Raw genomic sequence first — 71,780 nt, 5'->3', positions numbered from 1 at the left:
AGGCTCCGCCCACGAAGGCCCGCCTCTTTCTTCCTGCGCGCGCCAAGCAGCGCGACAATGGCGGCAACTGGTGCCAGTTACACACAGTTCACAATCACAGTCTATGGCACACAGGACCCGGGGATACCGGGCTCCGTAATCCTGTTTGTGGAGCCAAATTGGGTCGCCCTTCCAGGGCTGTGGGGTACTCGGTACTGGGCCGGTGTCAGGGGGATGTGTCACAGCAGCAGTGACCCGGTCCGTGGCCCTGGGTGCCCAAGTAATGGGGGATGTAGTTAATGGAATGGAATAGTGCGTGACGCCACCTGTGGTGTTCGGTAAGGGAGATGTTAAGCCGACGCTGCAGACAGCTCCGCTGGGACAGATGATGTGGTTCAGCAGTGATGGTATAGCCCTCCACAAGCAGGGCTAATGTCCCAGGGCAGTGTAGCGGTGGTTGGCACGGTGATGTAGCAGTGCCGTAAGGGTAGGAAGCAGACAAGACACAGCGGGGTGCAATTTCTGTACCTTTACTTGATAACTGCAGTCCAGGGTCCTGATTACAGATGGTAACGGAGCAGGCTGGCCTGGAAGCAACACAGGGATTTTCTCTCACAGATGGGCTGTGCAGTCTCCTTCCTAGCGCCTAGTGGTGTGAAGCACTCCAGTACTTAGTTACTCTGAAGTTCCTCCTGTCAGATGTCCCCAAGAACCTCACTTGCACGGCAGACAGCTGTAGCCTCTCTCGGGGACTCCTCTCTAGTCCTGGCTCTCTATTCAAGCTGCTGTTGTGCCTCAAGTCTTAGATGGGAATAGGGCATTTACAGCCTCCTACTCCTCTGATATCTGCTGTAGGACCTTTAGTATTCGTACAGCCGTGGAGACCAGGCTCCAGTTCGTGCGCTCTCAGCTGAGGGAGCTCTCCTTCCTCGCTCAACCTCCAGCTTCTTTCCACGTGTCTGCACACGTCACCCTCCGCAGACTATCTGACCACTCCTTCCTCTTGGCCCTCAGAGGGCTCCCCTCCCCTTAATCCTGGTTCAGAGTTCCCTCTGCTGGCCTGGAGTGGAACTGTGTTGCATGTATGGATTGACTGCGAGAGAGACCCATCATTGCCTGCAAGCCTGGCATTACCCTCCCCTGGAGGAAGGCAAAGCCACTGTGGTGACCATACTCCTTGGGGCGCCACAATTGCCTTGCAGCAAATCTCTCCTGAGGCTAAGTCCTTCTGTCTTCCTACTGAGTATGCTCATGGGACAATCTCCCATTGGAGATCGAGAGTCATGTGCTCAGGTCCCGCTCCTGATCTCATTGGTCCATCTCAGAGATCTGGAGGCTTGCGGAAGGTCCCGGCTGCTTTAAAAGGCACGCATGGCTGTTCCGCCATGCGCTAGTATAGACTTACTTGCTGCTGTGTGTATGAGGACGGATGTATGTGGGACGCCCTTACACTCAGGGCTGTGGGGTACTCAGTACCGGGCCTGGTGGATCTCAATGGGAGTTATCACGGTAGCTGTGGCCCGGCCCGTGGCCCTGGGCGCCCATTGTAAATGTTCAGTGTCAATGAATAAGTTGTGACACCACCCGTGGTGTTCGGCAATGTAGATGTTAGGCCGACGCTGCAGACAGATCCTCTGGGACAGATGGTGTGGTGCAGCAGTGATGGTATAGCCCTCCACAGGCAGGGCTGTTGTCCCAGGGCAGATTAGATATGGTGACACTTAGGTGGTGTAGTGTCAGGCGCAGGGGATGCAGCAGTGCCGGGCAAGTTGACGCAGGAATAAGTGGAGGACACCAGAGCATGTAGTTCCAAAGCTTTACTCATAGTCTGTTGTACAAACAGGTGCCTGCTTCCGCGCCGTGTCCTCCGGGTCTGGGACTCAGTCAACCTCCAGGCAAGATGAAGCACTCCTTTCCAACACTCCGCCAACTTGTGCTTTTCTGAACGTCTCCTCTTATAGCGCCTTTAGATGAAGTACTCCTAGTACTGAGTTACACTGGAGTTCCTCTTGTCTGATGTTCCTATGAACTCTACTTGTACGGCAGACAGCTGTAGCCTGCTTCGGGGACTCCTTGCTACTGAGTCCCGGCTCACTATCCAGTTGCTGTTGTGCCCCCAAGTCTTATGTGGGAATAAAGTGGTCACTACTTCTATTCCTCCGGTGTCTGCTGCAGGACCATTAGTATCCATACAACCTCGGGGACCGGGCCCCGGCCTTGCGCTTAGAACTTCTAGGAAGGGTTCTCTTCTCACCCACGTCCTCTGTTCTCTTTTACTCCTCACGTTCCGTACTAATCCTTTCTTTCTATGGAGAGTCAGGCTTTCAGTCTATGTAGCTCTCTTTCTCCCTTTCCCTTGCCAGCAGACCCAGGTCACTGGGATCTGCTGCAGCACTTCCATCCATCTATCCCTCTCTCTAGGGATCTTCTTCTCTCTCCAACCAACTATTGACTGACTAACTTAAACTCTTCCCGCTCCTTGAAATGTAATTTAACTCCACCCACCTCCCAGCACATTTCGTGTTCCAAGCAGGGAGCCACCAAGCGGTGCTTTGCTATACTCCAAGCAGGGAGCCGCTGAAGGTGCTTTGCTACACTACTTTGTGGTGTGGGGTACAGGTGTTGGAGCGTGGTCAGGAGTCTCCACCTTACCTGGATGGTGGGATACCACACCTCAGGAGGAGCTGCAGTACCTCTGTGGCGACTGAGCCTCAGGGACGCCACATATGATTCTGGTGAATGACTCATTATGAAACCCCTTCCCTCTGATATTACGTATGTGGTCAAGGACTAAGTTAGAATTAGCGCCAGCGCTCCTCTGCTGCAACATCCACAGCTGCTAGCGTCCGACATTGCGCTTGCGTCATAGCATTGTCGTTTAGCGGCAGTGTCCACGCCGCGCTGCAGTAGCAGCTCTCCTTAGCGTCGCAGCTGCGACACCGCACCCACGGTAGGTCTAGACGGATGTAGGGCCGCCGTCTTGGGCTACTCCTGTGACCGGATACCGTGTGTGTATTTATACTGAGCACTGTGACCTCAACAGGCTCAGTCTTTGTATTTGTGTTTGTTTTTGCATCTCTGTGACTTAACAGAGATTGCTCTGCGCACCTGGGTGAAGTTTAACCCCGTGCGCATTACCGCCATATTGCTCCTGTCACCACTTAGCAGCGGTTATATCACCTACTGCACGGTGGACCCCAAGCGGTGAACGCACTTTATTATTTTTATTTAGTGCGTTCCGCCGTTCCTAAAATTATACTAGCGCCAAGGTCTGGCTAGTAATGGCAGATCAGCAACTGCTACAGTGCATTCGCCAGCTAGAGGGCCGGCTGGCTACTCTTGAGAGTGTGAAGTCTTCGGTGGCTGCTGTACAGGCGATCGCAGAGGCGGTCCTCGTCCTCCCACAAGCCGACAGTTACCCGCCTCCCCTTGCCCGATAAATTTTCTGGCGATGGCGCCTCCTGTAGGGGTTTCGTCAGCCGGTGCTCTATCCAGCTGGAGTTACTGGCTACGCGATTCCCTACGGAACAGGCCAAGGTGGGGTTTATTGTTTCCCTTCTGTCGGGCAAGGCGTTGGAGTGGCCAACGCCACTATGGGAACGTGGTGACCAAGAGGTTCGGACCGCTGCTCAGTTTTTAACAGCTATTAAGCAGGTCTTCCTGGGACCACGGGTCACGCACGACACCTCTTTACAGATACTTGCTTTGACTCAGGGATCCCTCTCGGTTAGTCAGTATGCCGTTCGTTTTTGGACAATGGCTTCCGAGCTGGAGTGGTCTGACAAAGCCCTCATCCCTGTGTTTTGGAGAGGTTTAGCTGAGCATGTTAAGGATGCTCTTTCTACCGGAGAGGTTCCTGCAAGTCTGGAGGAGCTGATTGCCATTGCCACCCGTATTGATCTCTGTTTTTCGGAGCACGGGCTGGAGCGTGCTAAATCCAGACGGAAGGTTACTCTAGCTCCCAACCTCTTTGAACCTCTGGAATCACCCGAGCCAGAGTGTTCACTCCCAGAGCCCATGGAGGTGTCTCGCGCCAGTCTCGAGGCGCGTCCGGCACTAACTCCGCTTGCGGCTGCCACTGTCAACACTCTGTTTACCAGGATAACGGGGCCCCGCAATGGCCAAACTCTGTGCCGCCGGGCAAGACCTTTGTCCCCACTCGCCTTTGGCCGCAGGTTCTCGCGTGGGCACACGCGTCCAGGGCGGGTAGTCACTGTGGCTACATGCAGACCACAAAACTCCTGGCAGGGTCTTATTGGTGGCCGCACAGGGCTCAGGACATTAAAAAATATATTCAGGCATGCGCCTCATGTGCTCGGGTTAGCCTCCTTAAACAGAGAGTGGAGACGTCCGCCGACACACCGTGGTGTTCCACTTCAACTTATGCTCCGGGAGGTTTTGCTGCTCCCGTTGTCTCCCACGTGTCCCTTCTTTAACCTGGCGATCTTGCCTCCTCTGATACCTTCCACATGTCCCAGTTTTCCGTGTCACCTATCGGGACACCAGACTTGCCTTCGGACGAGTCTGAGGCCTATGCCTCTGATGGGCACAGGGTGGTGGATTGGAAGGCTCAGAGAGGAGGGGGCCCTAGTGGGGGGTAATGTTAGGCATCAGGTTTCTGCATCTGCTCGCAGGGATCCAGACCCTCACATTCTGCAGTCTCCTGCTCTTTATCTACTGCAGAGGAGATTGCAGAGATTGCCTTGCAGCAAATCTCTCCTGAGGCTAAGTCCTTCTGTGTTCCTACTGAGCATGCTCATGGGACGATCTCCCATTGGAGATCGAGAGTCATGAGCTCAGGTCCTGCTCCAGATCTCATTGGTCCATCTCAGAGATCTGGAGACTTGCAGAAGGTCCCAGCTGCTATAAAAGGTGCGCATTGCTGTTCCGTCATGCGCTAGTATAGACTTACTTGCTGCTGTGTGTGTATAAGGACGGATGTATGATTCTGGTGAATGACTCATTGCGCTTGCGTCATAGCATTGTCCTTTAGCAGCAGTGTCCACGCCGCGCTGCAGTAGCAGCTCTCCTTAGCATCCGCAGCTGCACCCACGGTAGGTCTTGACGGACGTAGTGCCACCATCTTGGGCTACTCCTGTGACCGGATACCGTGTGTGTATTTATACTGAGCACTGTGACCTCAACAGGCTCAGTCTTTGTATTTGTGTTTGTTTTTGCATCTCTGTGACTTAACTGAGATTGCTCTGCACACCTGGGTGAAGTTTAACCCCGTGCGCATTACCGCCATATTGCTCCTGCCACCACTTAGCAGCGGTTATATCACCTACTGCACGGTGGACCCCGAGCGGCGAACGCCTGATCAAGACGCCGGGAACGACGTCTTTGCTGAGCAGCCCCCTCTATGGCCAGGACTGAATGAGAGACCGCAGAAGGCAAGGCTCGAGATTCCTCCTGTGCAGAGGCAGGAATCCAACTCCTAACATTACCCCCCCTCCCAGGGCCCCCTCCCCCCCTGTGCCTCACTATGCTCAAAGGCCGCAATGAGCAGGGGAGCACGAATATTCTCCACAGGTTCCCAGGTCCTATCCTCAGGGCCATGACCCTTCCAGTCCACTAGATATCTTTTGCCCTGTACCACCTTACACCCCACGATGGCGTTCACCTCATACTCGTCCGAGGACAAGCTTGATGTCCCGGTAGATGACTCCGAAAACCGGGACATGTGAACAGGCCTAAGGAGGGACACGTGAAAGGTGTCAGTGATACCCAGGTGTGGAGGAAGGGCCAGACGGTAGACCACAGGGTTAAACTGCTCAAGGACCTTGAAGGGACCTATAAAGCGAAGCGCGAACTTAGTGGACTCAACCCGCAGCCTGATGTTACGAGCGCTGAGCCACACCAAGTCGCCGGGAGCAATGGTGGGAGCGGGGCGCTGGTGTGCGTCAGCGGAGGACCTCATTCTCTCTTTCGAGGCCCAGATGGCATCCTGAGTGTGGTTCACGTGCCTCCACCGCCCAGTCTGCCACCATAGAGTCGGTGGACGACACGGGCATGGGCACAGCAACGCGTGGATGCTGACCGTAATTAAGGAGGAATGGGGTCTGACTAGTGGAGTCGGCCACAGCGTTGTTCAAAGTGAACTCTGCCCACGGCAGCAAGGATGCCCAGTTATCCTGCCTGGCCGGGACAAAATGTCGTAGATATGTGACCAGGGTCTGGTTGGCTCTCTCTACCAATCCGTTCGCCTCAGGATGATAGGCCGAGGAGAGATTTAGCTCAGTGCTGAGCAGGCTACAGAGCTCTCTCCAGAACCGAGACGCAAACTGGGGACCCCGGTCGCTGACAATCTTGTCCGGCATGCCGTGCAGGCAGAAAACATGCTTAATAAACAACGCTGCCAGGCCCCGTGCAGAAGGTAACCGGGAGAGAGGTACCAGGTGCACCATCTTGGAGAAATGGTCGATGACAATCCAAATGACCGTGCTGCCACTGGACTTGGGCAGTCACACCACAAAGTCCATACTGACCATCTCCCAGGGCCTGTCTGCTACCAGCAGGGGGTAAAGTAACCCAGCAGGCCGCTGCCGAGGGGACCTATTCTGGGCGCAAGAGATGCACGCCCGAATATAGTCCCTGACATCACCAGCCATATGCGGCCACCTGTACGTCCTCGCCAGAAGCTCAGAGGTCCGCTTTGTCCCGAAATGTCCACCCATCCTGGACGAGTGAGCCCAAGAGAGGACCTCTGGTCGCAGACGGGCAGGGACAAATGTCTTGCCCGGAGGTACTGACTCAAGGGCGACCGGAGCCACGGTCCTCAGGCTCTCGGATGGGATGATCAGCCAAGGCTCCTCCTCCTCCGATGACACCACGGAGTGGGAGAGAGCCTCGACCCGGACGTTTTTCTCACCAGAGAGAAAATGGAGGGTGAAGTGGAACCGGGAGAAGAACAAAGCCATCTGGCCTGGCGAGAATTTAGCCGCTAGGCTGTCTGCAAATACACTAAGTTCTTGTGGTTGGTGAACACCTGGAAAGGGTGGCGAGCCCCCTCCAGGAGGTGTCTTCACTCCGAGAAGGCCATCTTCATCGCTAGCAACTCCCTGTCCCCGATGGAATAATTCCTTTCCGCCGGCGTGAAAGTCTTGGAGAAAAAGAAGCAAGGGTGCTTCCGACCTTGTGTGTCCTTCTGGAAAAGGACCGCTCCAGCACCGACGGAAGACGCATCTAAACCCAGAATGAAGGGTTTATCTATATCGGGGCGATGTAACATGGGAGCGCTAGCGAAATGGGACTTAATGGAGGAGAAAGCCTTGGAGACAGGTTCCGACCACAACTTGGGATTTGCACCCTTCTTGGTGAGGGCCACCAAGGGGGCTACCAAAGTCAAGTGTGGGATGAATTGGCGATAGTAATTTATGAACCCCATAAAGCGCTGCACTGCTTTGAGAGAATGGGGCTCCTGCCAATCCATAATCGCTTGTAGCTTGGCAGAATCCATGGCCAATCCCTGGGTGGAGATGATATAGCCCAGGAAAGACAAGGACTCCTGCTCAAACACACACTTCTCCAACTTGGCATAGAGGGAGGTTGCCCGCAGGAGGTCGAAAACTTTGCAAACATCTCTCCGGTGGGAGTCGATATCTGGAGAGTAGAAGAGAATATCATCCAGATAGACTACTACCGAGGTGGTAAGCATATCCTGGAAGATATCATTCACAAAGTCTTGGAATATGGCCGGGGCATTACAGAGCCTGAAGGGCATCACCAGATATTCATAGTGCCCATCCCTGGTGTTAAATGCCATCTTCCATTCGTCCCCCTCGCGGATGCTAATCAGGTTGTAAGCCCCCCACAGATCGAGTTTGGTAAACACTCTCACTCCCCATAACCTATCAAACAACTCCAATATCAGGGGCAGAGGGTACCTATTCTTAACGGTGATGACGTTAAGACCGCTGTAATCGATGCAGGGGCACAGTTCTCCTTTCTTCTTCTGGACGAAGAAGAATCCCGCCCTTGCTGGTGACACCGACTTCCTAATGAATCCCTTTGCCAGATTCTCCCTGATATAGTGAGACATGGCCTCTGTCTCCGGGAACAAAAGGGGATAGACGACCCCGAGGAGGCTCAGCACCAGGCAAGAGGTCAATAGGACAGTCGTAGGGGAGATGAGGCGGAAGAGTCTACGCCGCCCTCTTGGAGAACACGTCTGCATACTGTTGATAGTGTTTGGGGAGAGAGGAAAGATCTGCGGGGACTTCGGTGGAAGCAACCTGAACGCACTCCTTCTGACATCTACCCTCACAGGCTTTACCCCAACCGAGAATCCTCCCCGAGGACCACTCTATATGGGGAGAGTGGAACCGTAACCACGGAACCCTTAAAAGGACCTGGTTGATACCCTCGGGCATGGCGAGGAGGGATATCGTCTCCTGATGCGAAGGAGACACCGAGAGTATCAACGGGGCGGTCTGGTGGGTAATGTGTGGGTAGAGTCGCACCGTTCACCACTCTGACGGTAACTGGCTTGGCTATCATAACCAGGGGTATTGCGTGCCGTTGAGCGAAGGCAGAAGACATAAAATTGCCCTCCGCTCCGGAGTCCATACAGACCTCCACCGTCAGAGTGGATGAACCAAACCCAAGCGTCCTCTTAAAGGTCTGCTTGGAGGAAAACGCCGCTGATTCTAGTGAGCCCCATCCTATGACCACTAGAGGCAAGCGTTTTCCCGACCGCTGTGGGCACCGGTTGACAAGGTGACCAGACTGCTGGCAAACATGACATACCACAGGTGCTCGAGCAGACCGGGGCCTGGATCCCGCACGAAGAGCCCCCCTCGGCTCGGACGCCCGATCGGGAGATTCCAGAGGTTTAGCGAAACTGGGTGCCAATCTAAACCTCTGCCTACACTGGAACCGCTCCAACCTTTGCTCGGAGAAGCGAAGGTCTATACGGGTGGAGATGGTGATAAGCTCCTCCAGTGTGGCAGGAATCTCCCTGGTGGCCAGGGCGCCCTTCACATGGTCAGCAAAGCCTCTCCAGAAAGCCGGAATAAGGACCTTATCTGGCCACTCCAACTCAGAGGCCAGCGTGCGGAACTGGATGGTGAAGTGGCTGACCATGGACGTGCCCTGTGAAATAGCCAGTAGCTGGAGCGTGGTGTCATGGGTGACTTGTGGTCCCAAGAAGACCTGCTTCAGAATGGCCAAAAACAGAGAAACACTCTGCACCACATGATCACCACGCTCCCACAGCAGTGTGGTCCACTCCAAAGCCCTGCCAGACAAGAGAGAGATGACAAATCCCACTTTAGACCGCTCGGAGGAGAATCGTGCAGCCAGCAGCTCTAGCTGTATAGCGCACTGACTCACGAAACCCCTACATGAGGCACTATCACTCGAGAACTTCTTGGGCAGCGGGACATGGGACAAAGTCCAGGCAGGGATGGCAGTGGTCACACAGGAGACAGCCTCTGTGGCTGCCAAGAGCGCGACCGCGGTAACATCCGCAGCTGAGGCTGAATGCTCAAGAGCCGCCAACCTGCCCTCCAGCTGCCGGATGTATGCACGGAATCGCTGTTCGTCCGCCATTAGAGCAAGACGCTGGCGCTAATATACTGTTAGGGTTGGAGGAACGCATCAAATAAAATATAATAATAAGGTGTGTTCGCAACCCAGAGTCAACCGTGCAGAGATGGTATACTGCTGCTCTGTAATGGTGAACACTGACTGAACACCGGCGGGGTAACCGCTGACCCGGTGTGTACAAAAGCGAACTCTGTTACTGCACAGTGCCGCAGAACACAAGTGCCCGGAGCCTGTTAACCTCACAGGGCTCGGCAAGGTGAACACTAGTTAAGAGGCACAGGACTCTGCCCCAAGGACACAGGGTTAGAGTCCCTCTAGTCCCACTAGCGTTCGACACCGCAACTGCGATGCCTGAACTAAATAATATAGTCGCCCCACGTGCGCACTGCAGCGGATGCCACTAACCACCCAGAGCAGGGAAGTAAGCGCTTGACTTGTGCACGGCGCCGCTGCGAGGAACGCTACTGCACATGCGGTCCAGTGGTGCCTTGTGCTGACTGGCGCTATCTGATGCTAATGCTCGTGTGGAGAACGGGATGCTCTGTGGCACATACATTATGCCACTACTGGCGCTGACTCTATCTCCCTGAACCCTAACTCATACACAACCGAGGGTAGGGGTTTCATGATGAGTCAGTCACCAGTCTCATACATCCGTCATCACACACACAACTAACCATCAGAGTCTATATTAGCGCATGGCCGAACCTTTTAAAGCAGCATCCTTCCGGGACCTTCCTGACAGTCCAATCCGAGCTGCTTGAGGACCTGAGCATGTGACCTCCAACCTGCAATGAGAGGTCGTCCCACGGGCATGCTCAGTAGCCCGAAAGAAGGACTTAGTCCCAGGAGCTGCTTGCTGCTGACCTGTGCAGGCTGCTATCACTGACCCTGAGATGGCAGCAGCAACTAAACTGACAGCACGGGCCTGATCAAGACGCTGGGAATGACATCTTTGCTGAGCAGCCCCCTCTGTGGCTGGGACTGAATGGGAGACCGCAGAAGGCAAGGCTCGAGATTCCTCCTGTGCAGAGGCAGGAATCTGACGCCTAACATGGTGTAAGAATGGTAGTTTGAACTAGTTGCTTCTTGTATGATTGGTGGTTTGGACTAGTGACTTGGTGTAAGACTGGCGGTTCAGACTAGTGGTTTGGTGTAAGATTGGCTATTCAGACAAGTGGCTTGGTGTAAAATTAGTGGTTCGGACAAGTGGCTTGGCGCAGGACTGGCGGTTCGGGCAAGTGGCTTGGTGCAAGACTGGTCGTTCGGACTAGTGGCTTGGGGCAAGACTGGCAGTTTGGACTAGTGGCTTGGTGTAAGATTGGTGGATCAAACTAGTGGCTTGGTGTAAGATTGGTGGTTTGGACTAGTAGCTTGGTGTAAGATTTGTGGTTCAGACTAGTGACTTGGTGTAAGATTGGGAATTTGGAATAGTGGCTTGGTGTGAGATTGATGGTTCGGACTAGAGGCTTTGTGTAAGACTGGTGTTTCAGACTAGTGGCTTGGTGTAAGACTGGCAGTTTTGACTAGTGACTTGGTGTAAGTTTTGCGGTTCAAACTAGTGGCTTGGTGTAAGATTGGTGATTCGGAATAGTGACTTGGTGTAAGATTGGCAGTTTGGACTAGAGCAGGCGTGGGCAATTAGTTTTCCTGAGGGGCCACATGAGAGATCGTGACCATTGTGGAGGGCCGAACCAATAGGCTGAAATTAATTCTGCTCAATATTAACATCAATATATTATCATTATTAGATTTTTGATAATTATATTAATATTAATTATATCACTTAATATTGAGCAGAATTAAGTACATACACTGCATGAGCCCCAAACAGCCTCCCTGTATACAGCAGGAGCCCCACACAGCCTCCCTTTATACAGCAGGAGCCCCACACAGCCTCCCTGTATACAGCAGGAGCCCCACACAGTCTCCCTGTATACAGCAGGAGCCCCACACAGCCTCCCTGTATACAGCAGGAGCCCCACACAGCCTCCTTGTATACAGCAGGAGCCCCACACAGCCTCCTTGTATACAGCAGGAGCCCCACACAGCCTCCCCGTATACAACAGGAGCCCCACAGTCTCACCATATATTGCATGAGCTCCACACAGCCTCCCTGTATACAGCAGGAGCCCCACACAGCCTCCTTGTATACAGCAAGAGCCCCACACAGCCTCCCCGTATACAACAGGAGCCCCACACAGCCTCCCCGTATACAACAGGAGCCCCACACAGCCTCCCTGTATACAGCAGGAGCCCCAAACAGCCTCCCTGTATACAACAGGAGCCCCACACAGCCTCCCCGCCTCCCTGTATACAGCGGGAGCCCCACACAGCCTCCCTGTATACAGCGGGAGCCCCACACAGCCTCCCTGTATACAGCGGGAGCCCCACACAGCCTCCCTGTATACAGCGGGAGCCCCACACAGCCTCCCCGTATACGGCAGGAGCCCCACACAGCCTCCCCGTATACAACAGGAGCCCCACACAGCCTCCCCGTATACAGCAGGAGCCCTACACAACCTCCCTGTCTACAGCAGAAGCCCCACACAGCCTCCCCGTATACAGCAGGAGCCCCACACAGCCTCCCCGTATACAGCAGGAGCCCCACACAGCCTCCCCGTATACAACAGGAGCCCACACAGCCTCCCCGCCTCCCCGTATACAGCAGGAGCCCCACACAGCCTCCCTGTCTACAGCAGGAGCCCCACACAGCCTCCTCGTATACAGCAGGAGCCCCACACAGCCTCCCCGTATACAGCGGGAGCCCCACACAGCCTCCCTGTATACAGCAGGAGCCCTACACAACCTCCCTGTCTACAGCAGAAGCCCCACACAGCCTCTCCGTATACAGCAGGAGCCCCACACAGCCTCCCCGTATACAGCGGGAGCCCCACACAGCCTCCCTGTATACAGCAGGAGCCCCACACAGCCTCCCCGTATACAGCAGGAGCTCCACACAGCCTCCCCGTATACAACAGGAGCCCACACAGCCTCCCCGTATACAGCAGGAGCCCCACACAGCCTCCCCGTATACAACAGGAGCCCACACAACCTCCCTGTCTACAGCAGAAGCCCCACACAGCCTCCCTGTCTACAGCAGGAGCCCCACACAGCCTCCCTGTATACAGCGGGAGCCCCACACAGCCTCCCCGTATACAGCGGGAGCCCCACACAGCCACCCCGTATACAGCAGGAGCCCCACACAACCTCCCCGTATACAGCGGGAGCCCCACACAGCCTCCCCGTATACAGCGGGAGCCCCACACAGCCTCCTCGTGTACAGCGGGAGCCCCACACAGCCTCCCCGTATACAACAGGAGCCCACACAGCCTCCCCGTATACAGCAGGAGCCCCACACAGCCTCCCTGTATACAGCAGGAGCCCTACACAACCTCCCTGTCTACAGCAGAAGCCCCACACAGCCTCCCCGTATACAGCAGGAGCCCACACAGCCTCCCCGTATACAACAGGAGCCCACACAGCCTCCCTGTCTACAGCAGGAGCCCCACACAGCCTCCCTGTCTACAGCAGGAGCCCCACACAGCCTCCCCGTATACAGCGGGAGCCCCACACAGCCTCCCCGTATACAACAGGAGCCCCACAGTCTCACCATATATTGCATGAGCTCCACACAGCCTCCCTGTATACAGCAGGAGCCCCACACAGCCTCCTTGTATACAGCAAGAGCCCCACACAGCCTCCCCGTATACAACAGGAGCCCCACACAGCCTCCCCGTATACAGCAGGAGCCCCACACAGCCTCCCTGTCTACAGCAGGAGCCCCACACAGCCTCCTCGTATACAGCAGGAGCCCCACACAGCCTCCCCGTATACAGCGGGAGCCCCACACAGCCTCCCTGTATACAGCAGGAGCCCTACACAACCTCCCTGTCTACAGCAGAAGCCCCACACAGCCTCTCCGTATACAGCAGGAGCCCACACAGCCTCCCCGTATACAACAGGAGCCCACACAGCCTCCCCGTATACAGCAGGAGCCCCACACAGCCTCCCTGTCTACAGCAGGAGCCCCACACAGCCTCCTCGTATATAGCAGGAGCCCCACACAGCCTCCCCGTATACAGCGGGAGCCCCACACAGCCTCCCTGTATACAGCAGGAGCCCCACACAGCCTCCCCGTATACAGCAGGAGCTCCACACAGCCTCCCCGTATACAACAGGAGCCCACACAGCCTCCCCGTATACAGCGGGAGCCCCACACAGCCTCCTTGTATACAGCAGGAGCCCCACACAGCCTCCCCGTATACAACAGGAGCCCACACAACCTCCCTGTCTACAGCAGAAGCCCCACACAGCCTCCCTGTCTACAGCAGGAGCCCCACACAGCCTCCCTGTATACAGCGGGAGCCCCACACAGCCTCCCCGTATACAGCGGGAGCCCCACACAGCCACCCCGTATACAGCAGGAGCCCCACACAGCCTCCCCGTATACAGCGGGAGCCCCACACAGCCTCCCCGTATACAGCGGGAGCCCCACACAGCCTCCCCGTATACAGCGGGAGCCCCACACAGCCTCCCCGTATACAACAGGAGCCCACACAGCCTCCCCGTATACAGCAGGAGCCCCACACAGCCTCCCTGTATACAGCAGGAGCCCTACACAACCTCCCTGTCTACAGCAGAAGCCCCACACAGCCTCCCCGTATACAGCAGGAGCCCACACAGCCTCCCCGTATACAGCGGGAGCCCCACACAGCCTCCCTGTCTACAGCAGGAGCCCCACACAGCCTCCCCGTATACAGCGGGAGCCCCACACAGCCTCCCTGTATGCAGCAGGAGCCCCACACAGCCTCCCCGTATACAACAGGAGCCCACACAGCCTCCCCGTATACAACAGGAGCCCACACAGCCTCCCTGTATACAGCGGGAGCCCCACTCAGCCTCCCTGTATACAGCAGGAGCCCCACACAGCCTCCCCGTATACAGGTTCATACAAAAATGAAATTTTTTTAAAATAGAACATATTCAGAATTACCTGGTCTAATTTATTGCAATCTAATGGTTTTTAACCCATAAAGATGAGGACTGTGGGGAAAAAAAATATCTAAAATCACCAGAACTGCTATTTTGTTCGGTCCGTCAAAGAATGTTCTCAAAAGAAAAAAAAAAACAATAAAAAGAAGTCGAAATGTTAAACGTACCCCGCAAAATAGCATCGCAGAAAAGCAGCTCAGCATACAAAAAATATGAGTCCTCACATGGAAAAGTAGAAAAACTTTATTTAACTGCAAAAGTGAGAATTTTTTTAACCATTAAAAATAATGTAAAAAAAACATCCCGAGTTTGGTGCTGCCGTAATCGTTCTGACCCGAAGAATTGTCATTATTAACGCCGGTAAAACGAATGGCGACATTCACAGAATACAAACCCTGTTATAAAAAGAAATATGGCTCCTGAATCTTGAAGGGGTTACCCTGGGGAGGTGATGGAGCTCTGGTGGGCCACTGTAAGGCTGGGGGGCCCTAATAATGCAGCCCGCTATAAGGAGCCTCCTCTCCATATAGCGCTGCCGGCCAGACTTATTGACAGCTGGTCGCCATGGAAACCCCCCGCAGTGACAGAGCAGCTGACGCAGCGTGCAGGGAGGAGGAGGCCGCGCGGTGACCACGCTCAGCCCCTGTGCGGACATGATAGGACGGCGCTCTGCGTGACGTCATCAGCGCGGCGACGCTCTCATAGCTCGGCCGGTTAGTGAAGCCGTTTCTCCCGCCTGGGCTGCTGCACGACCCGGAGCTGACAGGTAACAATGGCGGGGAGAGGCGGCAGGAGGTGCTGGGGACGGAGGGGGCTCCGGGGAGATGTGTGTGTGACATGCGCTGGTATGCCGTGTATATGGCGCTGCCCCATCACAGAGCGCACTGCATGGATATACACCATATTGTGGGATGAACACCTATACGGGGACTCCACAGGGGTGTTTTTTACGTACATGTATGTTTTTGGGCACTAAATCATTTTTGTAATTGGGCTTCATTAAAGATTTTGCGCTGTTTTCCTTCTGTAATCTCCATTGCCAGCTGCAGAATGAGTTCACTCAGGGTCCATCAGTGAGCTCGTCCTGACAGATCGAATGGAAGCGTCTGTAACTCCTGTATCTATCCTTCTATGAGCCCCTCTCAGCCATCTATCTCATATCTATCCCATATCTATCTATTATCTATATATCTGTCGCTTATCTATATCTATCTATGTCATATCTATTATCTATATATCTATTCTTCTATGAGCTCCTCTCAGCCATCTATCACATATCTATCTATCCCATATCTATCTACCACATATCTATATCTATCTCATATCTATTATCTATATATCTATCCTTCTATGAGCTCCTCTCAACCATCTATCTCTTATCTATATATATCCCATATCTATATCTATCCGATATCTATCTATTATCTATATATCTATCTATTTATCCCATATCTATCTATGTCATATCTATTATCTATCCTTCTATGAGCTCCTCTCAGCCATCTATCCCATATCTATCTATCCCATATCTATCTATTATCTATCCCATATCTATCTATGTCATATCTATTATCTATAGATCTATCCTTCTATGAGCTCCTCTCAGCCATCTATCTATTATCTATATATATATCACATATCTATATCTATCCCATATCTCTCTCATCTGTCTATCCCCTTGAATGTGCAGGAGAATTAAAAAGCTTGAAAAAGCCAGAAGGTGCATCGATATTAGCGAAAAGCTATTTATATTCATTTTTTTATCCCTAAATACATGTATTAGACTCAGAGCAATGAATACCCCCAGAGGTGGCCTCAGCCCCCCGGCTGTGTGGCCGTGTTATGTTGCCCCTGCCCTGCTGGGGTTTTGGTTGCATTCCGCCGATGGCAGCACAGACTTTATTTATTTTACTCCTTTTACAGAGCCCCGTTAATTCCTCAGCACTTTACAGATATTATAATCGCTGTCCCCATCGGGGCTCACAAACTAAACTTTAATGTAAATCATGTGAAGTTGGAGTTCACTTGTACGGTGTCTGTGTGCAGTTTGTTTTGTTTTTTTTCTTGCGTGTTACATGTAGGGTTTAATGGACGATTCATAGCCCAAATCGCGCCGTGGACTTGTTATGCAGCAGTAAGTCGCACATTTCTTGGTTGCTGCATAGCCAATGTAGCCTTAGTCTAAACTCCCCCCCCTCACCCCACAAAATAATGTCTAAATCCAAAAAAATAACAGCCTCGACCCCCTCAAGGCACAGACCTCACTAGGTCTCTGAGGTGTCCTGTGCTATCTGCAGCGAGACATTCGCAGCAGCTCCTGTGCATTTCTCGGCGCGGCCTCCATGAATTTGCTATTGCAGCACGGTACACGGGTGCATGATCAGACTGAGACGTGGGATATTTGGTGACAAGTCATTACCTTGTACTTTGTCCTGTTCCTCGAACCATTCCTGTTTTGCAGTGCGGCATTGCCATTAAAGGGAACCTGTCACCCCCCCCCCCCCCCCCAGGCGTTTTTAAGTAAAAGAGCCACCTTGTGCGGCACTAATGCTGCATTCTGTCAAGGTGTCTCTGTTACTTAGCTTTCCGTTCCACCGCAGAAATAATTGTTTTTAAAATTGTTCAAAAATACCTGAATTTTGACAGGGGGGCAGGTCTTTCCCCCTCTGACAGACGCCTCGCATCCATCAGTCATTTCGTATTTGGCGCCGCCTCCTCAGTGTTCTTTTGAAATGCTGGCGCCTGCGCTGTACTATAGTTTTGCGGGCATGCGCAGTTAGCGCTGCCCGACGTGCCCATGCTTTCAGATCACATCCCGGCCTTCATATCGCGCGGCCACATATCCCGCCCCGCAGTCGCTTATGATTTATTCACACTGCGGGGCTGGTAATCTTGGGCATGAGAACCGCAGAGAACTACTGCGCATGCTCGAGATTCCCAGCCCCGCAGTGTGAATAAATTATAAGGGACTGCGGGGCGGGATCTCTGGCTGCGCGATATGAAGGCCGGGATGTGATCTGAGAGCATGGGCACGTCGGGCAGCGCTAACTGCGCATGCCCGCAAAACTATAGTACAGCGCAGGCGCCAGCATTTCAAAGAACACTGAAGAGACGGCGCCAAATACAAAATGACTGATGGATGCGAGGCGTCTGTCAGAGGGGGAAAGACCTGCCCCCCGATCAAAATTCATGTATTTTTGAACAATTTTAAAAACAATTATTTCTGCGGTGGAAGGGAGGCTAAGTAAGGCTAGTTTCACATTAGCGTTTACAGTTGCAGCGTCGGGCTGCGCATGGCCACCGCTAAGCCCTGCCCCCTGCAGCGCCTCCGCCGGTAGCTCCGCCTACGGACACATAACGCTGCATGCGTCCTGCGTCTCCTATCTTTAGCACTGGGGACGCAGGCCGTGCGCAGTATGCGTTTGGCGGCGCATGCGTCCTTTTGACGCTGCGCCGAGCACACCAAATTGCAACCTTTTGCGTTTGGCGCTGGTCGGCGCAGCATCAAAAGGACGCATGCGCTGCCAAACGCATACTGCGCACGGCCTGCGTCCCCAGTGCTAAAGATAGGGGATACAGGACGCATGCAGCGTCATGTGTCCGTAGGCGGAGCTACCGGCGGAGGCGCTGCAGGGGGCAGGGCTTAGCGGTGGCCGTGCGCAGCCCGACGCTGCGTCCGTAAACGCTAATGTGAAACTAGCCTAACAGAGCCACATTGGCAGAATGCAGCTTTAGTGCTGCACAAGGTGGCTTTTACTTAAAAACGCCAGGGGGGGGGGGTGACAGGTTCCCTTTAAGGAATATCACTATAGGGAAGGGGTGCATGGTCTGTAAAACATCATGGTGGCACCTGCCACATCCACAAGTCGTGACTCATTAGACCAGGCCGAATTCTTCCATGGTCTCCTTCTGCAGCTGTTCCAGGCTCTTTTGTCGATGGACAGGGGTCATCCCTGTATTTTCTGCAAGTTCTGATATCTTTCTTAGCCAGCAGTGACTTTTTGATCACTTGGTGATAGTTATCCTTTTTTTTTTTTTTTATATGAAACTTGATTGGCTATCCTTCACCCTTCTATCAATCAGCCTTGGTTTTGCTTCTTTAGACCACTTTCGGCCTCAGAGAATCTGTTTTTTTGGAAATTTTTTCCAAGTGGTCTACAATTTTTTTCCCCTTTCATGAAAGTTGTTCAGACCCTTGCACTCGCCCACTTTTTTTTCCAGATGCTTTATTTCTTATCTTCCATGAATGCCGTAAGAACCAATCAGATGCCTCTTGTATACACAGACCCATACAGCCAAATTACGCAAAATCCAGCTGTCAAGAGACTGCAAAAGCGATCCGACTGGTGACTACTCCATTGTCAGACTGCAAAATCAAAAGGGAGCTGAGTTTGGGGTGGGCTGAATGAGCTTGCTGACCATTTCTGATAGCGTTTAGTAGACTTTTTACACACAGCTCCTGGAGTATTATTCAAGTAAAGTCACGTAACTTTGTTACAAAGTTAGTCAAACTTTTCTGCGTAGATTCTATCAGTGTATGAGGTGTGAAGTGCTGTCCAAGCATGCACCCACCCTAAAGCATTTCATGCATAATTGCATATCTGCGGTAATTGGTCTGTTTAATTCCCAGCTAAAGTGAAAGTAGGATCAGAAAATGACATTTCACTCAGACTTTTATTATAAGCAAATCACAACATTATATATTGCCTAGATATGAGGCACTTCCAATTATCAACAAATCATACAAAAAGGAATGGAATCTATATACCATAAAATCAATAAAGTTTTATTAGGAATAAAGTAAAAATGCCTTATAGCACAATATAATACATATGGGGGAAAAAAAATGCAAAAAGAAATAGGCCTTAAACACCAGTATATGATGTTCTAAGAGATATATGCACATACAGTATATTCAATTATTTATCCATAAAGGTGACCCAAAAATAGTAAAAATTAATGGAGCAAATAATATAACGCTTCCAAAAGGAATAACTCCTAAAAAAGGTCAATATATGAATAAATAACAATTGATCTTATGTAAAAAACCCCATTGAAATCAGCTGAATCCTAATCCTGAAATGGCTATAATAGCCATATGCCATATAAGTGCAACATATTAGACAGACATGCTATACAGGGTGGTGCATAGTGCAATGAATAAACATGCTGGCTAGCCAAGGCAAAGTATATAGACTGCCAGGAAGAAAAAGGAAAGGGTTACTGCTGATAAACGGTATACCTGGAAGGCCGTGGCACCCCTGACGCGCGTTTCGCGGCTAAGCTTCTTCTTAAGGGAGTGTGCTGACATTGCACTATGCACCACTCTGTATAGCATGTCTGTCTAATATATTGCACTTTGCACTTATACAGCAAATGGCTATTCTAGCCATTTCAGGATTAGGATTCACCTGATTTCAATGGTTTTTTTTTTTACATAAGATCAATTATTTATTCATATATTGACCTTTTTTAGGAGTTATTCCTTTTGGAAGCGTTATATTATTTGCTCCATTAATTTTTACTTTTTTTTGGGACACCTTTATGGATCAATAATTGAATATACTGTATGTATATATCTCTTAGAACCTCATATACTGGTGTTTAAGGCCTATTTCTTTTTGCATTTTTTTTTTGCCCCATATGTATTTTATTGTGCTATAAGGCATTTTTAATTTATTCCTAATAAAACTTTATTGATTTTATGGTATATAGATTCCATTCCTTTTTGTATGTTTTATTATAAGCATTTTTTTTAATGGAGCTCAATGGCTGGCTTTGCTGTGCATGTTAAGACAGAGTCAGCAGAGTTATCTCATCAAATATGGGGGGTTTCTGACAGTTGGCATCTCTTATACTTGTGGAGGTCTAGATAAGGCTGAGTAGTAATACTATACACACAAGGAAGGAACTGTCTGTTGGAGGGGACAGTACTCATCACCTCTTGGACACTAATATCTTTTGACACGTTTAGAACCGTTTTTTTTCAGCTGCTGTGAAGTGCATTGTTTCTACAAACAATACAGGAGGGAAAGGGGGTCTCCAATAGTCTGCCACAGGAATTTTCTAGCAATAAGCACATAGCTTGAGAATTTAAATACCGGTATTAATAATCTTTGCTCCAGAGTCCATTTCTGGTGCTTGTGTGTCTACTAGAGGCGTTTTCAGCTGTTTCAAGAGCACTATGACCTGTCTGTGTGCACCTTCCCACAGCTCCTTTGACACGTTGGGTGCAGGCTTGCTTTGGTGTCAACTTGCTGATGAAAAGAAAAATAGGATATGCGTTCAAAAAAAGTTTTTGTCCAAAATGATATCCTTGAAAACTACAACTCGCCCAACAAGAAAACAAGCCCTAGCACAGGACAAACCAAAGTTCTATGGGCCGGACAAAGGTCTCCCCGAGAATTTACCTCCATAGATTATTGTAAATAACAGTGGGGTGTTACCAGTGCAGTGTGAGACATGTAATGACTGACAGTCTGCTCTTCCGATCTACATGTCTCACACTGGTGACGCCATCTGTCATTTGCAATAGTCTCTGGAGGCAGATTCTTAGGGAAATCTATGTCCAGCCAATAGATCATAACAGCTCATTAACATATTAAGAAAAATGTGGATTTTTATTAAATAAAACATCAAATCAATGTATCATTTTGCAGCTTTCTATGACTTACATGTCCATATAGACGGCTTAGGAGGGCTGATTCTACTGACAGATTCCCTTTAAATAAGGGGCGTGTACTTCTTCACCCTGTATGATGTTGACCAATCATAACCATGCAGCAACATTCAGGGGAAAGAACACGCCCCATGAGTGATGCTGCCTGCTTATGATTGGTCAAGATCATACAGGGGGAAGAAGTACACGCCCCCAGTGACAAAATCTTATAGCGACAAAATCGGCTGCGCTGACTTTGGTCTTGATAAAACACAATGGACCTACACCAGCAGATGACATGGCTCCCCAAACCATCACTGATTGTGGAAACTTCACACTAGACCTTGTAAATCAAGGTCCCAGAGTCTGGAGGAAGAGTGGAGATGCCACAATCCAAGCTGCTTGAGGTCTAGTGTGAAATGTTCACAATCAGTGATGGTTTGGGGAGCCATGTCATCTGCTGGTGTAGGTCCACTGTGTTTTATCAAGACCAAAGTCAGCGCAGCCGTCTACCAGGAAATTTAAGAGCACTTCATGTTTCCCTCTGCAGAAAAGCTTATTGGACATGGAAATGTCATTCTCCAGCAGGACTTGGCCCCTGTCCACACTGCCAAAAGTACCAATACTTGGTTTACACACAACAGTATCACTGTGCTTGATTGGCAGCAAACTCTCCTGACCTTAACCCCATAGAGAATCTATGGAGTATTGTCAGGAGGAAGATGAGAGACCCCAGACCCAACAATGCAACAATGCAGACGAGCTGAAGGCTGCTACCAAAGCAACCTGGGCTTCCATAACCCCTCAGCAGTGCCACAGGCTGATCGCCTCCATGCCACTCCGCATTGATGCAGTAATTGATGCAAAAGGAGCCCTGACCAAGCATTGAGTGCATTTACTGAACATACATTTCAGTAGGACAACATTTCGGATTTTAAAATCATGTTTCAAGCTGGTGTTATAAAGTATTCTAATGTACTGAGATAATGACTTTTGGGTTGTCATTGGCTGTAAGCCGTAATCATCAACATTAACAGAAATAAACACTTACATATCGAAATGACCCTAAGAAATAGGGAAAAAAGGGGGAACAGACGCCTCACACGATCTAAGTGTAATAAAAACTGTTTCTCAACTGCACGCTATAATAGTTGCACTCACCAGAAACAGGTGAAATGAGGCGTAAGCAGGAATCCCGAGGAGGCGGGCTGCAGCTCAACCAGCTGGGCTCGCGGAAGGCTTCAAACAACCGTGGTCAAAGCAATCAATAGACAAGGAAAACCCAGATAGTTGTCGGCGCTCCAGGCACAAGATTCTCGTGGATGTAAAATATAATTTATTTAGGAGTTACAGGATAAAACCACGCGTTTCGACTCCAACATTACGGCGTCATCTTCAGATTATTAAAAAAGTTATGATATATATTTTTTAATGCACGCGAAGAGCGAAGTCGGCCTGCACTGCTGTATGGTTCCATTTTTCGATCAGAGCAGATATAGCCGGTAGTTAGCATAGGGAGACGTCCTTCTTGGAAGTATGGCACAGCTGTCTTATAGCCCGATTACCCAGGGACACCCCTCTTGTATCCCCTGGCCAGACTGTGCATTTCAGTCTGTGCCTGAACCATGTTGTCTGCATGAGCCTTTAGGCCTGTTTCACACATCAGGTTTTTTCTTCAGTCAAAATCCGCTAAAATGGCGGATAGCGGATCCGTTCCTGTACTGACCACAATGTTTGTCACCGGACCGTTATTTTAACGGATCCATCAAAGGAAGAATTTTAAAGGAACCGCTGCTTAGAGAGAGAGAGAATTTTTCAGCCGCCAGAACAGAGTTTAGGGTTAAATTTCCGGCTGAGTGAAGTCTTTCGGGCATGCGCAGTGAGAAATGCGGATCCAGCGCCTGAAAAAACGTTGCATGGTCCATTCGGGCATGTCGGCGGACATAAAAATTTTGGCGGATCCGCAAAAAAACGGATCCAACGGATGGCCATCCGTCAAGATCCGCCGGTAATGCAAGTCTATGGGGAAAAAAACGGATCCGCCAAGAAAAATGGCGGATCCGTTTTTTTTTTTTTTTTTTTTTGCAAAACGGCGGATCTTGACTGATGGAGACAAACGGAAGTGTGAAACAGGCCTTAGGCTGAGCAGGTGCTCATAACGCCGTCCCATTGGCAATGTTCCAGTACATTTTGGTGCACGTTACATTCAGCGGTAGTGTCATGACTTCCATCCGTGTCCCTGAAAAAAAAAAACACAGGAATCACATCTGACCCTGACGGAGCCATTCATTGCAATAACACAAATAGAGCTCTTAGGGATCACAAAAATGGAGTCTGTCCTTGTGGCCCTCTGCAAACATGGACCTCGCAGGGTGCAAAAAAAACAAAACAAGTGCAACGCTGACTTAGAAGCCACTACAATAAAAAAGAGCCATCAAACTCTTTTCCGGTAAACAGCTAGTCACTAAGTCCATGAGCATGTTCGTGATAAGCGCACGGGGCATTCCTCTGCTCATTTTCTGAAGGATTTTGGGCAGCCCTTTTTGTGTTAGACCTATAATATAATGTATTTTGTTTTCTGGTTGCCTGGAGCACCGTGATGTTCCCATGTATTCACATCCTGATGAGGAAATAATGTTGACACAGCGCTTTTAAAGAGGATCTGTCATAAGATTTCACAGTATAAACCACTTCAGCCCCGTCACAAGTTTTGTGACGCAACAGCGATCTCACCAGCGATCATGTAGCGACACACCAGCGATCCTGGCACGTTGATATCGTTGTCGGGATCGCTGGTGAGTCGCTATGTGTGACGGGGCCCTTACTTTATATAGGTCTTATAACTGGCCACCAAATCTTCAGGGACCGGTCAGTCACAGAGGAGAGGGAAGCAACACTTACAACTCATTAGCATACAATTAGACAGTGGATGTCTCTGAAACAGCAAAATTGATAAACGTGTACTTGGCCTTACAACTCCTTTACATACATGCCATTAGTTCAGGGTGTAAAATCATGATGACAAGTTCTCTTTAAAATGAGCATTTTAAGAGTTTGGCTGTAGAGCACTCACAAGTTGACACCTGCGGCTGATACCGAGCAGTGTGAGGTCTAAGCAGGGAGTAGGGACACTGAGGAGCTGTCAGTAACACAGCAGCAGAGATTGAAGACGCACTCAGGAGCTGTCAATTAGGCTGGGTGGACAGAGATCAAAGCACATCAGTCTCACAGGTCCAAGAATTTTTTTTTTTTAGTGATGTTTACAGGTTCTTTTCTGGAATCCTGTGAAAGATCCAATCTAAAGAAGTGCTCTGCATATATTCAGGGCGTGGGAGGCAACGTCTGCTTCTTGTACTTTTGCAGTTTGCCTCCTGACCCAGTTGTGCTGCTGCCATGACAGATGTTGATATTTAAAGCCCATATAGACCAGGGGTTTTCTGGTGATTAATCTTCAGGAATCTGCTTTGCTGGGGTTTGTGCACCCCTGCAGACTGACAGTTCAGACAGGCAGTATGGTGTCGCCGCTGGCCTGTGATCGCGCTCTCGGGCCACGGTTGGCAGAGGCAGCTTTGCTGCGTACAGTCACCGGTAAACCAGCAGCCACTTCTCATAGGAGGAGATGCTGACTGTATCGTCGTTCAACCAATTCTTTTTTTTTTTTTTTTAAATTACTTTAGATATATCCATGTAGTTGCATAAATATACATTCCCTTAAACGAATAACTTGATGAAGTCCACTTTGAATTTTACGACCGCACTTAAACTCTGACCCAAAAAGACTATCAGCCTGGCACATCCTAGAATTGTCAGTCTTTGCCCACTCTTCCTTGCAGTAGCTGCAAATCTGTCAAATTGGAAGGGCATTTCCTGTGTACAGCACCCTCTTCTGGTCACCCACAGATTTTCAATTCGATTCAGGTCTGGGCCATTGCAAAACTTTGATCTTCTTTTGGCAAAGCCATTGATTCGGAGGTATGCGTATGGGTTGTTGTTGTGCTGAAAGGTGAAGTTTCTCTTCATGTTCAGGTTTATAGCAGAGGCCTGAAGTTTTTGTTGCAGAATTGACTGCTATCTAGAATTATTCATAAACCCCTCCACCCTAACAAAAGCCCAAACTTCGGGTGTAAAAAAAAATACAGCCGCAAAACATAATGCTGTTTTCACCCTGCTTCACTGCGGGTATGGTGTTCTTTTGGTGATGCGCAGTGTTGACTTTGCACCAAATGTGCTTTTTTTTTTTTTTTTTCTTTTGAATTATGGCAAAAAAGTTCATCCTTTTTTGTTTTTGTTTTACAGCCGACCTGACTGTATTTCATTATACTTCATTCATCGTCTTCTGGAAATATGCCTGTAAAGAAAAAAAGAAAATCCTCTTCTGAAGAAGTGAACATGAAGAAATGTAGAATATCTAGGTACAGGCTAATCCTCTAGAGCTGTACTCTGACTGCAGCTTCATGGCTGTGGCAGGGAATTCACTTTACATTTCTCTCAGTTATTGCAGGACACAGACACCAAATAGAGTAATAAGCGAAGATCTGTTCTCTAGCAAGAAGTGCCTGGCATGGTTTTACGAGTATGCAGGTCAGTTTGGTAGAAACTGCCTTGTTTTTTTCTTTCCTCTGCGTCCATCACACACCCCGCTGTACTATGACAGCGCTCGCTCAGGAGCTGTGTGCACACGATCGGCAGCGGGTGTCTGCTCTGATGTCAGTGACCAGTGCAAACGCCAATCCGGTCCATTTAACAATTGCGATCGTGGCATCAGTCATTTTACAGATGGAAAGCTATAATCTGAGCCTTTTTTTTTCCTTTTTTCTTCATACGGGAACACGAATGTCTGAATGAGGCTCAATAGTGAACAGATTTTTACTTTTTTTTTCTTTTTTTTTTTTTCTCTTTCGCCTTATTGGGGGACACAGAGACCATGGGTGTACGCTGCTGCCACTAGGAGGCTGACACTATGCACAAAAAAAGGTTAGCTCCTCCTCCGCAGTGTACACCCCACCGACCGGCAGGGAACTCCTCAGTTTAGCTTAGTGTCAGTAGGAGGTGGACACGGGTCTTTCATTAGACCCTTATCTACCTCGATGTGCGTCGTTCCCTTTCAGGTTCTGGAGGGATACAGTGTGAATAGTCACAACTGTACTCCCACAAAGAGGCTTTGAGTACGGCGTGTACTGCCACCCCATATCCTCATAGCTCTCCACAGCGGGACCAAGAGCTCAGCACGGGTGCGTGCCAGCGATCCAGATGGTCCTCGCTCCCCGTCTCCTACCCACTCGCCCAGCAGAGCCTGTCGGTTTGGATGAGACGCGGCCACAACAAGAGACGGATCAGACAGCGTGGGATAATGAGGTACCTTTTTTGAATACAAGACGGAGGTAAGTATGGGGGCCAAGTCGCGTCCTCCTCATCCCTAGATGGGCATCTCGGCGGCTCCAATATTGTTCAAAGCGGCCACTGCGGCTGCCGCAATTACTCCTGGCCCTGGCATCAGTAGGGGTCTTGCCTGGCGTTTTCCCCCGCCTTTAGTCCTTGGCGCAGCAGATATCAGCGGCGTTCTGCAGAACGGTTGCCGCGGCAGCGCTGCGGGACCTCCGCGCCGCCCCTCGCTGACAGGCGGCCGCCGCTATTAATTTAGGCCCCGGCTTCATTTCGGGCCTTCTTCTGCGTCGCGGCCACGCCCCCTTCTCCTAAGCGGGCTTCTCTCCCGCCCGTTCTAGGCCTGCCCACCGCTCTTTTTGATCCTAGCCTGTTCTTGGCCAGCGGGCGGTGCCTTCCTTCAGCTTCGGCGGCTAGCTCCGCCCTTCTTCCTCTGAAAGCGCACGTTCCTCCTGCTCCTCTCAGCCGGACACCGCTCTCCGCAGCCTGTCAGCCGGACACCGCTCTCCGCAGCCTGTCAGCCGGACACCGCTCTCCGCAGCCTGTCAGCCGGACACCGCTCTCCGCAGCCTGTCAGCCGGACACCGCTCTCCGCAGCCTGTCAGCCGGACACCGCTCTCCGCAGCCTGTCAGCCGGACACCGCTCTCCGCTGCCCTACATCTTCCGACAAGTCGTGTGGCACGCTCCCTAGGGACACCGGACCGTGAGTATCTCTGCATCTGCAGACTGACACCCTCCTCTGCCTTTTTGACCCCCAACCTTCCGGCAGCAGGACAGCCTACTCCCCTCTGCCTGGACTGCAGCAACCCCATTCAACAAGACCCCGTCCAGGAGCCATCTATTGCGCCATGTGGAAGCGAACCCCCCATTACTGGTTGGGCCTCGTCTCTTTCTCAATCTGTGGCAGACCTCACCAGGGTGTCTAAGTCCCTAGTAGCCGTCCTTGAAAAGTTGCCCCTGGACACTTCTGCAGGGTCCAGCAGGTCACATGATGCTCCATTTGAGCCAGCCAGCAGAAGCCGCAAAAGGTCCAGACAGGACCTCCGGCCGGCATCCTCTCCTGGCCTCACATCCCCACATAATCCTTCCCAGCAGTCGCCCTCCCGTGCCTCCTCACCCAAGTCAGGTGAAGCGCTTTCGGATGTGTCATCCGAAGAGATCTTAATGCTGGATTCGGACCAGGACGCGGACATGAAGGTTACGGTACAGAACCTCATTGCTGTGATTAAACACACCTTCGAAATCTCAGACTCCCCTGCGAAATCCTCAGAACAGGAGGTTTCGTTCAGACGGGCAGAAACACCTTCCAGGGTCTTCGCTTTCCGATCCGAGTTTGGCAGGATCCTTACCAGGGAAAGAGAAAATCCAACCAGGCGCTCTCAAAGAGGGAAGCGCCTCGGCGTGCTGTACCAGTTTGCCAAGGAGCTCACCGACAACTGGTCCGCTTCCCCCTCGGTAGACGCACCCGTGTCCAGACTTTCTGACAACACGGTCCTCCCAATTTCAGGTGTGGCGTCACTAAAGGATTCTAATGTTAGAATTATAGAATCTTTAGCAAAGTCAACATTCGAAGCGGCTACAGCAGTGCTAAGCCCAGCCTTCGCTTCATCTTGGGTAGCGAAGGCCAGAGCCACTTGAGCAGAGGAACTCCGCAAGGGCATCCTAGTTAAAGCCCAACCAGAGCAATTGGCCGAACTGGCCAACCAGATCTCTCATGCATGGGATTATCTGCTCTCTGCCTCCTTGGATGCCGCGTCTTGCGCAGTTCAGGCGTCAAGCAACGTGGTAGCAATCCGACGTTCAATTTGGCTCAAGGCTTGGCAGGCGGATTTGGCTTCAAAAAAGTCCCTTACCAATCTGCCTTTTCATGGAGCGTGTCTCTTCGGATCCCAGCTGGACCAGATTATTAAGGACGCCGCTGGAGGCACGAGTTCCCTCCTCCCTCAGTCCAAGCCTCGCAGACCTCCGTTAAGATGTCAGTTTCAGCCCTTTCGGACTTTCCGCCGCTTCAATGCGGCAGACAACTTCTCTACCCAACAGAGACCGCAGGCACGCCAGGATAGAGAAAAGGTGTCCTTCAGACCCATTCCCTCCTGGCGATCTCACAACTCCCAGGGCAGATCCTCCAGATCCAGATCTGGACGGTCCACATCAGCATGACTATCAACGAACTCTCGAGGGTCCTTCCCAATTAGGAGGTCGACTCCCTTTCTTCAGAGACGTCTGACTTGCCTCAGTAGAGGACGCTTGGGTCAGGGAGGTTGTATCATCAGGATACAAGATAGAGTTCGTTTCTCATCCCCGGGATCGTTTCTTCGAGTCCTGATCTCCAAAAGATCCCGCCTTAGTTCCGGGGTTCTTTGCGTCCATCGCCTATCTCCTCAATTCCGGAGTGATAGTGCCCATTCCCAAATCAGAACGTTTCACAGGGTTTTATTCAAACCTGTTCGTGGTACCGAAAAAAGGCGGTACAGTTCGCCCCATCTTGGACCTCAAGTTACTCAACAAGAGAGTCCGACTGCGTCATTTCCGAATGGAGTCTCTTCGGTCAGTAATCGCTTCCATGGAAACGCAGGAGTTCATGTGTTCAATAGACATCCAAGATGCCTATCTACACATTCCCATATTCTCCGGCCCTCAGAAATTCCTGCGTTTCGCGATTTGCCAGGAACATTACCAGTTTGTTGCACTACCGTTCGGTCTCGCCTCCGCGAGTGTTTACAAAGATCATGGCGGCGTTGATGGCCTTGTTGAGAATCAGAGGTCTCGTTCTTTTTCCGTACCTCGATGACATTCTGATCACAGCTCCGTCCTTTCATCAAGCTCACCAAAGTTTTACCATCGTCCTCGACACCCTGTCTAATTTCGGGTGGCTCATCAACAAAAAGAAGTCCTGCCTGGTTCCGACACAATGTCTTGTGTTTCTGGGTCTATTGTTCGACACTCGTCGATCAAGGGTTTTTCTCCCACAAGAAAAGATTTGCTCCCTGCAGCGGGATGTACGATCGCTACAGATCTTACGACTTCCATCTCTCCGGACAATAATGAAAGTCCTAGGAAAGATGGAGGCAGCGACAGAGGCGGTTCCCTTTGCCCAATTTCACACCAGACTTCTCCAACACGCCATCCTGTCTCAGTGGAACAGGTCTGGTTTTTTTTTTCTCTGGACCGCCCAGTTCGTCTTTCATACCGGGTCAAGCAGTCCCTCAATTGGTGGCTGACGTCTCCACTCATCTCCCTAGGACGGTCTTTCCTCCCCATTCACTGGCAGCTTGTGACGCCGTTTGCCAGCCTCCTCGGCTGTGGAGCAGTGTTCCGCGAACACACTGTTTAGGGTCGGTGGTCGACGCAGGAGTTAACCCTGCCGATCAACGTTCTCGAGATACGAGCGATTTATCTGTCTCTCGTTCACTGGGAGAGACTTCTCAGGGGCCTGACTATCCAGATTCAGACAGACAATGCCACAGCGGTGGCATATGTCAACCGCCAAGGGGGGGACACGGAGTGTCTCAGCCCTGGCAGAGGTGTCCAAGATTCTTCATTGGGCAGAGGTTTCAGTCCCGGCTATATCCGCGGTGCACATTCCCGGCGTGGACAACTGGACCGCCGATTTTCTCAGCCGCGAGGGTCTTGCGGCGGGAGAGTGGTCCCTACATCCGGAGGTATTTCTTCAGCTTTGCCGTCGTTGGGGAACCCCGGACGTAGATCTGCTAGCTTCTCTCCTCAACAGGAAAGTCCCGCAGTTTGTATCCAGGGCTCGAGATCCCCTCGCAGTGGGCGCCGACGCTCTGGCCATTCCTTGGTCGCAGTTCGAGCTCCCCTACCTGTTCCCTCCCCTGCCTCTTCTTCCCAGGTTGTTGAAGGAAATCAAGGCGGAAGGAATTCCAGTCATCCTCATCGCCCCGAATTGGCCCAGAAGGTCTTGGTTCGCGGACGCCGTTAACCTTCTCGCTGACGCCCCCCGGAAGCTTCCAGACTGGGCAGATCTGCTGTCTCAAGGTTCGATTTGCCACCCCAATTCTCGGCCTCTCAATTTAACGGCTTGGCTGTTGAGACCGAGGTTTTGAAACGATCAGGCTTTTCGGATCGAGTTATTCAGACCATGATCCGGGCCAGAAAGCCATCGTCTTACAAAATTTATTACCGTACTTGGAAGGCCTATTTCACTTGGTGCGAGGCCAACGACATTCCGCCCATGCGTTTTTCGCTCCCTTCTGTCCTGGCGTTTCTTCAGGCAGGGCTTGATGCAGGCCTTGCCCTCAGCTATTTAAAAGGTCAAGTTTCGGCGCTGTCCGTTTTATTTCAGAAGACGTTGGCCTCCCGTCCTCAGGTCAAAACCTTCCTTCAAGGTGTGGCTCATCCGGCTCCTCTGTACCGAGCGCCCGTAGATCCTTGGGATCTTAATTTGGTTCTCAAGGTTCTGCAAGGTCCTACCTTTGAACCTCTCAGGGAAGTTTCCCTATCTCTCCTTTCATGGAAAGTAGCCTTCCTAGTAACCATCACCTCCATCCGGCACGTGTCGGAATTGGCGGCCCTCTCTTGCCGCTCTCCTGTCTTGGTACTCTACCAGTACAAAGTAGTTCTGCGGTCTCCGCCCTCTTTCCTTCCTAAGGTGGTGTCAGCTTTCCACCTGAATGAGGACATTGTTCTCCCGTCATTTTGTCCGGGTCTAGCTCACCCTCGGGAGCGGTCCTTGAACAAGCTGGACTTGGTCAGGGCGATTAAGGTCTACCTAGCTAGGACGACCCCTTTGCGGAAGACAGACTCTCTCTTCGTCATTCCAGATGGGGCGCGGAAAGGTCACCCGGCTTCCAAAGCTACTTTTGCTCGCTGGATCAGATCGGCAATTTTGGAGGCCTTCCGGGTTAAGCATCGAGCGCACTCTACCCGGGCAGTGGGTGCTTCCTGGGCGGTACGCCACAGGGCCTCCGCGCTGCAGCTTTGCAAAGCTGCATCCTGGTCATCGGTTCACACGTTTGTGAAAGTTCTACAAAGTCCACACCTACGCTTCGGCAGACGCCAGCCTAGGTAGAAGGATTCTGCAGGCAGCGGTGGTGTGTCCACTGGCCTGATGGAAGTTTTTTTCCCACCCCAGGGACTGCTTTGGGACGTCCCATGGTCTCTGTGTCCCCCAATAAGGCGAACGAGAAAACAGGATTTTTGGGTTGCTTACCGTAAAATCTGTTTCTCGGAGCCTTCATTGGGGGACACAGCACCCTCCCATGTTCTACAACTCCTGTTCTTACTTTGGTTGATTGGTTACAGTTGAGTTGTTTGTTCTGTTTTCACTCTATTCTGTTACTTCTCCTACTGCTTTTTCACTAACTGAGGAGTTCCCTGCCGGTCGGTGGGGTGTACACTACGGAGGAGGAGCTAACCTTTTTTTGTGCATAGTGTCAGCCTCCTAGTGGCAGCAGCGTACACCCATGGTCTCTGTGTCCCCCAATGGAGACTCCGAGAAACAGATTTTACGGTAAGCAACCCAAAAATCCTGTTTTTGTTTTTTTTCTAGTAACTCTTCTTAAACCCTTCATGACCTTGCAATTTGTTTTTTTTGTTTTTTTCTCCCCTTCTTCCCAGAGCCATAACTTTATTTTTTTATTATTTTTCCATCCCCATAGCTGAATGAGAGCTTGTTTTCTTGTGGAACGATAATGACCTGGTGATACAATTAATATAACCTGTATTTATTTCTTTAATTGTTTTATTTTATAACAGGGCAAAAGGGGGTGATTTTGATATTGTGTTTTTATTTCTTTTTTCATATTTTAAAGACTACTTTTCACTTTTTTATACTGTATTTAATAATCCCCTTAGGAGACTGGAAGTTACGATCACCTGATTGCTCGTGCTACACATAGCGGTGCAAAAGAACTGCTACATATAGCTAACGTCACAATCTCCTAAGAACTCCACGGACTGCGTTTCACAGGAGGATCGTAATGATGGCAATGGGGGTCATCAGCAGATGCCCGTCTATGGCAACCCATTGGCGCCCTACAATCACGCCACTTGTGCTCCAGTGGGAGTGTGGAATGATACACACCCCCTGCCGGTGCAGAGATTAAGGGCCCCGTCACACATAGCGACGCACCAGCGATCCCGACAACAATATGACCTTGTCAGGATCGCTGGTGTGTCGCTACATGATCGCTGGTGAGCTGCCAAACAGGCAGCTTCACCAGCGATCAGCACCAGCGACAGGAGGGTAACAAGCAACGCACGTCGCTTAGTTACCCACTGTGTACCTTAGTTACCAGCGCGCTGGTGCATGGAGCTGGTAACCAAAGTACACATCGGGTTTCTAAGCGCTACTTAGAAACCCGATGTTTACCTTAGTTACCAGCGGCAGCGCGCTGATCGCTGGTCTCCCACCTGTCACACGCAGCGATGCGTGCTGGCCAGCGGGAGACCAGCGATCAAAAAAATATCCTGGCCATTCCAGGACGATCAGCGATAACCGGCAGGGGGGACGGTCGCTGGTCAGTGTCTCACACAGCGATCTCGCTGGTGAGATCACTGTTGCGTCACAAAACTTGTGACTCAGCAGCGATCTCGCTAGCAAGATCGCTATGTGTGACGGGGCTTAAAACCTCTTTCACACATACATTTATTTCCGGTACCGGATATATCCGTGTGTATACTACATGTGGCAACCGTGTGCCGCTTCTGTACCACACGGACAGCCGCCGGGGAAGAAGCGCTACAGTAAGCGCTGTTCCCCAGCGGCAGGTGCTGAAGCCAGCTGTCATCATTCTCCCCTGCTCTGCCAGCGAGCAGAGGAGAATGATGAGCGTTGTATTAAAGTCCGTTCGACAGCAGGTGGGGGCTGTGGAATACCCCAATCATCCGCACCTACTCTCACTGTTATTAGCGGCAGCAGGTGTCGGATGATAGGGATTGGAGTCCGAAAAGCTCCCACCTGCTGTCGTTCAGACTTTAATATAACTCTCTTCACTCTCCTCTGCTCGCCGGCAGATCAGGGAAGAATGAGAGCCGTCTTCAGCACCTGCCGCCAGGGAACAGCGCTTACTGTACTGCTTCTTCCCCGGTGCCACTGCGTGACACACAGAGGACATCAATGTGTGTTCTTCGTGTGCAGGATGTTTTGCCGTCCTTGTTGACATTAAAAAATGGACATGTCAGCATGTTTTTCTCATGGACACATAGTCCGTGGAAACACACTGACATGTGCACAGACCCATTCATTTGAATGGGTCTACGTGAGTACGTGTCTCCGGAACGTGTGAAAACTGTCACCACTTGTCCCGGAGACATAGACGTGTGAAAGAGGCCTAACAGCGTGATTTAACAGGTTAACATCCGTGGCCGAAGCTGTGCTCCACCCACAGCTGTTAAAGGCACAGGGTGGATGATAAAATTAGCCATCATCTGCCGGGAAAGAAGTGGGTTCAGCACCGGAGTGGTTAATGCATCTTCATAGCGGATATCTGTACATCCTGGAGGCTTTGGCCCCCTCTTGACTTCCAATACTTAATTTACTTCAGCTATACTTAACAATTGTGTGTGTGTATGTATGTAATATATATATGTATATATAATATTTTAGTTTTTTTTTTTTTTTTTTTTTTTATTCTCACATGGACAGGTCCAGATGAGATTGTTGGTCCAGAAGCTATGGAAAAATTCTGTGAAGACATTGGTGTTGAACCAGAAAATGTAAGTAGTGTAGTTTGTACCAATCCCAATGGAGCATTATAGTATTGGTAAGTAAAAGTAAAGATAATCTATTGCATAAAAAGTTATACGTTATGAATTCACTCCTTGCAGTTTTTGATATCTCTGCTTGGAGTCATTTAATAAGAATCTTCATTGATGGCTTCCAAGGTAACGTAATCTCTCAAATAGCTGAGTGCTGCAGGTTGTATACACTCACTCTCCCCACAGCCAGGTCTCTGAATAGTCATCCTTTCCGCCAATAGAAATCTGCCTGCTTATCAGGAAAGTAGCATAGCCTCTGCAGTATTATAGCTGTGAAGGCTAAGTAGGCATTATACTGCCAGAGGGGGAAGGAGACTAATTGTGCTCAGAACCCACACCTAGCAGCACCAAGGGAGACAAAGGAAAGCAAAAAAAGATGTGGCAAAGGGTTTCCTTTCTCCTTCACCTCGTTGGTGGACACAGGACCATGGCTGTATGCTGCTGCCACCAGGAGGATGACACTAGTGAATACAAAAAAAGTTAGCTCTTCCTCTGCAGTATACACCTACTACTAGCTCCAGCCCGAACAAGTTCATGCTTAGGAGGCACATGGGTCTGGTCTTCAGACCATAATTTTTAATTTAATCTTTTACCTTTTACATATTTTCTACGAGGACTATAGTGGCGACGGATCCTTTCAAGGATCCGATCTCCCCAAACCAACAACAGGCGGGAACGTCGAGTGTTGCCTCCACGTTACCCCCTCCTGCACCGTTGAAAGCCATGCCTGAACTGATTCTAGGGGTGTGAATAAGGTCCTGGGAAAGAAAGGAAGAGGGGAAAACAGAGGGCGAGCGCTATCTAAGCATAGTGGATGAGTCAATTCAGTTTGATGAGAAAAATACAACTTAAAACTTGATCACCTTGTGTGGTTGTGCAAAGAAGCACAACACTGGGAAAAGTTTGCAAACAAGGGTGATCCTTCCACCGGTGTGCTGCCCGTCTGTAATAGCATGGAGAAAATTTTCCTTTCCCAGAAAGAAATTTTCCTCCACGTGATATTGCGAATAAAGAAGTTTCAGGGCGCTTCCTTCAGAGGATCTTTAACCCAATTTGGAGCAAGAAGGTTATAAAGCCAAATAACTGAGTATCTCTGATGTTAAAGCAGATGATATTTTATTGGCTAAGTAAAATGCAAAAGTTTTTAAAAAACAATAAAAACATTAAAACATTTTTTGATATAAAAAATCAATGCGTTTTGGCCGTGTAGGCCTTCATCAGGTGTATAAAAAATGATTTTGTTGTAAGCTGATTATACCCCATTTTCCTTGCTAATGGGTGTTATAATAACTGAGGAACCAATCACTCATTTCAAACTCTTTAGCAGTTAAAATATATATATTGTAACTTCATCCCCAATAAAAGAGTGTTGTGCATGCATAATAAATAACATCATCCCTCCTTTAGGGTTAAAACAGTATATCTGTAAATTTTAGGCAATCAGACATGTCATTGTATATGTTCCACAAAAATAAAAACCTGTTCATATGCCTGATTGAACACCTCACTTCTCTTGGTGCAAGTGGTCAGGCGGTAAACTAGAAGCACTGCAGGTACTAAAGATCATAAATAAATAGATAACAATGGGGATGAAGTTACAATATATGTATTTTATCTGCTAAAGAGTTTGATAAATAGTGATTGGTTCCTCAGTTATTATAACCACACCCATTAGCAAGGAAAATGGGGTATAAACAGCTTACAACAAAATCATTTTTTATACACCTCATGAAGGCCTACACGGCCAAAACGCGTTGTATTTTTTTATAACAAAAAATGTTTTAATGTTTTTATTGTTTTTTAAAAAATTTTGCATTTTACTTAGCCAATAAAATATCATCTGATTTAACATCAGAGATACTCAGTTATTCGGCTTTATAACCTTCTTGCTCCAAATTGGGTTAAAGATCCTCTGAAGGAAGCGCCCTGATTCTAGGGGTGACGGGTCCCTTCAGGGCACCGATCTCCCCGCGCCAACAACAAATGGGAACATGAAGTGTTGCCTCCACGTTACCCCCTTCTGCAGCCAGGCTTACAGTCGGAAAATAGCACTGTCCCATCCTGGGGAAATGAACCTCTAGGAAGTACAGAGGCATCTATGGCGCCCGTGCAGCCCCCACTGCATCACCACTGATGGAACGGTGATGACGGATGGTGGATGGAGGGTTCCTGCACCGTCCACGCTGCAGCACCTGATCTGCAAGCAGAACAACCGAGCTCTGCACTCTGCACTTTTTTCAACGGGCCTCCGGATCATGGGAGTAGGTGCCCAGATCAGGCTTGATGTGCGCGCCCTCCTTGGCGCTGAGGTCCAGTCATCCACAGCGGCTCCATCACCTCTCGTAAGTGAATCTGGTCAGCGTTGGGCTCCTGCAGCGGGATTTTTCAACACTCCCCTGGGAGACGCTCTGGCCGGCTGCAGAAATTTAGGCCCCGGCTCGGACCTATCCACGGAGCGTTCCCGAGGCTTCGACCACTTGATGACGTCACTCCTGGAGCCCCGCCCCCGAACTGGCGGTTCTCGCTCACTGCGAAACTGCCTGCCTCTACAAATCCCGGGGGCCATCTTTGTCCACCCGGATGTCCCTCTCTCATTTGCCGAAACACTGAGTAGATCCCGGTGGCGCTTAAAGGGGCGCATCGATGAGCAATCAAGGTGGCTCAGTGGAAACAACTGGTGCTTTGCAGCAAGGGGTCCTGGGATAAAATCCCACCATGGATGACATCGGACCGGCAACAGTCCTGGGTAAGTGATCTGACCCTGCGGCAGACACGTCAGCCCCACTGACCTTCCCCGCAGAGGATGTGGGATTAACGAGTCAGGAAGCATTCTGCAGTACCCAGGAGCCCCAAGTGCACATGGCCCCCCTGAGGGGCTTCGTCGCTATCGCATACCATAGCGTCATTGGCCAAAGCGATAGTCCCTTCATCATCCCCCCCCCCCCTCTCTCTACCAGTCGGGGTCTTCACCAGCCTGCCTTGGTGTACTCCTCCATGTCTAATGCAGCACGGTGGTTCAGTGGTTAGCACGCAGCCTTGCAGAGCTGGAATCCTGGGTTCAGATCCTACCAAGGACAACATCTGTGAGGAGTTTGTATGTTCTCCCCATCTTGCAAACTTCTTTGCAAACTTGGTCAGCAGGAGTTGGCTCAGGCGAAAAATACACAGATTACAGAGGGGCGACGGACCCCTTAAGGGCTCCGTTCTACCCAAACCTACAACAGGCGGGAATGCAGTGTGTCGCCACCACGTAACCCGTCCTGCACCGTTCTTTTGTCCCATAGCACATCTCCTGTGCCTTCTCGCACCTCGGCATCTGTGACCTCCGTCTCTCGCTCCCCCTCCCAGGGGTCTGCAGAGAACATGGCTCTGTGTTCGAGTCTGACGGACCTCCTTGACCTGGACTCGTCAGAGTTTTCAGGCGATGGTGGATAGTCTCATTGAGGCCGTCAACCAGACCTTAAGGATTGACGAGGACTCTTACCTCTGCCCCGGACCATGCAGGTTAGGCGGCATAGAGAGTGACTGGATAAACGCTTCACAGGTCTGAAACCTCTTCATCCCTTTCCTCGAATCAGCATAAGGAGTGGGCGGAATCCCCTCCAGTTGACCCACCGGTATCTCTTCTGGCGTCAAAATAGAGAATCCTGCTGTTCGGGGTTGGGAAGCCTCAGGTTCAGCACTCCCATCCTCTTGCAGTGGTGTGGGTAGCCAAAGCCATGCTCTCTTGGATAGATGCCCTTGGCAGAGCTATACAGACCAGTGAGCTTCCCCCAGAGACAGTTGAGCTGGCATATCGGATAACCTTGGCCTGGATTTATCCAGTGCACGCTTCTCTGGATGTAGCCTCTAACGCTATCTCTATCAGGCGATCCCTGTGGCTCGGGAAATGGCGAGCGGACTCTGCGTCCAAAAGTTCTCTGTTTTATCAGAGCGGCTGTCTACTCGAAGAGAAGACAGATCACCTTATCTCTGACGTCACAGGAGGAAAAATTCTTCCCCCAGCACAAAGTCAGGTGACTCCCAGGTTTCCTACAGGACCTGGTGTCTTCTGGATACAAAATACTTCCCTTCTCGTTTCAGAACACAAAAGGTTCCAGAGGGGATACACGAACCTGTCCGTGGTCCCAAGAAAGGGACGGGTCAGTTCAGCCCATCCTGGACCTCAAATGTCTAAACAAGTTTTTGGCAGGGTTCGGCTCTTCAGGACTGAGTCCTTTCGTATGGAGAAGGGGGAGTTGCATCCATCGACATCCAGGATGCTTGTCTTCATGTCCCCATCTTTCCCCCTCACATGAAGTTCCTGTGCTTTGCTGTTCGCGAGGAACACTTCCAGTTCACTGAATTGCCCTTCGGCCTCTCCACAGCTCCCAGAATGCTCACGAAGGTCATGGCGGCTGTCAGTGCAGAATGGACATATCGGGACAAGGTCTTTTTGCCATACTTGGACGACTTTTTACTTAAGGGACCATCCTTCCAAGCCTGCGTGGAGAGTGTGCGTATTTCTTTGGATACTCTCTCACGCTGGGGCTGGTGGATAATTTTTTAAAAAAAAGCTTTCCCCAGCTGCAGCTCACGATATCCTTTTTTTTTTTAAATTTTTTTTTATACAGATGATCCTGGACACCTCCCAAGGGTCAGTGTTTCCCCCTCCAGACCCGGACACTTTGTTGTCCATTTCCTCATTCCATCTAATTCTTCATGGGGAATTGGGGAAAATGGTGGCAGCATTGGAAGCTACACCTCAGTCCTCTACAGCATGCGCTTCTGGCAGCCTTGGACAGGAATCCATTCCCTCTCATCCGGCTGTGCTGCTTGCCCCCGCGGGTCAAGCAGTTGCTCAGGTGTTGGACGTTGGAGTCTTCCCTCATCCAGGGGAGATACTTTCTCCCGGTCCATTGGCTAATGGTCACTTCCGATGCCAGCCTTCTCGGTTCGGAGCTATCTTCCGTCACCACACTGTCCAGGGGCGTTGGTCGCCTCGGGAGTCTCGCCTTATGATCAACGTCCTGGAGATCAGGTGTTTTGGTTATCCCTACGGCGGTTCCGTCATCTGGCGGGTCACCCCATCCGAATTCATTCGGACAACGCCACAGCTGTGGCATACATCAGTCATCAAGGGAACACTCGCAGCAGGGCAGCAATGCACGAAGTGCTTCACATCCTCCCCTTGGAGGAACAACTCGGTCATTTTAGCATACCACATTCCGGACGTGGAAAACTGGGCGGCAGTCTCCCTCAGCTGTCAGAGTCTCACCTCAGGAGAGTGTGTTCTTAATCCGGAGGTCTTCCAGCAGATCTGTCATCGCTGGAGGACCCCGGACGTGGATCTGATGACTTCAAGATTAAATGCCAAAGCTCCCGAGTACTTTGCTCGATCTCGGGATCCAGAAGTTGTTTTTTTTTTTTTGTTTTTTTTTTTCCCTGCTTCTGTTACTTCCGAGGGTCATCAGGAAGATCAAAGCGGAAGGGGTTCTAGTGTTCCTAGTTGCTCTAGATTGGCCACAGCTTGTCGCCGACGTCCCCTGGTGACTACTGGATCGATCAGATCTGATCTCTCAGGTTCCGATTTGCCGCCGCAATTCAGAGGCCATGTGTTTAACGGTTTGGCCGTTGAATCCTGGATCCTTCCATCACGTGGTTTCGACCATGATGAGCGCCTGGAAGTCGGCATCACAGTGCATCTATCGCCACACCTGGAAAAACTTTTTCTCAGGGTGCAGAATCTGGACGTCCTTCCCTTGTCTTTCCCATTCCTACCATTTTGGAGTTCCTCCAAGCCGGCCTGGAGTCAAGCCTGGCGCTTAGCTCCCTCGAAGTCAGCTCTGTTGTGAATGGGTCACCGAGGAGAAAAAGGCAAAACAAGCTAAGACACAGAAGACCAGAGTGGTTGGTAACTATGCAGATTGCAGATCCCTAATCTTACCACACAACTAGCAGTAGGCGTGGAGCGTGCCTACGATGAACCTAGACGCCTCGTCACGGCCGGAGGACTACATAAGCCTAAAGCAAGAAAAGGGAAAACTAACTGCCCCAGAGCAGACCCCAAAGGAATAGACAGCCCCCACACATGTATTGACGGTGAAACAAGATGAAGGCACAAACAGGCAGGAAAATAGGCTGAGCAAATGATGGGGCCCAAACTAACTAGACAGGAAAGGAAAGGGAAGATACTGTCTGCAACCTGCAAAAAACCTTCCAAAAATAATGTCCAACACTTCTGATAGCAAAATTAACCCTGAAGTCACTAGACTTCTCCCACTATATCAGCACTCTGAAATATTCTGAGACAGAGCAAAAAGAGACCGAACTAGTAAGGGACAAAAAGCCAATTGGAGAAATACTGATAAATAAGAGTGGAAATTCAGCTCAGCCCCCAGCCGGGCCTGGCGCACCACACAAAAAACTGAATAGACCAACAAAATCAAATGTGAACATTAGCAGAAAAACTTCGCTTTAGAGGACTGGAACAGAGCTGAAAACCAAGAGCTGACAAGCCAGAAGGAATCACCAGCAACTGAATAGGGCGTCGGCTGTCTTAAATCCAACCTGAGAATCCTGAGATCCAATCGTCATTCTCAGGTGGCAGATCTCCACCGATCAAACCAGCCGCACCACCTCCCGACACCACCAGAGGGAGTCCAGAAGGGGAACCAGAGAATGAACTCACAACACAGCTCTCTGCTTTATCGGTTTTATTCCAGCGCAGGATTGCTTCCAATCTGCCAGTGACAACTTTCATTCAGGGGGTCTCGTGATTCCCCCTATAGGATGCCATTGGATGCTCGGGACCTTAACCTGGTCATGTGTTCTTCAGGAGACTCCCTTTTCTAATCTTCCACCAGGACAAGGTGGTTTTAAGGCCGTCGCAGACTTTCTGCACCAAGTTGGTCTCTTCTTTCCAACTCAAGAAGGCTATTGTTCTGCACTAGTTTTGTCTGGTACCGTTACATCTTATTGAGGGGGCTATTCACACTCTACATAGTGAGAGCTCTCAGAAGGTATGTCTCGCGGACGGCGTCCTTCCGTAAGTCGGACGCCTTGTTCGTGCTTCCTGAGGATCACACAGTGCTTAGCCGCCTCGAAGTCCATTATAGCCAGGTAGATTCCCTCAGCTATTTTATGAATTCTACCGCGTCGGAGGCAAGCCTACCCCAGAGGAGATTAGGGCACACTCCACTCTGTTGGTGGACGTTGCTTGGGCCATTCGGCACCAGGCGTTGGCAGAACAGATCTGCAAGGCTGCAACTGGGTCCAGTTTGCACATATTCTCGAAGCACTACCATATCCACACTGAGATTTCCACAGATGCTGGTCTGAGCAGACAATGTCTGCAAACGGCAGTTTGATCATGGGGTTTGATCTGTTATATTGTTCCCTACCCAGGGACTGCTTTAGGACGTCCCACGGTCCTGTATCCCTCAATGAGGCGAAGGAGAAATAGGGATTTTTGTGTACTCGCCGTAAAGTCCTTTTCTCTGAGCCACTCATTGGGGGACACAGCACCCACCCTGTTGGCCTGATGGCTATGTTTGTTCTTTGGTTTGACATGTTGTTCCAGTGTTTGATGGTTATGATCTCCTGCTGCTTTGTCACTCAACTGTTTCGGGCTGGAGTCAGTGGTAGGAGTATACTGCAGAGGAGGAGCTAACTTTTTTGTATTCACTTAGTGTCAGCCTCCTGGTGGCAGCAGCATACACCCATGGTCCTGTGTCCCCCAATGAGTGGCTCGGAGAAAAGGATTTTATGGTGAGTACACAAAAATCCCTGTTTTTAACGTGTAAAAACTCTACAAATTAATTTAAAACCGTTTATATTTGACAGCAGTATGGATGACAATGTTACTATCCATAAATGTTGTGTTTTTACAAATCTGACTTTTATTGTCTGTAGTAGGGAAACTGCACCTTGGAGTGTGATACCGGAAATGAAAAAAAAAAATCTAATAAATATAAAGGAAGCTCCATAACATTACTACAGTACAGTACTCAGATGACTGAACTGAGTTCTGCCATTTGCAAAGATTAGAAAGTTGTGTGTGTGTGTGTGTGTGTGGGGGGGGGTTGTACACCATTCTAATTTTTTCTTTACTGTTGTGTGTTTTTTTTTTTTTTTTTTGTCAGATAATTATGTTAGTTCTGGCTTGGAAACTAGAAGCAGAAAATATGGGCTTTTTCACAAAGGAGGAATGGTTAAAAGGAATGACCTCATTACAGTAAGTTCAATGAATATTCAAAAAAATTCTTAATGCATCAGGGAGGAATGTGGAAACCAGTTTGGCCCTAAACTTCCAAAACTGAATTTATTTATAGCAGTAATTTGAAAGTTTTTTTTCCTTATATTTAAATTCTAGTTTTAGGTAAAATAAAACTCAATTCTTGTACTTAGAAGTTGGAGATCCAAGTCATCATTTGTCCACAGTGCTGCTGCTAATGTAATGCTACTGCTATACCCTTCGTTATTTTTCTTCATATCTACAGCCTATGATCTGTCCTCTATGAAGACTTGGATGCTTTCCTCCCTCTCCACAGTCTGATCTACTGTGTACAACCCTCTCCCCCTTTCCTCTCTGTGTTAGAGATGGCTCTGACACCTTCTTTTACTGTTATGGATTTGTGACAAAACTTGGGTTGAATTCAAGACGTTTCACGGTCTGTATAGGGACCACAATGCCCAGGTCACCTAACTGAACTAAAACCTTCATATATTCCGATGAAGCTGTTGGTTCAGGTCAGACTTGAAACATGTTCTTCAGAGGTAAAATGGTTGAAAGCTTTTATTGAAGACTACTTAGAAAGCTTCTTTATGTCTCTATAATCGCCGATATGTCGTTTAGTCACAGGTCGTATACATGGAGTATGGAGAGGGCTCAGGTGCTGAGCCCACTCCATACCACGCACATTATGGCTGTATTATATAACCAGCATCAAGTGACCAGAACTTGCTCGGATCGCTGCTTAACTATTTTAGATATTGCTTTCAAACTCTGGCGCGCACTCACCACGCTTCTATTGGGCCTCGGCAGCGTGAACATGGGCTGCTGATGGGTGATCATCACTGTGGAGGACCTGGTGAAGGCCTCTTCGGCTGCCATCTTGGAACTCCAAGGAAGCCCATGGGCTTCATAGTAGAAGATCATTTACACTATAGAGTTCCTACAAAATAGTGTTTTACTCCCATATATAATTAATGAACAAATACAACCGTAGGTATAATATCTCATTTGTTCATATAATGTATGCACCCAGGGCCGGATTATAGGCAGGGCAGGCGGGGCTTCAGCCCCGGGGCCCCCACCACAAGAGCTTCTAAGGGGGCCCCCACCACATTCCTGCTGGCTGCTGCATTGGCACTCCATCTTCTCCCCACCTAAAAGTGAGTGACCGTGGGGGCGGCATTATGTGCTCTGCTACCAGCAGCATCTACAAGTAGCCTGAACGCTGATGCTGCTGGTAGCGTGCAAAGGCTTGTGATGAGATCACAGGAGGTAAGGTGTCAGGGCCCCGATCATGTGACCCCTGTCTCCTCCCCTCCTGTGACCTCATCACAGGTCCTGAGCGCACAGCACAGAGCACTGAGAGCAGCCATGTATGTGGAGTGCGGCTCTGCGGGTGGAGGTCGGTGCTGGAGGCTCCATTCTCTATGTGGAGTGCGGCTCTGCGGGTGGAGGTCGGTGCTGGAGGCTCCATTATTCTCTATGTGGAGTGCGGGTGGAGGTCGGTGCCGGAGGCTCCCTTATTCTCTATGTGGAGTGCGGCTCTGCGGGTGGAGGTCAGTGCTGGAGGCTCCATTATTCTCTATGTGGAGTGCGGCTCTGCGGGTGGAGGTCTGTGCTGGAGGCCCCATTATTCTCTATGTGGAGTGCGGCTCTGCGGGTGGAGGTCGGTGCTGGAGGCCCTATTATTCTCTATGTGGAGTGCGGCTCTGCGGGTGGAGGTCGGTGCTGGAGGCTCCATTATTCTCTATGTGGAGTGTGGCTCTGCGGGTGGAGGTCGGTGCTGGAGGCCCCATTATTCTCTATGTGGAGTGTGGCTCTGCGGGTGGAGGTCGGTGCTGGAGGCCCTATTATTCTCTATGTGGAGTGCGGCTCTGCGGGTGGAGGTCGGTGCTGGAGGCTCCATTATTCTCTATGTGGAGTGCGGCTCTGCAGGTGGAGGTCGGTGCTGGAGGCTCCATTATTCTCTATGTGGAGTGCGGTTGGAGGTAGGTGCTGGAGGCCCCATTATTCTCTATGTGGAGTGAGGCTCTGCGGGTGGAGGTCGGTGCTGGAGGCCCCATTATTCTCTATGTGGAGTGTGGCTCTGCGGGTGGAGGTCAGTGCCGGAGGCCCTATTATTCTCTATGTGGAGTGAGGCTCTGTGGGTGGAGGTCGTTGCTGGAGGCCCTATTATTCTCTGTGGAGTGGGGCTCTGCGGGTGGAGGTCGGTGCTGGAGGCTCCATTATTCTCTGTGTGGAGTGCGGCTCTGCGGGTGGAGGTCAGTGCTGGAGGCTCCATTATTCTCTATGTGGAGTGCGGCTCTGCGGGTGGACGTCAGTGCTGGAGGCTCCATTATTCTCTATGTGGAGTGCGGCTCTGCAGGTGGAGGTCAGTGCTGGAGGCTCCATTATTCTCTATGTGGAGTGCGGCTCTGCGGGTGGAGGTCGGTGCTGGAGGCTCCATTATTCTCTATGTGGAGTGTGGCTCTGCGGGTGGAGGTCGGTGCTGGAGGCCCTATTATTCTCTATGTGGAGTGTGGCTCTGCGGGTGGAGGTCAGTGCTGGAGGCTCCATTATTCTCTATGTGGAGTGCGGCTCTGCGGGTGGAGGTCAGTGCTGGAGGCTCCATTATTCTCTATGTGGAGTGTGGCTCTGCGGGTGGAGGTCAGTGCTGGAGGCCCCATTATTCTCTATGTGGAGTGTGGCTCTGCGGGTGGAGGTCAGTGCTGGAGGCTCCATTATTCTCTATGTGGAGTGCGGCTCTGCGGGTGGAGGTCGGTGCTGGAGGCTCCATTATTCTCTATGTGGAGTGCGGCTCTGCGGGTGGAGGTCGGTGCTGGAGGCTCCATTATTCTCTATGTGGAGTGCGGCTCTGCGGGTGGAGGTCGGTGCTGGAGGCCCCATTATTCTCTATGTGGAGTGCGGCTCTGCGGGTGGAGGTCGGTGCTGGAGGCCCTATTATTCTCTGTGGAGTGGGGCTCTGCGGGTGGAGGTCGGTGCTGGAGGCTCCATTATTCTCTATGTGGAGTGCGGCTCTGCGGGTGGAGGTCAGTGCTGGAGGCTCCATTATTCTCTATGTGGAGTGCGGCTCTGCGGGTGGAGGTCAGTGCTGGAGGCTCCATTATTCTCTATGTGGAGTGCGGCTCTGCGGGTGGAGGTCAGTGCTGGAGGCTCCATTATTCTCTATGTGGAGTGCGGCTCTGCGGGTGGAGGTCGGTGCTGGAGGCTCCATTATTCTCTATGTGGAGTGCGGCTCTGCGGGTGGAGGTCGGTGCTGGAGGCTCCATTATTCTCTATGTGGAGTGTGGCTCTGCGGGTGGAGGTCGGTGCTGGAGGCCCTATTATTCTCTGTGGAGTGCGGCTCTGCGGGTGGAGGTCAGTGCTGGAGGCTCTATTATTCTCTATGTGGAGTGCGGCTCTGCGGGTGGAGGTCAGTGCTGGAGGCTCCATTATTCTCTATGTGGAGTGCGGCTCTGCGGGTGGAGGTCGGTGCTGGAGGCTCCATTATTCTCTATGTGGAGTGCGGCTCTGCGGGTGGAGGTCGGTGCTGGAGGCTCCATTATTCTCTATGTGGAGTGCGGCTCTGCGGGTGGAGGTCAGTGCTGGAGGCTCCATTATTCTCTATGTGGAGTGCGGCTCTGCGGGTGGAGGTCAGTGCTGGAGGCTCCATTATTCTCTATGTGGAGTGCGGCTCTGCGGGTGGAGGTCAGTGCTGGAGGCTCCATTATTCTCTATGTGGAGTGCGGCTCTGCGGGTGGAGGTCGGTGCTGGAGGCTCCATTATTCTCTATGTGGAGTGCGGCTCTGCGGGTGGAGGTCGGTGCTGGAGGCTCCATTATTCTCTATGTGGAGTGTGGCTCTGCGGGTGGAGGTCGGTGCTGGAGGCCCTATTATTCTCTATGTGGAGTGTGGCTCTGCGGGTGGAGGTCAGTGCTGGAGGCTCCATTATTCTCTATGTGGAGTGCGGCTCTGCGGGTGGAGGTCAGTGCTGGAGGCTCCATTATTCTCTATGTGGAGTGTGGCTCTGCGGGTGGAGGTCAGTGCTGGAGGCCCCATTATTCTCTATGTGGAGTGTGGCTCTGCATGTGGAGGTAGGTGCTGGAGATTCCCCATTACTGGGCAGAGGGGGCAGTAACCTTTTCAGAGCTGAGACTATCTTGGTGCTTTTTTGTTGTCACTTTCTAAGAATCATAGCATTTTGTTCCTTGTACATGTGACCCAAGTAAGGAAAACAGGAAGTAACAAAACACATATTGCAATGTCCCTTTCCTGTCCCCACATACAGTATAATTTTCCCACAGTATCACGTCCCCACATACAGTTTAATGTTCCCACAGTATCACCATCCCCCCACATACAGTATAATGTTCCCCACTACCGTCACCCCCACACAGTATAATATTCACACAGTATAATATTCCCACAGTACTGCCATCCCCCACACAGTATAATGTTCCCCCAGTACCGCCATCCCCCCCATACACAGTATAATGTTCCCCCAGTACCCAGTATCAGCCCTTGGTTTATGCAGGACTCTGCTGTCTGTGCTGGTTCTCATCGTCCTGGATGAGGTGAAGTTTGTGTGGGGTCAGGGAGGGTTTACAGGGTGGATATAGCAGAGACGTGTGTGTACAAGGTGTACGGAGCGGAGCCGTGTGTGTGTATGAGGTGTATGGAGCAGAGCCGCGAGTGTGTGAGGTGTACTGAGCGGAGCCGCACATGTACGGAGCTGAGCCCCACGTGTGTGTATGGAGCGGAGCTGCGTGTGTGCAAGGTGTGTGGAGCGGAACCGCATGTGTACGAGGTTTGCGGAGTGGAGCCATGTGTGTACTGAGTTGAGCAGTGTGTGCGTGCAAGGTGTACAGAACGGATCCGTGTGTATGAGGCATAAAAAGCGGAACCGTGTGTGTATGATGTATGCGGTGCCATACGTGTACAAGGTGTATGGTGGGGAGCATTCATACCTCCCAGCGAGACAGTCCCGATTTTGAGAGAGATACTGCCCCGGCTGGGAGCTTACTTTTCGTGCGGACACAGGAGTACACGGCGGAGCCCCGAGGAGCACTTTAAAATTCGCATGTGACGTTCCACCGGAAGTGACGTGCTAGAAGCTGACCGGAAATTAGGTAATTTCGGGAGGAGATTGTGACGGAACCATGGAGGAACCTGCTGTGTACCCGCCAATCAACTCTGCAGCGCCACGGTGATTAACCCCCTTGGCTCCAGCTAGCTATATATTGATCGGGGGAGCTGTATGCGCGAGAGGGGAGCTGTACATTTGGGCCTGTATACCTGGAGGAGGGAACTGTATAAAGACGAAACATTGGGGAACTGTATAACCTCGGGGGGGGGGGCAGCTGCCTGTATACCCTTGTAGGGGGCAAGAGCTGTATACCCGTTGGGGGGGAGTTGTATTCCCATGGGGGGGAAAGCTGCCTGTATACCCTTGTAGGGGGCAAGAGCTGTATACCCTTGCGTGGGGGGGGGAGCTGTACTCCAGAGATAATACAATAGAGAGCATAATGTTATACAGTAGTTAGCAACAATTGCTGCCGGTGAAAACTTTCCCTTTCTGCATTTTTATTATTCCTTGGCTGTCTTAACATTGGGTTCAATAAAAAAAATGTGAGTAACTCTTTCTGTCTATAATTGGACTGCTTTGAGTTATCCTGGACTGTATCTCTATTGTAGTACTGTAAATCTGAATGTGGCAGAACAAGAGGATAAGATTAGATTGTACATCTGAGTGCTACAGTTCGCGCTCTACTGTTATGGCTAAAATGTTAATGATATGGGGGCCCCCACCAACCTTAATCCGGCCCTGTATGCACCACAATTAAAAATTAGTAGGAAGAAGCCTGATGTAAGGCCAAACTCCTACTGATATAAAAATGTGTTACAAAATATGGCCACATAGTGACCTAATAGTAAAACAAATGCTGATATAATGTAATAAAGTTATAATCAAGCCAAAGATTATAAACCTACAACACGGCAGAAACCATACCGACCACTTGTGATGATTTGAACGAGAAGTAGATCAGCCTACACCAAAGCACCATGACCGGTGTTTCGACCCAGCTTCATCTGGGCGTCATTTACATATAGTGTACTATCATAGTATTGCAGTTTATAGTACAAAGGATCGCATATTCAAGTCCCATAAGGGGGACTCGAGAATAAAGATTAAAATTCGGCAATAGTTTAAAATATAAAAGTTTTGACTCTGCGCTCTTTACTCCTTTCTAAAGTCTAATCTGTCAACGTAAAATGATGATAAAAATTGCATTAACCGCATATTAAAGTGCAGTGTGGTGTTTTTGTTTTTTTTTTGTTTTTTTTTTTTGCAGCATACCGCCATAAAAGCAAACAAAGTACACAGTATGTACTCCAACATGGTAGCAACAAGGACTATAGCATAGCACACATACAGGTCAATTGGTGGAAAAATAAAGTTTACTGGTCTCAAACTGAACAGACAGACCTTTTTGTGTGTGTTGTGTTTTTTTTTTTTTTTTTTTTTTTTTTACCACTAAAATAGAACAAAACTAAGTTTGGTATCACAGAATCCCATCGACACCAACAATGGTGGAATAGTGAGGTGTTCGTGTTTTTTTTTTTTTTTTTTTTTTTTTATTGTTTTTGTTTCTTCCCACCTTAATTTCTTTCAGTACGACATATGCTAATGTGAAGTCATTCACACCATCTTATCTGGCGTGATACAAATATTACCTGGTCTTGAAATGTTTTATTTTTGCATTTCAGGGATAAATGAAAAATAAAACAAAAATATCTATTTGTTGTAAGCTGTCCATAGCTTTTACAGGATGGTATCGGTAGGCGGTTGACAAATGAGCCAAACATGCCGGATGCCCAGACTGATAACGACAACTTTCTTTTTATTCTTGTGTTTCAGATGTGACTGCACAGAGAAGTTACAGGGGAAATTTGATTATCTACGCGCTCAACTGAACGATAACACTGCCTTTAAGAATATTTACAGATACGCTTTTGATTTTGCTAGGGTAAGTACATGCATCACCCCTGGTCAACAAGGGCCCAAAGCTACAGTGAGATTACATCATATTCTATATCTTCGTGTCATTAAAGGGGGGACCCTTCGCAAGGAGACCGATGACTTCAGAGGATACGGATTCTGAGACCAAATCTGGTCCAAAAGATTTATTACAAATTACACCATTTATGTCTGTAAATCTCCGCCTACTTCTAAAGCGTAGATTTCATATTTTGGAACACGACCACCACGGATGCACTGCATTTATACAGAGGCCTGTGCCTCTTATGTCGGTGTAGTTGATTATTTGCCAGCCTAAGCTGATCACCGCCTAGACTAGAGAATGGGATCTATATACTTTTGCAGAACCTCTGTTGACCCTTAAAGGGGTTGCCCAGGCTTAGGGCTCAAGTCTGCACTCACTCTGTGACTGCAGACTTGTGATTCCTCACAGCATGCACAGTTCGTGCTGTCAGGACTTTCCCTTGTCATATTTTGTACATGCAGTCACATGCCAACTAGACGTGTACAGCCTTGCGCAATACAAGTCAATTCAACAAAGATGAACACGTCTAGTCTGAATGTGGCCAGAAGCATGCTCCCAGCACTGGAAAATCCTGACTGATTGCTGCCAGGGATTCACAAGTCTGCAGTCACGTAGAGTGACTGGAGCCCCAAACCTGAACAACCCCATAAAGGGAAAGCAATACAGTTAGAAATCGAATTTTGATTTTACTCTGTCGCCTTATTGGGGGACACAGAACCGTGGGTGTTATGCTGCTGTCCACTAGGAGGCGACACTATGCATAATCTGAAAAAGATAAACTTTGTCTCCTCCTCTGCAGTATACACCCCTGGACGGCGTCAGCCTTCTCCAGTTTTTGCTTATTGTCGCAAGGAGGCACACCTTTTTCCTTTTTTTCCTTTCGTCGGAACAGATGAAGAAAAGTGGGTCTCCTGCGAGACTCCCTGCATGGCTCCTTCCTTGGCCCCCTTTTTAGGGGTGCCCAGTTGAAGTGGAGATGCCGGTTCCCCATGTCGCTCCTTCCCCAGTCCCTCGGGTACTGGTCCGAAGTTGAGACCCCCCCCCCCCCCCCCCTCCTTCCCCAACCCCCTTCAGGGTCTGGGTTGAGGTTGAGGCAAGGATGAAGACCCCCTGACGGTGACAGACGCACCCTCCCTAATCCCCCGCAGGGGGCATTAGGTTGAGACGCCGCAGGTAGGGTCGGAGTACAGACAGCATTCTGCACCAGGGACCCCAGACCAGCTGGGGGATCCTGCTGGGGCCGGGGGAGGGTGCAGGCAGACGTGGCACAGCAGAGACAGGGCTTTCTGCGCCCCTGCCTCTGCAGCAGCAGTGGCTCCATGGCGCTCCAGGGACCCCCCACACAGGAACCGCTAGATCTGCTGCCCTCACCGCTAGCCAGTCGCCCATTCCGGGGGGGTCCGGTGCAAATCCGACCCCCTCCCGCACTAATTTAGACCGCGGCTTCGGCCTAGCCGAAGCCGCCGCCCCCCCGGCCCGCCCCCTGGATGACAAAAATGACACTGCAGTGTCATAGAAGGGGCGGATCGAGGCAGGAAGGGCGCGCTTTTACATGGCCCAGCGCGCCCTTTTCCAGCTCTCCGCCCCCTTCCCTCTCCACCTCAGAATCCGGTGGCCATCTTGCTGCACCTGGAGGAAGGCAGCACAGAGTCTCCGGGGGGCACAGGACGTGGGGCTTATCAGCGCTGGACCTCAGGGGAGCACCGGTGGGGTAAGATCACAGCTGGGTCCTTGGTACTCAGCTGTGAATTCCTATACCATATAGCGGTCTCCTACTCCTTTTTTCCTCTGCGTAGATACCCCTGTAGGGCCTCCACTAATCAGCCTAGGTACTATGTCGGGCTCAAAGAAAAGAACCAGGCAAGACTGCTTTTATGCAGTCTGCACAGCCTGCAAGGTCACTCTCCCCAGCGGCAGCACGTATCCGCACTGCCGGGACTGTACCCAAAAAACCGGAGCAGAACCCCAAGAAGTCCCTACCAACGCTTCTGCGACCGCTACTGCGCCGGAATGGGCAATTCAGATGTCGCAGTCTATGACACAGTCCATAGATAACCTGACCTCCACATTACTGCAGGCTCTGCAGGGTCATGTCTCGGCTATGAACGTTACCCAGCAAAGGGACGTCCGGTCTCACGTGCAGGGCGCTTCCGACAGTTCGAGGCGTAAGCGGACCCACAGGTCGCGTTCATCTGCGTCCTCACATAGCAATAGGCCTTCCCCCTCCAGGGAGAGAGACAGTGGCTCCAGGTCACCGAGGCCGTCCCCTGATAGGGAAAGACAATGCGGATCTCCACAATCCCAGACCAGGGAAAACCTCCGCTCTAGTTCGCCCGCTAGGGAGCTCCTTAGCGATGCGCAAGACTCAGAGGGCATATGTGACTCCAACTCAGATAACGAAACAGAGACCGCTCTGCTCCCTTGTCCCCCTAGCAATACTGCGATAGTTGAGGATATCGTCTCTTCCATCCTTCGGGTGCTGGACATTTCAGATCCAACCCCGGATGCACCAGAACACAAGATTTCCTTTGAAAGTGTTCAGAAACCATCGAAGGTCTTCCCTAATCACCCGGAATTTCAAAAAATCCTTTCTAAGCATTTTTCGCAGCCTGAGAAAAAATTCGCCAATCGCAAGTATTTGGAAGCAAAGTACCCCTTCCCACAGAAAGACACCAAGGATTGGACAGATCCGCCTGAAGTGGACCCTCCAGTCTCTAGGCTGGCAGCACAAACGCTTCTCTCGCTGCCGGACAGTTCAACCCTCAAGGACACGGCAGACAGACAAGTCGAACGCATGGCTCTTTCAATCTTTGAAGCGGCAGGTGCCTCTTTGGCTCCCGCATTTGCTTCAGTTTGGGTAGCCAAGGCCATCATGGCTTGGGCTGCTCTATTGCAAAAGGGCCTTCAAGCTTCAAATCCTCAGCTGGCGGACCAGGCGGTGCAAATTGCAGTGGTGGCAGATTACATGGTCCTTGCAGCGTTGGACTCTGCAAGATGAATAGCGGGAATAGCATCAAACGCCATTACAATCCGGCGTATTCTCTGGCTAAGAGAATGGAAAGCGGATGCGGCCTCAAAAAAGTCCCTAACAAATCTCCCGTATTTCAGTGGCCGTCTTTTCGGTGAAAAGCTGGATACAATGATATCCAATGCTACCGGGGGCAAAAGTACTTCCCTCCCTCAATTAAGACCAAAACGCACGTTTAAAAGACGTAATCAATCTCGTTTCCGATCCTTTCGGAATTCTTCAGCCTGGTCCGTCTCACGCCCAGCACAAAACTGTAGTCGTTCCCCCCCCGCAGGGACAACACACGTGCGGCACAGAGGCCGGACAGGAACTGGCAGTCAAAGGCAAGCCAAGCGAAATCTAAAGGAGGAAAACCTCAGACTTTTCCCTCATCTTGACTCATGCCCTCCGGAAGACACCCCACTTGTAGGCGGACGACTGCTACTCTTTCAGCAGGTCTGGCTGCCTATTACAGACGACAAGTGGGTCAAGGAAATAGTGTCTTCAGGATACAAAATCGAGTTTACTACCAGCCCACCGCACAGGTTTTTTCCATCTGTCCCTCCAAAATCCCCGCTCAAAGCTCAGGCCTTCCATCAAGCGGTTTCTTCCCTCCGGCAAGCAGGAGTCATAGTGGCGGTCCCAGCAGAAGAGCGCTTCCGAGGGTTCTACTCCAACCTGGTCGTGGTGCCCAAGAAAGGAGGCAGCGTACTAGACCTCAAGCAACTCAACAAGTATGTTCGAGTTCGTCACTTTCGCATGGAATCCCTCCGGTCAATCGTTGCGTCCATGGAAAAAGAATATCTCGCCTCCATAGACATACAGGACGCATACCTGCATATACCGATTGCTCCCGCCCATCAGAGGTTCCTCAGATTCGCAATCAACCAAGACCATTACCAGTTTGTGGCCCTCCCGTTCGGTCTCGCCACGGCTCCCAGAACATTTACAAAGGTCATGGCAGCTACCATGGACGTTCTGCACTCCAGAGGCATAGTAGTCGTTCCATACCTGGACGACCTTCTCATCAAGGCCCCCACCCTCAAGGACTGCGAGGTCAACGTCTCGATCACGATCGACACTCTGAGGCGCCTGGGGTGGTTAGTCAATTTACAGAAGTCCTCGACTACCCCGAGTGAGTCTCTGACCTTCCTGGGGATGTTATTCGACACCTCCAAGGGTCTGGTGATTCTCCCCAGAGACAAGGCACTGGCTCTCCGTCTGGGAGTTCACACACTCCTCCGCAAGTCCCCCAGATCTCTCCGGTATGCCATGAGAGTACTTGGCAGGATGGCAGCAGCAATGGAGGCGGTACCGTTTGCCCAGTTTCACCTCAGACCCCTTCAACTGGCCATCCTCAAGTCCTGGAACAGGAATCCGTTCTCCCTCGACAGGGAGTTCCGGTTATCAGCAAAAACCAGGAGGTCCCTGCACTGGTGGCTCGAGCCAACCTCGCTTGCAAGGGGAAAATCCTTTCTCTCCGGTCAATGGAAGGTTTTGACCACCGACGCAAGCCTTATAGGTTGGGGCGCGGTGCACCTGCATCACAGAGCGCAAGGCAGGTGGTCACCAATGGAAGCGACCATGCCCATCAACATCCTGGAAATCCGGGCCATCTTCCTGCGTTGAAAGCCTTCCATCACTTGCTAGCAGACTCTCATATCAGAGTACAGTCGGACAATGCCACGGCAGTGGCATACGTGAACCATCAAGGCGGCACCCGCAGCATCCAGGCGATGACCGAAGTAACACGCATCCTACAATGGGCGGAGAATGCGAGGTCGGTACTCTCTGCGGTCCACATTCCGGGTGTGGACAACTGGGAAGCTGACTATCTCAGCCGACAAGGAATGGACTCGGGGTAGTGGTCTCTCCATCCCGAAGTTTTCTGTCAGATCTGTCATCGTTGGGGCACCCCGGACGTGGATCTAATGGCATCCCATCTCAATGCCAAGGTTCCCAATTTCATGGCCAGGACGCGCGATCCGCGGTCGCTCGGAGCAGATGCCCTGGTTCAGGACTGGACCCAGTTCCAGCTTCTGTACATTTTTCCACCTCTTCCCCTGATCTCCAGAGTCCTGAGGAAGATCAAGCAAGAGGGAGTTCCCACCATCCTGATCACTCCAGACTGTCCCAGGCGTACATGGTACGCCGACGTCGTGCAACTCACAGCAGACGCTCCCTGGCGTCTCCCCACACGTCCCGACCTTCTGTCACAAGGCCCGTTCTTCCACCAGAACTCAGGAGCTCTCAATTTGACGGCGTGGCCATTGAGACCTGGGTTTTGACCCAAGCAGGTTTTTCACCGGAAGTCGTTAAAACCATGATCAGGGCTTGAAAGCCAACTTCAGCCAGGATTTACTATCGTACCTGGAAGGTTTTCTTCACATGGTGCGAATCTCGTGGGCAGATCCCACTCCCCTATTCTCTTCCAAGGGTCCTCGGTTTCCTTCAGTCAGGCCTGGACGCTGGGCTATCCCTGGGCTCGCTGAAGAGCCAGGTGTCAGCGCTTTCAGTGCTCTTTCAGAGGCGTATTGCTAACAAGCCGCAAGTGAAGACTTTTCTCCAAGGGGTTTCCCGATTGGTTCCCCCCTACAAACGTCCGTTGGAGACGTGGGACCTCAACCTGGTCTTGACAGCACTACAGTCACCTCCTTTTGAACCCCTTAAGGAGGTCTCACTCCGCTTTCTATCACAGAAAGTGGTTTTCCTGGTGGCGATCACCTCGCTACGCAGGGTGTCTGAACTTTCAGCTCTTTCCTGCAGACAACCCTTCCTGGTTTTTCATCAGGACAAGGTGGTTCTACGTACAGTCACATCCTTCCTTCCGAAGGTTGTGTCCAGCTTCCACCTCAATGAGGAAATCTCACTACCGTCCCTTTGCCCGGCTCCCGTTCATAGGGTGGAGAAGGCTCTGCATACGCTTGACCTTGTCAGGGCATTGCGTGTTTACGTGTCTATAACTGCTCCTTTCCGGAAGTCTGATTCACTTTTCCTTCTTCCAGAAGGAGTTCGCAAGGGCCTACCGGCTTCCAAAGCCACCCTTGCTAGGTGGATCAAGTCCACCATTCAAGAGGCTTACCGCCTCAACAATTCTCTTCCGGCCGGTATCACGGCACACTCTACGCGGGTGGTCTCTTGGGCCATTCGGCATCAGGCCTCGGCACATCAAGTGTGTAAGGCGGCCACTTGGACTAGCCTGCACACATTTACAAAACACTACCGAGTGCATACCCAGTCCTCAGCGGATGCGAGCCTGGGTAGAAGGGTCCTGCAGGCGGCAGTACCCCAAGTCTAGGGGACTGTCAGCACAATATTCGTCCACTGCTTCCCGCCCAGGGACTGCTTTGGGACGTCCCACGGTTCTGTGTCCCCCAATAAGGCGACAGAGTAAAGGAGATTTTTGTGTACTCACCGTAAAATCTCTTTCTCTTAGCCTTTAATTGGGGGACACAGCTCCCACCCTGTTGCCCTTGCGGGCCGTTGTTACGGTTGGGTTCTCATGTTGTTTGAGCTCGTTTATAATAGCCTTCTTACAGGCATGGTTATGTTTCTGGTATTTTCCTCCTAATGCTTTTGCACAAAACTGGAGAAGGCTGACGCCGTCCAGGGGTGTATACTGCAGAGGAGGAGACAAAGTTAATCTTTTTCAGATTATGCATAGTGTCGCCTCCTAGTGGACAGCAGCATAGCACCCACGGTTCTGTGTCCCCCAATTAGAGGCTAAGAGAGATTTTACGGTGAGTACACAAAAATCTCCTTTTTTTTTTCTTTTTTTTTTTGCATAATATTTACATTTTAATACCAAACTTTTATTTTCTAATAACTTTTTGCTTTTTTTTATCTCATAGGATAAAGACCAGCGGAGTCTGGATATGGATACAGCGAAATCAATGTTGGCACTTGTACTAGGCAGAACATGGCCATTGTTTTCTGTATTCTTTCAGTATCTAGAGGTAAGGGACAAGATACCGCCCCCTACTGCCGCCCTGCGGGATCTGTAGGCGGGTATAATGCTTATTCTCGTAGAATATCTTTGCCTCTGTTCTCAACATATTCGGGCAACACATTTAGAGTGCAACTTTTAAAAAGCGCAGCCAGATGGAACTAATAGAAGTCAACGGGCACTTTGTACTCATCTGCTGCTTGTAGTTGTCTAATCTTTTAGTTTGAGGAGCGCACCGCCACTTTGCCTCCTGGCAATCCCGAAGATTGACAGTTCGCTCCAGCGACATGGTCTCACTTCTGGCTCAAATTAATTTCTCCCATGCAGAACCTGAGGAGCACAGGGGGATAAAGGTTGGATCCAGCCAGTATCAGAGCTGCGTTTACAAGCTGTCTAGCAAACTTATTGCAAGCACTCTTCTTGCATAGGAAACCAGCCACTTCTGATAAGACTGTCAGAGGCGACTAATCTTGGCAACTAACAGAAGACAATAGAATTTGAAATCCCTCTATACTTAAGAATGGAGAGTACTTTTAATAAAAGATAAATTGCAAAAGTTGTGTGGTTTTAGAAGCTTCCAACTTTCTAATTGTCCAAGTGCAAAATTCCAGACATCGCTTCTAAGTGTATGTTGACTTTTTTTTTTAAAGGCGAATTTTGCCTTGAACCCATCTGAAACGACAACAAAAAATGAACGTGTGCACAGTAATGTTATAACCACTTGCTGTGCACATGTTCCATCTTTTGTAACTTCTATTAGCCACTTCGTTGCTCTAGAAGCCAGTTCATTCTACTGCAGGCTTCCACTTGGTAGACATGACTCACGGTCATAAATGGGATTAAAAAAATAGTCAGGAAAGAGATCGTGTGCTCATCACCTTAATGTGGTGTAATTCTTCACCGAACCATCCCTACTTGCTTTATGCTTGGTTTCAGCTCTTCATATTTTTCTGTTCTCTGCTTGCTGTCAGTCTCCATTGTTTTACTCCCAGTGGGCAAGAATCTGCCCTGGTGATGTGGTGATTTGCAAGACTGTGCGATGATAACTTCTGAAATAAGCCGTGCATCTGTGTGTCCATCACATGAGCAGGAGAGGCTTCATTATTTGGATCCCATTCAATGACTGCAAGCAGAGATATATTGAAACTTGCAATTATATTAAATTGTATTCGTCTTCATCATACTAGAGATCCTGCATAGCCGTGCCTGTGATACCCCTCTAATGTCAGACATCTTAGTTATTGGTAAAAATTAACCTCTCATCTATGAGTCAAGTTAAAGGGGATCTGTCACCCCATTTTAGCCCTATTATTCTGTAATGCTGTAGATAAGCCCCCGATGTAACCTGAAAGGAAAGATAAACACGTTAGATTATACTCACCCGGGGGGGAGGGGGTCCGGTCCGATGGGTGTCGCAGTTCCGTCTGGCGCCTCCCACCTTCATACGATGCCATCCTCCTTCTTACTTCTGCTGCGGCGCAGGCGTACTTTCTCTGCCCTGTTGAGAGCAGAGTAAAATATTGCCTGTGCCGGAGCCGCGATAGAAGTAAGAAGGAGGACGTCATCGCTAGAAGATGGGAGGCACCGGACCGGACCGCGACACCCATCGCACCCGACCCCCGGTGAGTATAATCTAACTTGTTTTTCTTATCTTTCAGGTTACATCGGGGGCTTATCTACAGCATTACAGACTGTTTTCTTATAATGCTGCAGTGTGCTGTTCCTCTGTTATTCCTCCAGGTGATATATAAATCGATATGGTGATTGGTAACTCGGAGGTGTGTCTGATTGGCCAGTGTGGTGCAGGGACACCCCCCCCCCCGAGGAGTAGCACAGACGTATACTAACAGATGATGCAGGATTGTTAGATAACAAACAAATCATTTACTAAGACAGACGTGTCGGGAGAGGTGACCAGTCTTTCTTATAAAGCAGTTCTTCATGTTTTCTATTCCTCAGCAATCAAAATACCGAGTTATGAACAAAGACCAATGGTACAACGTCTTAGAATTCAGCCGCACAGTCAGTGCCGATCTTAGTAACTACGATGAAGACGGTGCCTGTGAGTAGTTATTGAATATGTCTTGTACATGTATAATAATGATAGTCATATTTTTCTTTCTTTTTAGGATTTATTTCTTTGTCATCTTAACAAGTTGAGAATCTTTATAAACGCATTGCTCTATTGATTCTGACTTGCTGCCTGTATCTTTTTGTATGAGCAGTTCAGCTGCCTGCTATTGGAGACAGTCAGCATGTCTGTAAACGGTCACACAGTGACTGAATGTAATACAGTTGGGTCCTGATTCATCACGACTGACATTCTGCTCGCCAGTTTTGATGAAGTGTCCTCTGGAGTAAGATGCGGCAAAAATTGAGAAGGTGTGGACCTCTTTCTATAGACTTGGCATTTCTTTCAGCCAGCATGTCCCACAGCTAGACATGGGCTCCAGTTGGTTCCTAAAGTACATTTCTTTTGTAATTTCTTTATCGTTTCATTGTGGGACACAGGTCAGCACGGGTGTATGCTGCTGTCGCTAGGAGGCTGACACTAGGCAAAAAAGGAAAATAGCTCCTCCTCAGCAGTATACACCCACTGACAGGCACAAAGTTCATCCGTTTAAGCTTAGTGTCTGTAGGAGGCAGACCTGGATCAGATCCACAGTTTCCTTTTCAGGTTTCCTGTTGTGTTTTTTATCAACATTTTTCCCTTTGTTTTTCAGATTCCTTTTCTTGGTGTAACAGGGTGTAACTTCTCACCCTGATTTCCCGTATTTACGCGGCCAAAAGAGCAGTGTGGTGTCACCCACATCGCCCACTGTCTCACCCACAAGGCAGGACCCCTTGTCACCTTCATGGGTGATTCCTGGTGGCCGGTCCTAGCCTTTTCCCCTCCTCACCCCTCTCTTCGGAGAGGGCTGGGAGGAAGACGGTGGTCACCAGTGGTGGCCTTCCCCCTTCTTGTAAGGGGTTGACGCCGTCTTCTGCACCATCTGGAAACAGTGCGGGAAGGAGGATTCCTCATTCTAGTGACCCTCATCGACCCGAGGGCTCCTGAAGTTATCCTCATCACAGCACAGGGACCGGGACTCTCCGCACAGATAAGTCTCCCTCCTTTTCCCCCGCAGCTGCAGGCGTCAACCCCGGGATCACTGTCCCTTCATCTAACACAGGACAGGGCGGCGATAGTAGGTGGGACAAGCCTGTACAGCCACGGCCATTTTTCCATGGCCAGTCTCGGTGCTTGCGGGCACACCCCTCCCTTTTGCTGGCAGCACCTCTTGCCGGCTTCCTATGGCCAGTCACTGTCGCACTTTTGAATCGCGCCTTTTTTTAAGCCAATAGGAGGTCTCTTATCTTCCTCCTCCTTCTTGCTCAGTCTGGCCACGCCACCCGCATCACAGCGCGCGCTTTTTGCTCCTGTCACGGAGCGTCCACTTCCTGGCTGTTCACGCCCCCAGCGTGTCAGCCAGTCGGAGGGGGACTTTCTGTTTCACTGGCCGGCAGACCAGGACCTCCACCGCAGTGCATAGGACTTGCAGTAACACAGCACAGCCGATGCTATATCAGCTTTTGTGCCTCGGGCAGCTTTCTGTCCTGTATGTTATACCGCCATACTCTGCGCTCTCTGCGTCTGACCTGCGGACACCTGCACTCTGGGGGACACAGCCATCCACAGTTTTCTGCTGGTCGTCGCTGGCATCGGGTAGGCTTTGCTCTATTTCTCTTCTTGTCTCTGCTCCTCCTCACCAATATTTCCAAGGCTCGACTTATGCCCAACCCTAGAGAGGCTTCTTTTTGCCCCTCTAAGCCTACTGTGATTCATTACACCTGTGCCCTCTGCAAAAGAAAGTGATCTTCAGGTCTGCCTTTTCCTTTCTGCCAGTCCTGCAGCCCTTCTACCATGTCTGCCCCACATGTGCCCCCTAACACACCCAGGATGAGAGCACACCCCTCCCTCCGGAGTGGGCTGTTGCTATGTCAGTCGGTTTTTGACCTGACAAAAGTATCCCAGTCCCTGGTCCAGGTCCTAGAACGACTTCCACTTTTGTACACTGCCACCAGTGCTCCAAACGCCTCACAGTGATTCGCACGCACCTGACCACGACCTTTGCAGTGACAGATCGGGTGCGAAGTCAAGGAAGCGGGCTCTTGGTCAATAGCCTTATCTTGGCAATTAGCCAAACTCTTCTTAACCTAAAGGAAGAGGAGGAACCTGCTCAGGAGCACTCCTTTTCTTTCAAACGAGTGGAACATCCTTCCCGGACATTTCCCAGTCATGGGGAATTCGAAGAAATCATGTCTAAACACTGGGAACATCCTGAAAAGCGCTTTCTGGGAAGGAAGCAACTAGACATCCTTTATTGGCCTTCATCCCGGACCTCCTTAGTTGATGGACAGAGTCCCTCAATGTTGACCCGCCGGTTTCTCGCTTTGATGTGTGCTCTGGCAGTGAGCCCACATATTTTCCCATGGTACATGACGGCACCACGAGAGAGGGGATCCGCCCTACGAGGACAGGAAACCTTCAAGATAAAAGGGGGCGGCTCCTCTCTCCGCATCAGTTGGTTTCCTGTCCTCGACGGGGAACCCTCAAGATGAAAGCCTCTTTGAAGGATTCCGAAGAGGATGCCTGGGTCGGGTGATTAGTGGCAGGCACTGGTCGGCTACACCCGTCACCAGGTACCGGTAGTCGCCTCGGGGGCCATATATTCCTATGTCCCCCCTGAGCGAGTGCATGGCCACAGCCCGTGAGGCAGTTGCCCGGGTGAAGGAACGATGCCTCGGAGACCATAGTTCGTGTACCCTCCAAGATGACCAAAACTTGCCCCATAGAAGTCCACGGAGGCCACTTTCCGTGCTCCCTCCCTGTCGACATATAGTGGCCATGCAGCCCAGGAGACACATCGGTGCCCGGGCAGAAGAGCTCCTCGGAGGCCACGGACAGTGACCCTCCCTGTCGAAGGCCAGACACCGGACCCCGCAGCGTACCTGCAGTCAGAAGGTGCTCTGCAGCATGGGAGTCCAGGCCCACCATGGATGACATCAGCGGCGGCAGGTGTGGCTGATCCGTGGTCCAGGTCCATCGGGGGTAAGGGAGAGTGTTGCAGGCATGGGTCGCCAGATTTATCCGGGCCTGTACTAGAGCTGACTCTGTCCCATCGCCTAAACCTCCTCCCTGGGATCTAAATTTAGTCCTATCATCCCTAACGGAAAGTCCATTTGAACCAATAGACGCAATATCAGACAAAGTGTTAACCTTAAAAACAGCCTTATTAGTGGCACTCACATCGGCACGTAGGGTTGGGGACTTACACGCACTATCAGCAGACCCGCCATACACTCAGGTTATGGACGATAGAGTCGTGTTAAGATTAGATTCAGCATACCTCCCTAAGGTAGTGTCGAAATTCCACAGAGCTCAGGAAATAATCTTGCCATCCTTCTGTCCTAACCCTGGTAACAAAAAGGAAGAGAGGTTACATTGTCTAGACGTTAGGAGATGTATCCTACAGTATTTAGAGGTGACAAAACCATGGAGGAAACAGAGGGCCTTGTTTATCTCATACCAGGGGGCAAGGAAAGGCCTTAAAGCCTCTAAGCAAACTATAGCTAGATGGGTGAGAGAGGCCATCATACTAGCATATAGTAGTGCAGGCAGGGCTGTTCCAGAGGGCCTAAAAGCCCACTCCACGAGAGCCATGGCAACATCCTGGGCGGAGAGAGCGGACGCCTCCATCGACCAAATCTGTAAGGCGGCCACTTGGTCCTCTCCATCTACCTTTTTCAGACATTACAGATTAGACCTATCTGCTACCTCTGATCTCACATTTGGGAGAAGAGTGTTGCAGGCAGTGATCCCCCCCTAAAAGAGAATACAAATCTCTGTAACTCTCTCGTGGTGCCGTCATGTACCATGGGAAAACACGGGTATTACATACCTGGTAATGTGTTTTTCCAGGGGACATGACGGCACCCTTATATTCCCGCCCTATTTGATCACGTCATTAGTTGGGTGTTTTTTGTTAGTATTATACACTCCCTTGGTGTGGGAAATTTAGCAGTGTAAATAGGTATTATTTATGTGTGCACTAACTGGCGGAGTTCCTCTTGTGCTCTGTAAAACAACTGATGCGGAGAGAGGAGCCACCCCCTTTTATCTTGAAGGTTTCCTGTCCTCGTAGGGCGGATCCCCTCTCTCGTGGTGCCGTCATGTCCCCTGGAAAAACACATTACCAGGTATGTAATACCCGTGTTTCCTGGCACATGTCAGCTGTTTTGAACAGCTGACGTGCCTGGAACAGCCACTGGTGGAATCGCGATGCACCCGCGGCTATTAACCCGTTAAAGGCCGCTGTCAATAGCTGATAGCGGCATTTAACGTGCAATTGCGCCGGAAATCCGCCAATCGGTGACCCCTGTCTCGTGATCGCGGGTCTCCGATGGGTTGGCATGACAACCAGAGGTCTCCTGGAGACCTCTATGGCTGTCACTACCGGATTGCTATCGCCTGTATGTAGCAGAGCCGATCGGGTTATATCAGCGTCTAATCTCTCATGAAGACTATTGAAGCATTCCAAAAGTGAAAAAAAAGTTTTGTTTTTTTTTAAAAAATATAAAAGATCAAATCACCCCCCTTTCACCCTATTCAAAATAAAACAATAAAAATAAAAACATACACATATTTGGTTTCGCCATGTTCAGAATCGCCCGATTTATCAATACAAAAAAAAAAAGGATTACCCCGATCGCTAAATGGCGTAGCGAGAAAAAAGGTCAAAGCACCAGAATTACGTTTTTATGGTCGTCACAATATTGTATTAAGACGCAATAATGGGCCATCAAAAGATCGTATCTGCACCAAAATGGTATCATTAAAAATGTCAGCTCAGCTCGCAAAAAATAAGCTCACTCAACCTGAGATCACAAAAAATGGAGGCGCTACGGGTATTGGAAAATGGTGTAATTTTTATTTATTTTTTTTTCAAACAACAAAGTTAGGAATTTTTTTCACCACTTAGATAAAAAAGAACCTAGACATGTTTGGTGTCTATGAGCTCGCAATGACCTGGAGAATCATAATGGCAGGTCAGTTTTAGCATTTTGTGAATCTAGTAAAAAAAAAAAAAAAAAAGCAAACAAACACCTGTGATTGCACTATTTTTTTGCAATTTCACCACACTTGGAATTTTTTTTCCCTTTTCCCAGTACACGATATGTTAAAACCAAAGGTGTGATTCAAAAGTACAACCCGTCCTGCAAAAAAACAAGCCATTTTGACAGAAAAAATTAAAAAAGCTATGGCTCTGGGAAGAAGGGGGGCAAAAAAACGAAAACTCAAAACCGAAAATACCTCGGTCGTGAAGGGGTTAAGAACTCTACGGATAGACAGATTGCGTCCTTGGTCAAGTCAGCTATTGAAGCAGCAAGCGCCTCCCTCTGTCCCATTTTTGCCTCCCTCTGTCCCATTTTTGCATCCAAGTATAAACACTATAGAGAAAAAGGTCCTCCAAGGATATTATATAAAATATTTAAATTTTATTAAATAACACGAAAAAAAAAAACGGCAAACCATACAGAAAGTGGAAAATAGCATGAAGCACCCCTTCTGAGGAAGACATTCATCGAAATGCGCGTTAAGGGGGACCCTGGGTGATTCTTTCATTCTGGTAAATATGTTATTGCTTCCATTCTCTAGCCATGAGGTGCATTTCCCTTACTTGATCCTCTCTATACCCACATCATTCATTTTTTAGGAGGGATTTTTTCCTTCTGAGGAGATCAGCAATGTCTGGGTTTCATCTATTTCATTGTGCATAATGTCGCTGCAGGCTTCATTTAACATGCTATTAGGCTCTAATATGTGAGATTATATCATTTAATATTATCTATTTTTGCTTGCTGCACCAGCACTGTAAGAATTGTTTTATATTCCCTCATGTGCTACATTATTGTACCAGTCATTTTACAGTCCATATGTTTGTCACCCAGTGTCATGCTATTTTCCACTTTCTGTATGGTTTGCGGTTTCTTTTTAGTTTTTGTGTTATTTAATAAAATTTGAATATTTTATATAATATCCTTGGAGGACCTTTTTCTCTATAGTGTTTATACTTGGTTTCACGGTCCTCCATGTTATAACCTTTCTCTGGTCTTTAAATACCATTTTTGCATCCACCTGGGTGGCTAAGTCCATGTCTGCCTAGGCAAGAATGCTTCGTCAGGGTATTCTAGCAGCAGCCTCTCCGGAGGAGCTGGCTGACTTGGCAGAGCAGATTGCCCATGCCAGCAAATATCTTCTGACCACCTCCTTTGAGGAGGCCGGTTGTTCCGCCTGGTCTACCAGCAACATCGTTGCTATACGCCACATTCTCTGGTTGAAAGCGTGGAATGAAGATCCACCGTCTTAAAAGTCCCTCATTAACCTTTCCTTCCAAGGCTCTAGACTGTTTGTGTCCAAGATGGATCAAATAATTTTGGACGCTACCGGTGGGAAGAGCACTTCTCTCCCCCAGTCCAAACCTAAACGTCCTCTCAATAGGAAAAGGTCACTCCAATTTTGTTCCTTCTGGCCCTTCTATCCTTCAGGGACTTCCTCCCAGCAGGACCGCTCTTCCACCCAATGGGAAAGGAAGAAGCTGTCCTTCAATCCTGCACCTCACTGGTGGCCAAAGGGTCTCTCCTCCAAACCCTACTGGTCCCGCCCCAACAGGTCTTCCTCAACGTGACGGGTCACGCCCCCCCCCAGGAAGGCGTTTTTTTTCAGTCTCGTCCGCCAAGACTACTGACTCTGGCCCCAGGTATTCTTCAGGCCATTTCTTCCCTTCTACACACAGGAGTAATCGTACCCGTTACTGGCACGAGCAGTTTTCAGGGTTCTACTCCAGTCTGTTCATATTCCCAAAGAATGATGATTCTCTCCTTCCTATTTTGGACCTCAAGCAATTGAACCGTCACGTTTGGATCTGTCATCTGTCATTTCAGGATGGAGTCCTTAAGTTCCGTAATCACCTCCATGGAACCGGGGGGACTTTCTTTGCTCTGTGGACACTCAGGATACTTATCTTCACATTCCTGTTTGTGTTCAGCATCAGAGATTCCTATGGTTTGCGATCCAAGAAGACCACCTTCAGTTCACGGCTCTTCCCTTCGGCCTGGCCTCTGTGCCCAGAGTATTTACGAAGATCATGGCAGCAGTTGTGGCTATCCTTCGTTCCAAGGGGATTCTCATAGTTCCTTACTTTGTCGATCTTCTGATAAAAGGGCCATCCCGCCAACACTGCAACCAGAGACTTCAGATCACCTTGGACACTCTGGTCCGTCTCAGCTGGATAGTCAACAGGGAGAAGTCCTCCCTGACCCCAGCGCAGCACCTGGTGTTTCTGAGCATTAGGTTCGACACGGTCCAAGCCTGTGTCTTCCTTCCAGGGTAGTTCTCCTCTCTGCCAGGGAATCCGCTCTCTAAGGTGACCATCCCCACTCCCTCTACGGTTCTGCATGAGTTCTGGGAAAATGATTGCCGCCGCGGAGTCCGTGCCCTTTGCCCAGTTTCATACCCGTTTCCTTTAGCTGACCCTCTTGTCTGCTTGGGACAAGAGGACCGCCTCCATGGACCTGCCCATTCTACTGCCTCTCAAGGTGAGGCAGGCCCTGACTTGGTGGACGCTCTCTGCCTCATTCCTGTGCGGAACATCCTTCCCTCTCTAGTGGCAGGTCATCACCACTGACACCAGTCTTCTCGATTGGGGAGCGGTTTTTCTTCATCACACAGCACAGGGTTGCTGGAACTCACAAGAAGCTTCTCTCCTGGAGAGCAGGTCAATTTTCTTTGCCCTTCGCCGCTGGCAGACCCTCCTTGCAAGCCAGCCGGTCCGCATACAGTCGGACAACGCCACTGCCGTGGCTTACATAAACCATCAAGGCGGGACTCGTAGCAAGCCGGTTATGGCGGAGGTAGAAAGGATTCTGTTACGGGCGGAGCATGACGTTCCTGCCATATCAGCCGTGCACATTCTAGGGGTGGAAAATTGGGCAGACGATTTTGAGTTGTCAAGGTCTCGCATCGGGCGAGTGGTCTCTCAACCCTGCCATCTTCAACCAGATATGCCAGAGATGGGGCACCATCGCCGTCGACCTGATAGTGTCTCGGATGAACCACAAGATTCCTCAGTTTGTATCCAGATCACGAGATCCGCTGGCCATCGGTTTCGATGCTCTAGTAGTCCTCATTTCCTGCTGCCTTATCTTTTTCCACCTCTCCCCTTGATTCCGAGAGTCGTGAAAAAGATAAAAGCGGAAGGGATTCCCGTAATCTTGGTAGCTCCAGACTGGCCAAAAAGGGTCTGGTATGCGGATCTGGTGAACATGTTCATGGATGCTCCCTGGAGGCTTCCAGACTGATCAGATCTTCTCTGACAAGGCCCCCTCATCCACTAGAGTTCACAGTCTGAAGGAGGCTAGTTTTTCCCATAAGATCATTCAGACCATGATTAGGATGAAAAAACCAGCATCCTCGCGTATCTATCACAGATACTGGAAGGCTTTCTTTCAGTGGATTGAGGACATCGGTTTGGTCCCTATGTCATTCTCCCTTCCTTCCATCCTGGGTTTTCTCCAAGCGGGTCTTGACTCTGGTTTATCACTCTGTACCCTTAAGGGTGAAGTCTCTGCACTGTAGATTCTTTTCCAACGAAATCTGGCTTCTCATCTCCAGGTAAAGACTTTCCTTCAAGGACTCGCCCACCTGGTACCTCCTTACCGTCCTCCAATAGATCCATGGGATTTTAACCTTGTTCTTGTCGCTCTCCAGTGCACTCCTTTTGAGCCCATTCAAGGCATTCCGTTTTCTCTCCTGTCATGGAAGGTTGACTTTTTGGTTGCCGTTACGTCCATCAGGAAAGTCTCTTGAGTCCGCAGCATTATCCTGCCGTTCTCCGTTCATGATTCTTCATCTGGACAAATTGGTTCTCAGACCTGTTATCTCCTTGTTGCCTAAAGTGGTCTCTTCATTTCACATTAATGAAGAAATTGTTCTTCCTTCTCTATGTCCCTCTCCGCTCCACCCCCCTGGAGAAGTCCCTCAACGAGTTGGATCTGGTCAGAGCTATCTGAGTCTACCTTTCAAGGACTGCTCCATTTCACCACTGTGATGGCCTATTTGTCATTGCTGAAGGTCATCGTAAGGAGCTTCCGTTTTCTGGAGGCATATCACGTTCAGGACAAACAACGTCCTCTGGGGGTAAAGCCTCACTCCACCCGAGCGGTGGGAGCTTCGTGGACAGTTCGTCACCAGGCCTCGGCGTTGCAGATTTGTCAGGCCGCGACCGGGTTGTCTTTGCAAGATTTTACAGGGTTCATATCCATACCTCATCTGATGCAGGCTTGGGTAGGAAGGTGCTGCATGCGGCGGTTACGCACCGGCCAACCTAAGCCTGTTTATTTGTATACTTTTTGTTTACCTCCCTTGGGACAGCTTTGGGACGTCCCATGGTTACCTGTGTCCCCCAATGAAGCGATAGAGGGATTTTTAGTACTCCATAAAATCGTTTTTGCCTTCATTGGGGAACACAGCACCCTCGGGAACACAGCACCCTCCCTAACTATTTGTACTTCTATTGGGCCTTCGGGCCTTTGTTGTTGGGTTGGTACATATGTTAAGTTTTGGTTGCTTCTCCTACCGCTTTTACACTAACCGAGGTGCTTTGTGCCACCCAGAGTGTGTGTGTATATGTATGTATGTGTGTGTATAATATATATACATACACACACATACTCTACTGGGGAGGAGATGCCAGCATACACCCATGGTTACCTGTGTCCCCCAATGAAGGCTCCAAGAAAGAGATTTTACGGTGAGTACCAAAAATGCTTCTTTACTCCACACTTGTGACACATATGCTGAATTTGTCAGTTGTGCCCCTATTCACCCCCCTGTTAAATGGAATATGTTGCAATTTTTATTTTTAAATTATACGAGTACTTAAGTTAAATCAGTACATGTCATTCAATTTTTTTTAACATTATTTATTTTTATTTTTTTTTTCATGCAGCCGCTTGGAGTTGCCATTTTTATTTGGTAAAGCATCTGAGCATTGCAGTTACACACTGCTAATACAGCAGCCTGTGGTCATTGGAGACTGCAGTCAGTGTCCAACTACATCTACTGCACTGTAGCTGCCTCCAGCTGTGAACTGAGCACAATTCTTGGGCTATCCAGTTCTCGGCAGTAGAGGGAGCCAGATGCCATCCTATTGTAGTCCAACGCTGTGTTATGAGCTACGATTTCCCTCTGTCACAGCGTTCTGCTGCATGTGGTAAGAGGAGCTCCGTGCGGCCAGTCATGTCTGGCCCGGTGGGCGGCTCCTTGCGGCCAGTCCCATCCAGCCCAGTGGGCGGCTGTGGCGCGGCTCCGTGCGGCCCGGCCTGGTGGCGTGGCTGGATGCGGCCAGTCCCGTCCGGCCTGGTGGCGCGGCTCTGTGCGGCCAGTCCCATCCGGCCCGGTGGCGCGGCTCTGTGCATTTTTTTTCTTCATATTACATACCAGTAAGAAATGCTTATATTTAAAAAAAATAGATATAAGAGCTTTAATTTTTTTTTTTTTTTTTTTTTCAGTTGAAGAAAAAAAATGTTGGGACACCTTCCCTTTTAAAGTTTCACTCACTTTTAAAACAGTTGGCATAAATATGAAATAGTTTTATTTAGCTTTATGACTGATGAGCTTGGTGAAGCGGTTCAAAACATTGTAGAGAGAAAGTAAAAAATATAGTATTTGGTGTCCATTTTATGAAATTTGTTGATGTTGGTGTATGAGGTATTGTTTTTGGAGGGGTTTGGTGAGCCGGTGTTTTTATTGGTAACATACAGAGGCTCATGCAGCATGTTGCCAAAAACCAGCAATTATAGCTCATCGTTTTTGTTTTTGTATTTTTTTTAGATCAGCCTTTGTATTGTTAATTTTGTGTTTACTTTTCTGTACCCATCTGTCGCTCTCTCCTCTCCACACAGGGCCTGTTCTCCTCGATGAATTTGTTGAGTGGCATAAAGTTCGCCAGACAACATTATAGCAAAATTTATTCTGGAATAAGAATAAGTGAACTTTTCCGATGCCCCAACATAAAGTGAAGACTACGCTCATCTTTACTGAAGCCTTCTATGTTTTGTTTTGTTTTGTTTTTTTTTTTAATGGAACTGAAGTTTTCTTGTTACATTTGGAATTGGGAAGATCCTGCGCCGGTCTCATTGCTAAAGTTACTCTGTTTTAAAGTGCTGATAAAGTTTACACTTGTCTTAATCCAGATTAGAGTTTGTCATGGTGCCTAAAATGCTGGCAAAAGTTTTTTTTTTTTTTTCATCAGGTTATAAGTATTTTAAGCCATGAAGTTGACGTCTTGTCGTCAGAATACCACTTACATACGCAAAACTTTTTTTTTTTTTGTGCACCAGCGAGTGTCTTGGATTAAAAAACTACTACTCTGGGTTAGACCTCATATCTGTATTGTAACTTCTACACCTCGCTCAATTAAAAATGTTTTTTTCTTTTTTTTTCAAATAGCAATGTTAATGCTATGGCAGGGAGATCTCAATAAGTGGACAGGATTTTTTTTTTTTCTCTCTTGTGTCTTTAAATTGCCATACACCTTGGATACTTGTTGCGTTCACAAAAAGTGATCATGCCGAGGGTCCTTGATCACACGATAAGGTGACTGTGAATGTCCGTGCGACCAGTCAGGTCCGGCCCGGTGGGCGACTCCATGCAGCCAGTCCCATCCTGCCTGTTTGAAAAAAATAAAAAGGAAGAGAGAAAATGTTTTTCCTCCAAATTCTGCTCCACTTCTGTCTCTAAGCCCCGTTTAGTGTTGAAGTTGAGAGAAATGTAGATGCAACACAATGCCAGATACTGTTTCTGGGAAAAGTAATCCCTTTTTTTTTTCTAATGCTGTGCCACCCCTTTAAAAGTGTGCCAGCCTTCATATGGATAACTAATAGTTCTGGAACTCAATGTTCTAAGCCCTTACCTCTGCAGCAATTTCCTTTGAGAGAATTCCACCTGAATGGGTTGGGAGAAAAAAAGGATCCCGCCGCACTCCTTATGCTGCTGTGGATCATCCAGCCTTGTTTCTGGATTCACTGCTGAAATAAACTCATTAAAAGGAATTTCTCTGAACGATTTTGCTACTGAAAACAGCAACGCAGCTGATTAGGTCCTAGTGCAACAATGCAAACGATACCCGTCTCGTAGAAATCCGTTGTGCCAGTGCTGAGAAATCAAGCTATTGAAGTTGCATGCAAATTAGCCTGGAGGTGCACTGGTGGCGTTAATGAACTCAGGGCACAGACACGCCCACAATGCACTTTGTACATTTCGCTCTTTAATCTTGAATTTCTCAGCACTGGCACATCGGATTACTACAAGAGTGGTGTCATATTATTCGTCTTGCTATCACCTATACAGTCGTACCGCTTGCTTGATTAGTAAAATCGTCCTTACTAGTTCCCTTCTAGGTAGCTTGTTGTTCGTTAATGGTTGCCCTCTCCCCCCCTCCCTGCCTTCCCACATGGCACATATCTAAAGCTGTCCCGTATAGCGTCTACATATCTTTCTACAATATTCGTGCAGTTCGCACCTTGTTTCGTCATAGGAAAAAATGTCAGGATTTCTGGGAAAAGCAATTGTGTATTTTAGTTTCACAGAAGGATCCTTTATTACTGCACGTTCATTTCTCCCTGCGCTGAGACATCCTCTCCTGTCCACGCTCCGCAGCTATAGGTCCACTTGTCGTTACCGCAGATTTTTCTAGTTTGCCAAAGTGGTGTTCTTCCAGTGTCATTTATTTATTGTTCTTTTTCAGAAGTACATGATGAACCTGAGCAGTGACCCGACCCGCACCCGGGCCTACACGTCCAGGACTGGGTTATGAAAGGGGATTAAATGATATATATTACTTGCTCTTAACTTTTTTTTTTTTTTTTTTTTTTTTTTTTCCTCTCTCGTCATGTAAGTTATTTGTTCAATTTCCATACAACATTAAAGTTTTTGTTCTTTGGAATCGTTACTAATCTGTTTGGTTTTTGTTTTTTTGGAGGGGCTGGGGATTGTTGCTGTATTTCGCACATTGTGCTTATATTTGCTCATTTTAGAGTGCAGGGTTTTTTGACCTGTACTCGATCTGATCACTGTACGGATTCAGGCGGCAGCAGAAGAGGAGTGGGATGATTTTATCCAGGGGCAGTGACCTGTCCAGTAATGGAAAAGTTGTAGTCTACAGCAGCACTTAAAGGAAGTA

The 71,780-nt window shown here is 49.7% G+C and overlaps 1 protein-coding gene across 1 annotated transcript; it reads left to right on the top strand.

Moving 5' to 3' along the window:
• The first annotated feature begins 15,081 nt into the window (after positions 1 to 15,081).
• On the top strand, positions 15,082 to 69,791 carry DCUN1D5 (defective in cullin neddylation 1 domain containing 5). The gene is made up of 9 exons (XM_073558364.1): positions 15,082 to 15,289; positions 25,478 to 25,593; positions 25,674 to 25,762; positions 34,174 to 34,244; positions 42,410 to 42,501; positions 49,399 to 49,507; positions 56,402 to 56,506; positions 58,456 to 58,558; positions 69,502 to 69,791. Exons 2-9 carry the CDS (start codon positions 25,526 to 25,528, stop codon positions 69,558 to 69,560), a joined length of 696 nt encoding a protein of 231 aa, XP_073414465.1. The 5' UTR covers positions 15,082 to 15,289; positions 25,478 to 25,525; the 3' UTR covers positions 69,561 to 69,791.
• Positions 69,792 to 71,780: the final 1,989 nt, after the last annotated feature.

Source organism: Dendrobates tinctorius, unplaced genomic scaffold (genome assembly GCF_039654945.1).
Source record: "Dendrobates tinctorius isolate UK_male_01 unplaced genomic scaffold, ASM3965494v1 ptg000256l, whole genome shotgun sequence".
NCBI lineage: Eukaryota > Metazoa > Chordata > Amphibia > Anura > Dendrobatidae > Dendrobates > Dendrobates tinctorius.
Note: the sequence above shows the minus strand (reverse complement) of the source record. Positions and strands in the feature narration are given on the sequence as shown.

Bases quoted from the DNA above. Each gene is read 5' to 3' on its own strand.
- DCUN1D5 (XM_073558364.1), top strand. From the start codon at position 25,526: ATGCCTGTAAAGAAAAAAAGAAAATCCTCTTCTGAAGAAGTGAACATG. The intron at 34,245-42,409 runs GTAAGTAGTGTA...TTTTTTTGTCAG, and splicing joins TTGGTGTTGAACCAGAAAAT to ATAATTATGTTAGTTCTGGC. The intron at 56,507-58,455 runs GTAAGGGACAAG...TCTATTCCTCAG, and splicing joins TATTCTTTCAGTATCTAGAG to CAATCAAAATACCGAGTTAT.